The sequence below is a fragment of the Triticum urartu genome, chromosome 1A (assembly GCF_056163025.1).
Source record: "Triticum urartu cultivar PI428250 chromosome 1A, HENAU_Tu73, whole genome shotgun sequence".
NCBI classification, from domain to species: Eukaryota; Viridiplantae; Streptophyta; class Magnoliopsida; order Poales; family Poaceae; genus Triticum; species Triticum urartu.
This window is the reverse complement of record NC_141873.1, coordinates 195,562,070-195,634,158: the sequence shown is the minus strand read 5'-3', so window position 1 is coordinate 195,634,158 and position 72,089 is coordinate 195,562,070. Positions and strand designations below refer to the sequence as shown.

Here is a 72,089-nt window from a genome sequence, read left to right as displayed (position 1 = left end):
TGGAGACTTCATATCTCTCAACTCGGGTATTTGCTTGAAATATTAACTTCAACTCCTGGAACATCTCATATGGTCCATGACGTTCAAAACGTCTTTGAAGTCCCGATTCTAAGCTGTTAAGCATGGTGCACTAAACTATCAAGTAGTCATCATATTAAGCTAGCCAAATGTTCATAACGTCTGCATCTGCTCCTGCAATAGGCCCGTCACCTAGCGGTGCATCAAGGACATAATTCTTCTGTGCAGCAATGAGGATAAACCTCAGATCACGGATCCAATCCGTATCATTGCTACTAACATCTTTCAACACAATTTTCTCTAGGAACATATCAAAATAAACACAGGGAAGCAACAATGCGAGCTATTGGTCTACAACATGATTTGCAAAATACTACCAGGACTAAGTTCATGATAAATTTAAGTTCAATTAATCATATTACTTAAGAACTCCCACTTAGATAGACATCCCTCTAATCCTCTAAGTGATTACATGATCCAAATCAACTAAACCATGTCTGATCATCACGTGAGATGGAGTAGTTTCATTGGTGAACATCACTATGTTGATCATATCTACTATACGATTCACGCTCGACCTTTCGGTCTCCGTGTTCCGAGGCCATATCTGTATATGCTTGACTCGTCAAGTAAAACCTGAGTATTCCGCGTGTGCAACTGTTTTGCACCCGTTGTATTTGAACGGAGAGCCTATCACACCCGATCATCACGTGGTGTCTCAGCACGAAGAACTTTCGCAACGGTGCATACTCAGGGAGAACACTTCTTGATAATTAGTGAGAGATCATCTTATAATGCTACCGTCAATCAAAGCAAGATAAGATGCATAAAAGATAAACATCACATGCAATCAATATAAGTGATATGATATGGCCATCATCTTGTGCTTGTGATCTCCATCTCCGAAGCACCGTCGTGATCACCATCGTCACCGGCGCGACACCTTGATCTCCATCGTAGCATCGTTGTCGTCTCGCCAATCTTATGCTTCCACGACTATCGCTACCGCTTAGTGATAAAGTAAAGCATTACAGCGCGATTGCATTGCATACAATAAAGCGACAACCATATGGCTCCTGCCAGTTGCCGATAACTCGGTTACAAAACATGATCATCTCATACAATAAAATTTAGCATCATGTCTTGACCATATCACATCACAACATGCCCTGCAAAAACAAGTTAGACGTCCTCTACTTTGTTGTTGCAAGTTTTACGTGGCTGCTACGGGCTTAAGCAAGAACCAATCTTACCTACGCATCAAAACCACAACGATAGTTTGTCAAGTTGGTGCTGTTTTAACCTTCGCAAGGACCGGGCGTAGCCACACTCGGTTCAACTAAAGTTGGAGAAACTGTCACCCGCAAGGCACCTATGTGCAAAGCACGTCGGGAGAACCGGTCTCGCGTAAGCGTACGCGTAATGTCGGTCCGGGCCGCTTCGTCCAACAATACCGCCGAACCAAAGTATGACATGCTGGTAAGCAATATGACTTATATCACCCACAACTCGCTTGTGTTCTACTCGTGCATATAACATCAACACATAAAACCTAGGCTCGGATGCCACAGTTGGGGAACGTAGTAATTTCAAAAAAAATCCTACGCACACGCAAGATCATGGTGATGCATAGCAATGAGGGGAGAGTGTGATCTACGTACCCTTGTAGATCGACAACGGAAGCGTTTAGTTGATGTAGTCGTACGTCTCCACGGCCCGACCGATCAAGCACCGAAACTACGGCACCTCCGAGTTCTAGCACACGTTCAGCTCGATGACGATCCCCGGACTCCGATCCAGCAAAGTGTCGGGGAAGAGTTCCGTCAGCACGACGGCGTGGTGACGATCTTGATGCACTACCGTCGCAGGGCTTCGCCTAAGCACCGCTACAATATTATCGAGGACTATGGTGGAAGGGGGCACCGCACACGGCTAAGAGTATGATCACGTGGATCAACTTGTGTCTCTGGGGTGCCCCTGCCTTCGTATATAAAGGACCAAGGGGGGAGGCCGGCCGGCCATCATAGGGCGCGCCAGGAGGAGTCCTACTCCCTCCGGGAGTAGGACTTCTCCCCCAATCCTAGTTGGAATAGGATTCGCGAGGTGGGAAAAGAGAGAGAGAGAAGGAAGGGGGTGCCGGCCACCTCTCTCCTTGTCCTATTCGGACTAGGGGGGAGGGGCGCGCGGCCCAGCTCTGGCCGCCTCTCCTCTTCTTCCACTAAGGCCCATTAAGGCCCATGTACCTCCCGGGGGGTTCCGGTAACCTCCCGGTACTCCGGTAAAATCCCGATTTCACCCGGAACACTTCCGATATCCAAATATAGGCTTCCAATATATCAATCTTTATGTCTCGACCATTTCGAGACTCCTCGTCATGTCCGTGATCACATCCGGGACTCCGAACAAACTTCGGTACATCAAAATGCATAAACTCATAATATAACTGTCATCGTAACCTTAAGCGTGCGGACCCTACGGGTTCGAGAACAATGTAGACATGACCGAGACACGTCTCCGGTCAATAACCAATAGCGGAACCTGGATGCTCATATTGGCTCCTACATATTCTACAAAGATCTTTATCGATCAGACCGCATAACAATTTACGTTGTTCCCTTTGTCATCGGTATGTTACTTGCCCGAGATTCGATCGTCGGTATTCCAATACCTAGTTCAATCTCGTTACCGGCAAGTCTCTTTACTCGTTCTATAATACATCATCCTGCAACTAACTCATTAGTTGCAATGCTTGCAAGGCTTAAGTGATGTGCATTACCGAGAGGGCCCAGAGATACCTCTCCGACAATCGGAGTGACAAATCCTAATCTCGAAATACGCCAACCCAACATGTACCTTTGGAGACACCTGTAGAGCTCCTTTATAATCACCCAGTTACGTTGTGACGTTTGGTAGCACACAAAGTGTTCCTCTGGTAAACGGGAGTTGCATAATCTCATAGTCATAGGAACATGTATAAGTCATGAAGAAAGCAATAGCAACATACTAAACGATCGGGTGCTAAGCTAATGGAATGGGTCATGTCAATCAGATCATTCACTTAATGATGTGATCCCGTTAATCAAATAACAACTCCTTGTTCATGGTTAGGAAACATAACCATCTTTGATTAACGAGCTAGTCAAGTAGAGGCATACTAGTGACACTTTGTTTGTCTATGTATTCACACATGTATTATGTTTCCGGTTAATACAATTCTAGCATGAATAATAAACATTTATCATGATATAAGGAAATAAATAATAACTTTATTATTGCCTCTAGGGCATATTTCCTTCAGGAAGGGTGGCAGACAGCGTCGAGGGGGAACATCAAGAGATCTGCCTGATGACCTCTCAGAGCTGTACAAGACAGATCCCGAAGAGGATTACAATCAGCGCATGACATGAATCCAATGGATTCGAAGATATTGGGCCGAACAATGGTTTAAATACAAGTTTGTGACCCAGGAGTATGCTGAGAAGAATGCCATCAAGAGTCCTTGGGGTGACATTCTCTTCTGAAGCCTTCCACCTAAGACCAGAGCTGAAGCTATTGCTCAGGGTTTCTATCCCTATATGGTCCGTGGACCACAGCTTGAAAATGCCGACCCATCATCACTGCTCTGGTGTCGTGACGATAATCTCTTCAAGCGCAACTTCCAGCACACAAAGGCATCGGCCAAGGAAAACAAGAAGTCATTGGGACTAGACTTCAACCCTGGTCCTTCTGCTCCCCGGGCTAACGGCACACGCGATGCTGAACCCAATATCATCGGACCTTTCTACAACCTTGATGGCCTTATCACTCACATTTCTGTTCAAGGTGCCAAAGTGGATCATTCTGATGATGATGCCGACACTGATGAAGCCCCAGCTCCTACTCCAAAGCCGCGGAAGCAAAAGAAGGCTAAAGCTTCAAAGTCAGCTGCTCCTCCAAAAGCTTCACGTGCGAAGCCACTGGCTACTGCACCTCCTGAAGACAGTGTGCAGTCTGAAGATCTATCACGTATCTCCAAGAAGACGAAGATGAAAAAGAATACTAATCAGGCATTGACCCCTGCTGCCATTCTGCGAGACGAACACATTGATCTGTCCAGTGATGAAGATCTTGTAGATGACGTTCTTGAGCAACTGATTAGGAGCAAGGAAGAAGCAGAAATCTTCAATGATTTGCCTCTCTTTGATGTGGCAATCATCCACAACTTCATTGATGAGTGGTTTGAAACCCCCAATCTCAGCTTTGACGATCTGCAACTTCCAATTGGCCTCAGCGTCTCTTTCAATGGCGCCATTGCTTCTGAGCTAGCTCTAGCTCAGCGCATTGTTGAACTGAAGCACAAGATCGACTATGAGAAAGCTCAGTTCAGGAAGCACATGGCAAAGCTCGGCGTGCAAGATGTCAAAAACTTCAAGGTTATGCTGCACGAGCTCAAGGAAGCTTTTCTCAAGAAACGAGAAGAAGCTAAAGGTTCTCGTGAGCGCATGAAGAGTCTGGCTGACAAGTGCATGCAAGCCTACAATGAAGCTGAGAAGCGCAAGGCTCTTGGGCGTCCTGGCATCGACCCCAGAATGGCTGCAAAGAAGAAGAAGCCATCGACTGACAAATCTGCACCTTCAAGGCGGGAAGAACCTCGCATTGTCTTCCCAATCAGCATGTCCGGCTCAAAGCCAAAGGTCAAGTCAACCGCTTCAGAACTGAAGAAGACAAGGGCTGCCGAGGCTGAAGCCAGAAAGAGGAAAAATCATGAAGCTTCTGATGTCTCTCCCTCCAAGAAGAAGCGCAAAACCAAGAAAGATTGAGTTGCTCCCACAGAGCCCCTTGTTGTCGAGCCCATCTTGGTTGCTCGTCCTGACTCTTCGCATCAAGAACGACGGATGGTAGTTCATGAGCCTACTTCCACAGAGGCTCCTGAAGCTAAAGACATTCCAGCAATTAACCCCACCACCGCTGAAGACATTGGTCACCATGAAAATGTTGAAGATGATGTAGTTCTTCCTCAGATCGAGCACAACTTGGTATCATCGCCTGTTCTCACGAACAACGGACTCATCAGCATTGGTCGTCCTCTGACACCAATTGCTCAGGATGCATCATGGGCTGATCACCCACAACAACAAGACACCCCGAGTACTCCCCAACAACAAGTCACCCCACCAGTGCAAGAAGAACATGATGACTTTGAGGCCTAGCCAACTCCATCTCCAGAGGCGTCGCCAGCGTTACGTAGGCTTCGCAAAGGACCAAGGCCCCAAGTGCCTCTTTCGAGCGTTCCAGAAGGAGAAGTGCACCACCAATCTGTTGCACGTCAGGTGTTCCCAGAAGCCACTCCTACTGTGAATGTCTCCGAGTCTGAAGCTAAAGTTGCTGAAGACAATCTGACTGCATCAGCCAAAGAAAAACAAGCAGAAGAACGTGTCCCTACTCCTCCCATCACTGAAGAAGCTATTCCTGAAGTGAATGTGTCGGTGCCCGACCCTCCAGCTCCTCAAGTGGAGGTTGAGAATCCTGAGGCTGCCACCACTAACACCACTGAAGCCAATGACGTGGTCATAGCTGAAGACAATGTGGAGCCTGCACCAAACACTGTGCCAGAAGCCAATGAAGCCAATGATGCACCTGCAACAGATGTGCAGCCTGACACCTCTGTTGATACCACTGCTCCTGTTCCGCCACCAAGGCCACATACTATCGAGCAAGCATACAACTATGTCCAGCTTATCACTGTCAAATGGCCTCTTCTTGTTCCTCCACCTGCTGCTGGTCCCTAATTTGACTATCACGTCAAGCGCAGGCCCCAGGTTCAGAAGCCAATGCCAAGGCTGCCTAGGTTTCCAGTCACTGCATCTGCACCTGGATCATTCAATATCAATGGCTTCAAAGCACACAACACCTTCTTTGATAGCGCCAAGAACCCCTACTCTAAGGCAAGAATATCTTCTGATCGGTTCTGGAGCTATCAGTAGCGCAGTTATTACTCATGCATCTTATACAATCAAGGTCGCATTTTTTCACATATGCGTCTTGACACTGAAGCCATAACTGGTCTTCCCTGTTTGGAAGAAGCGCTGGATTGCTTCAGGGAGTCTGGCTTGTTGCAGTTCGTCACTGACAAGGAGCACTGGAACGAAGAATTGCTGCTCCAATTCTATGCCACTCTTCATATTCGTGGCTACAACGGGGATCCGAAGACTTGGGTCCTTGAGTGGATGACATGCAATGTTCATCATGAAGCCAAAGCCTTTGATGTCATTGAGCTCACTGGCCTGCCCACTCCAGGTGATCTTTATGAACCTGGTTGTCAGCTTCACGGTGCTGCTATGGAAAGCATTTTCACAAGCCTGAACCCAACATGAGTCAGATGCTTAGCATGATGAAGCCTTAGCCTCCCGATGCTGAATATCCTAAGGAGTTCTTTGTTGAAGACCTTGACTATCTGCCAAGTACTATCTATCACATTATAAGGCGAACTCTCTGGCCCACCAAAGGACATTCTCCACATGCAAAGCTTGAAGGTGCAATGAAGACTTTGGTCTTCCATATTCTTCACGACAAAAGTTTCAATGCACAAGACTTCTTCATCCGCCAACTTGCTGCATCAGGATCTGATCTCTTTGGCTTGAAGTTTTATGCTCCATGGATTATGCGTCTGATCAAACTACACTCAACTGTCACCTATCAGCCCTCTGCTCGCAATCATCTGATTTTTCTTCCTAACGTCGATATGTCAGTTGAAGCCATCTATCCAGAGCCTGCCAAGGAGCCCCTTAGTATTCAAAATGCTGATAATCAAAGCTTCTCGCAACACATTGAAGGAGTCCAAGCAGTCACTCGTGTTTATCCTCTGGCTGGTACTACCCGTGCACCTCATCGTGCCCTCACTGAAGCCACTGAAAGCACCATTGCACAACGGCCTAAGAAGCGATCTCGTGTTCTCAATGACCGAGAGCTTCTGGTTGCCCTTCATCAGAAACAGGATAAGCATCATGACTGGCTGAAGCGCCAAATGAAAAGCCTCTTGGTGGACGTAAACAGGATTCGCAACCTTGCCACCAAGAATGCCTTTGTCGCCCATGAAACTTGTCGGCGTACATGGAAAGGGCTGACGCTTATGTGTTCTGAAGATGATCTTCAAGATGATGGCTTCTCTGAACGCTTCAAGTTTGACTCAACACCTCCGAGAAGGACTGTGCTGCGGCGTACTCCGTCTCTCGAAGACTCTGAGTTCTCCTCCTCTGCTGCAACAGTGAATGCACATGTCATCAATGATGAAGACGATGCTACTTCACCACCTTCAGCGCGAATCAACACTGCACCAAGTTCGTCTGCACCGCCAACCAACACTGACGACCCTGCTGCTTCACCAACTCCTCATGGGAACGAGTAGGTGCTCTATGTCTTCAAACCTTTTTGGTCCTTACTGACAAAAGGGGGAGAAGCATGTGAGTTTGATAGTCTTCAAGCGGGTCCATATGGGCGGTGGTTTTATATTTTGCCTAGTGTTTACAACTCTCGCTTTTTGATACATTTAGTTCTTTGAGTTGTAACACTTAAACTCGATGGTCGTCTGCTACTTATTTGCTATTCTGTGATGCGATGATAAATTCCGCATGTGCGATGATAACTTCCGCACTTAGGCCATTCTACAGACGTCCATTTTTCATTATGCATGTCATTATCTTCACATACTTTTCATGCATGATGAATTGTCGTCATAAGTTGAAGAGGATCTCCACAAGTACAACCTGCCCTGTGCATTTGCATTCCAAAAGCAAATTACTTATATGCACATCTTCAGGGGGAGCCTTTGCCACTTATGAAGACAATACCTAAATCCTTTACATTTCACATACTTTTATCCCCGTTGAAAACTTCAACTAGTTTGTCATCAATCACCAAAAAGGGGGAGATTGTAAGTGCATCTAGTGCCACCCCTAGTTGGTTTTGGAGTATTGACGACAAACCTGGTTGAGGGACTAATGTGTTTGTGAGAATTGCAGGATAACACAGGTAGTAGTCCCTCATTGATTCGGTTTATCTACTGGAGATGACCCCTAAAAATGTATGAAGACATTGAAGACAATGGTGGTATGTGAAGATATTCACATTGAAGACTATGACAAGAGAAGACATTGCATGAAGACTATGGGGCACGAAGACTTAGTTGTTTCGTTGTCTCCTTTTCTTCTTTGTTGAGTCATAGGAACCACCATACTGTTAAGTGGGGTCCAAGTGAACAAAGTCAGAGTGACTAAAGTGATGCTCAACCAAAATCCTATGTCTTCGAGCGAAGACAATGAGAGCAAATCTTATCCAAAGCTGGATGAGTCAGCTTTGCTTGTAGCCCAAGTAAAGTTGTCGCGTGTGTTTGAAATCTGACCGTTGGAACACGTGTCAGTTCCTTAGTGACCCAGGGTCATTTCGGACAAATCAGGTCGGGTTGCCTAGTGGCTATTGTCGGTGTCAAAACCGACGGATCTCGGATATGGGGTCCCGAACTATGCGTCTAGGATCGGTGGTAACAGGAGGCAGGGGACACAAAGTTTTACCCAGGTTCGGGCCCTCTTGATGGAGGTAAAACCCTACGTCCTGCTTGATTAATATTGATGATATGGGTAGTACAAGAGTTGATCTACCACGAGATCAGAGAGGCTAAACCCTAGAAGCTAGCCTATGGTATGATTTTTGATGTGTATATATGATCTATCGACTAGCCTGGCCCTGGTTTATATAATGCACCAGAGGCCTAGGTTAACAAGAGTCCTAGCCGAATACGCCGGTGGGGAGAAGTCCTTGTCTTGATCGCCAAGTCTTGTGGAATCTTCCTTGTATGCGGCAGTTGTCTGAACTGGCCCATGAGTATACGGCCACAGGGGTCCTCGGCCCAATCTATCAGATCGGGAGATGACGTGTTGAGTACCCCCTAGTCCAGGACACCGTCAGTAGCCCCCTGAACCGGTCTTCAAGTTAGGGATGCTCCTCGATTCTTCCAAACTGTTCTTCATCTTCGGTCATCGGTCTTGAAAACTGGTTCAACAAATCTTCTCATCTTCGATCTTGAGGATCGCCGAAATGAATTCGACAAGTTTATACATCGGGTATCCGAGGAGCCCCTTTAAGTTTCCGGCCTTTACCAATGCCTTATTATTTTTATGCCACACCTCGGGTTTGAAGTTGTTCCCGGGAGGTAGTGTCCTCTTGCGTCCGAGCTCTAACGCCGGACTGCATTCGAGGTATCTTTTGCGGCCAAGCACCAATGCTGGACCGCTTCCGAGCTCCAACACCGGAATGTATCCGAGCTCCAACGCCGGACTATGTCCAAGCTCCAACGCTGGACAGTGTCCCAGCTCCAACGCCGGACTATATCCGAGGTGTCATATCACCTTGGTTCAAAAAAGTTGAAGGAGTTTAGCCGAGCTTAATGCCGGAAATGCCCTCTATGGAGCCAGCCACTAGCGCCCGAGCTTTATGCCAGACTGCTTCCAAGGTGGTGCACCACCCCGAATGTGGGCCGATTTTTGTGAATATTTTTTGTTGGTGCAATTTATTCTCTGCCGAGATATATAGCCAGTAGCCCTCAAGGTGTGTATCGGTGTAAAACCCGAGATGCACATGAAGGATGACGTAAGACCGCTGATCCCAGTAGCCGCTGAGACTCTGGTTGATTTGCAAAATCGGCCTGAGGATCAAGTCCTAGCTCGGCGGAATACTTCGGGACACTAAAAGCGGCGTGCTCAGTTCTCGAGACTCTGGTTGGGTGCGGCCGACCAACCTGAGGATCAAAATCTCCTCAAAAACTATATTGCACATAAAATTCTCTGCATTGGACAAGCAATGCAGTAGCCCCCGAGACACTGGTCGGGTGGCAACACCAGATCAGGGGATTGATGTGCCCCTTTAATATTTGTAAATAATAAGCCCGAAGCCCAGTAGCCCCCGAGCCTTAATGCGGGCACGGGTGGCCGAATTAAGGATCAATATCCATAGTAAAATCACAAATTATGTGTAATGACTCTATGTATCCAAGTACTTTACGTCATTAATGCTCGGATCCGCATTGTACAAAACTTTGTTGACCGACCATCAGCTTCCACCTCCTCGGCCAGTAGCCGAGGAGTGTTTGTCCTACTTTATAAAGCCTTTATGAGGGCAAAGATTTACAACAAACAAGGCAATCTGGCCATACGGTTTTATAAACAAAGGTACGCAGAGAGATATGTTATATTACTGTTTAACAGAAGAAATGTCTTACAAAGAAAATAGTCCCGCTATCGGTTCCTTTCTTTGGGTTGTCATGCTAAGCATGATCATTAAACCTCAGCTCTAATGTAAGAGAAAAATATCGAGGATTTAGTTTGGGAGGCCAGTTAATAGCCCCCGGTAGTGTTCGGCGACAGTCGGGGTCAAGCCGTAAACACTTCGGCCAATGTTATGAACGGCCCGTCTTTTAACATAGTCATCGGATCGCTGACCAGTTTACGCTTATTGTGACAGTCAGTTTTCGGCTTTCTCCACTGAGGTGCTTAACCATGTGAGCTGGAAGCACAATCGTAGTGGTTCTCCCTTTGCACGCCTAGCCGAACAAAATGGAACGTAGGAAGCAAGTGTAGGAGCCGGGCAACCCAACTATTGACCGAAGACACAATTCGAAACCGATGCATATATAGCAATATCTGAGAATGTTTTTGCCGAATCCCTAAAGGTGTCCGGCGTTGCACTGCGAGACTAATGCTGGAAAAGCACAAATAGTTTAAAAGTGCCATAGGCTCGAAAAGCCAAAAAAGTCAGTAAAAACTTGACGTCCGAACAAGATCAAGTGTTCGGTGCCAATCCAAAAATTGGTTTTAGAAGAAAAAAAGTGCTTCTGTCATGCTTTAACATGATACATCCTATCTCAAGACTTCGAGCAGGTCAGCCTACGGCTTCAACCTCCTATCCCGAGGGCGGAGTACTTCTCATCAGGCCAGTTTAGCAAACTAAACTCTAGCGGCTTTGAGAGAGAAATTAGGCTCCCCGGCTAGTGACCGCACACTCGTGTCGAAAAAAGGAGTGATAAATAATAATAAAACTTTGCAACGACTAAGAAGAAGAACACTTATTATAAAACGGCTCAAATAAACTTAAGAGCCCCCAAGTGACTTGGGTAGAAGAATGATTGCATGTACCGAAGTACTTATATCATATCTATGTTCAACCGAACTTTAAACGCGTCTTAACCGACCGTCAGCCTCTCCCTCTTTGGTCAAGGACCAAAAAGTGTTATGTACTCCATCGGTCGAGAATATCGACGGTGTTTCCAATAACCAGGCAATCAGGCCATAAGGCTGTAACAGACAAAGCGCGCTCAGGGAACTTATGCTATATTACCGTGAAGTGTAAGAAGCATCTTCGAAGAAAATAGTACCCCCATCGATACCTTTCTTCGGTGCTCATTGTTATTATGAGACTTGTGCAATAGATTTTTTGTACTCATGAGTCCGTTGTGTGCCGACCATCATTGAAAACTATAAGAGCGCTAGCTTTCGGCTTCACCCAGTCTGAGGTCCGGCTTGGGTGACCCGATCGTGACAATCGCAGAGGTGCTCCCTTTACTCCCTAGCCGAACAATCGGGAACGTAGGGGTAAACACAGGAGCGAGGCAACCCAGCTTGCAAATCGCTTAAGTCAATATGGTGCATATTGTGGCATAATACACGAACAAGGAACGAAGCCGTACAAGTATAATCATATGCAAGAGGAAAAAGCTTCATAAAGGAAGCCCCCAAGTGAATTGGGTCCTTGAATTTGTGTGTCACAAACAAAGTTTGGACAAGGAAAAATTTTTACAAGCAACTTTTTTCCAAAAAAGTATAATGCTTGGTCGAACCGAACACAAGTTAGAAATTAAAGCTTTGAGCATGAAAGCGACTTAGCTGGCTAATGTGTTCGGTATTGATGACGCGGTCCGAGTTTGATGCGGGGCAAGGTTCCATCCCCCAAGCCGGTCCCGAGGTGGCGGAGCGGAGAGCTCGACACGACGAAGTGGTGACATAGCACGGTCAATGCAGACCGGCAGAGTGACGCCGAAGTCCCCGGATCATTTTCCTGTGCACAAAAATAGTGCAAACCGGAGATAATAGTAATAATGATAATTAAAAAAATCGTTTCATAATAAATAATTTATGCAAAATGAGTAATAAAAGAAATATGGCCTGGCGCCGAAGTCAATGTCGATGCAAGGCATCGGCGTGATGCGGTAAAGGCGTGGCAAAGCCTGAATTCGCAGGTCGGTCCAAGCTCTTGATGCGGCATTCGCCGGACTATGTACGGAAACTGACCGAACCACCATGCGACTGTCGTCAATGCGGCCACCATTTGATAGACCTGTGTACATATGATGGACAAACCAGAGTAATAATTCATTGGGAAAAATGAACCCAAACAAGCAAAAATACTGTGATTAATAGCACTTGGTTTATTTGTTGTAGCAATCTGAAGGAAGGTGATTCCCAAAATTGGGACTCGATCCGCACACCCATTGCCTGATGGGCAATAAAACGATGGCATGGCAATGCTGGCAAAGGTTGGCTCGCCGAGGCAAAGCCCTCGGCCCAGCTAACGTGACGGAGCTGGTCGGCTAGTGACGCCGAAGTGTCCGGAGTAGGTTGATGAAGAGATGGAGAAGCCCCCGGTCCAGCCGAGATGTCGAAGCCTCGATGTCAGCCGATGAGTCGAAGTAGGTCGGCGTGATGGACACCAGCTTGAAGAAGCAATAGTGCGGCCCTGCCGATGCAGGTCGTGACGTGGTCGATGCCGGCTTGATGAAGCGACCGTGCGGTGATGCCGGTATGCCCGCTCCGTGTAATCCGTGGGGCAGCAATGTTGGTGATAATTTATCCTTCGCGATGCCGGACTCTTGTTCGGCTTGCCGAGATGATGATCCGAAGAAGTTGAGCTCGGCTCAACAAAGTGACGACGTGTCTAGCGCAGGTCGGCAGACGTGGAGCAATATTGCCGGACTGGTTTGACACCAGCATGATGTTGAAGATCATGTTCAAAAGATCTTAAAGTTAGTGGGATGTGTTCAGAAACAAAACACAATACCCCATACAAAACTTCCTTCAAAAGGGATGTCCGAAATCCTATTCATAAAAAAGACGAACTCGGGTTGGATTCATTTTCGCGCAGAAAATAGATCCAAAAAGTGATGCACTAATCGGAAGGTTCCCGGAGTTTGGACAGTCAGATCGAGCTGAAATTTTGAGAGGTGGTAGATATAGGAATTCCGCAGCCGATCAACGGTTGGATCTTTCAAAGGACGTCCGAGCTAGAAGCTGGACACCACGCCCTAAACTCGTCCAGATTCCCGTCCAGATTTGACAGGGCTCCGGTATATCATAGATTGCCAGAGATTCCTCCATCGGAACTCGACGAAATTTTCCAGGGTTGTTGTAGACTCGATTCCGCACAATTCCACTGAAGCGATCGTTAAAGCGACGCTCGAGGAGGCGGTGGTGGCGGATACGCGTTCGCTGTCCGGAAAAACAGCACGGTCGCCCGAGGGCAATGTTGACGTTGAGCCCCCGAGCTTCATGGACGATTCCTCCATGATCTTGATAGAGATCGGAGTTGGTGTTGATGAAGGCCCTCGTCCGAACATGGTGATCTGAACATGGGGCGCAGTTCTTGGTCGAACCAAGGTGACCAGTCGAGCTGGTGACGAAGATGCCGAAGTCGCAGTTGATCTGCAGGCGAGCCATCGATCCTTTTGTCGATCACACATCGGAACTCTCAATGAAAGCACCAATGTCGGTGTCAAAACCGGCGGATCTCGGGTAGGGGGTCCCGAACTGTGCGTCTAGGATCGGTGGTAACAGGAGGCAGGGGACACAAAGTTTTACCTAGGTTCGGGCCCTCTTGATGGAGGTAAAACCCTACGTCCTGCTTGATTAATATTGATGATATGGGTAGTACAAGAGTTGATCTACCACGAGATCAGAGAGGCTAAACCCTAGAAGCTAGCCTATGGTATGATTGTTGATGTGTATATATGATCTATCGACTAGCCTGGCCCTGGTTTATATAATGCACCAGAGGCCTAGGTTAACAAGAGTCCTAGCCGAATACGCCAGTGGGGAGAAGTCCTTGTCTTGATCGCCAAGTCTTGTGGAATCTTCCTTGTATGCGGCAGTTGTCCGAACTGGCCCATGAGTATACGGCCATAGGGGTCCTCGGCCCAATCTATTAGATCGGGAGATGACGTGTTGAGTACCCCCTAGTCCAGGACACCGTCAGCTATAAATAGCCCACCCCCTACAACCATAAATGGTTGGTTGCTCAGAGTTAGTGTATGACTTTTGTCGTTTGAGAGCAACCCACCTCGAAGCCTTTGAGAGAGAATTCCTTGCGAGGATAAAGCCCTAACCACCCAGAGCCAAAGAGTGTTAGGCATCACTGAAGTCTTCCTGTCTGTGTGATCTGAAGACTTATTACACTTGAGGACTGTGAATCCTCCAGCCGGTTAGGCGTCGCGTTCTGAGCATCCAAGAGTCATTGTGGATCGCCGATAAATGAAGTCTGTGAAGGTTTGAGAGTCTACCTTGAAGACTTACCAGAGTGATTGGGCGAGGACTGGGTGTCCTTAGCTCAAGGGGAATAAGGTGAAGACGCGGTCTTCTGAGTTGAATCTAAGCCTCCCTAACCAAACGTACAGTTGTCACAACAACTGGAACTGGTCCAACAAATCATTGTCTTCAACGAGTCACTGGTTTCGTCCTTCCCATTCCTTTACTTACTGTTGGCCCTGGTGAAGTCATTGCATTATCTTTTGTCTTCACTGAGTAACTGATTGTTCTGATTGGCTTCACACTATCTTCCTACCTGATCTATACTGCCTAGCTGTTATTAGTCATTATGCTTTCACTTCATTGAATACTTGACTATGGCTTGCTTAGTGTAGTCTACCTTCCGCTGCATGGTAATAGGTTTATTTCTATCATTTGTCTTCGAAACTTCCATGTTTTGAAGACTTTCATAAAAATCGCCTATTCACCCCCCCCCCCTCTAGTCGATCACTAGCACTTTAATATATGGAGGAAGAGGGGGAATTTCGTGGCCCTTGGAGGAGGGGTCTGAAACCAACCCTATCTCTTGTTTCCCCACACATACGGACTCTAAAAATAGCATGTACTTATGTATTTCAAAATTACATGGGTCTGGCCCAATAATAAGGTGACGCAGCACCTATAATAGTCTCTAGACGAAATTTGTGAAGTGGCATCTTGTATATTTCGTCCAAGACTTCATGCACTCATTACGGTGGCTTCAAAGTCCTGAAATCATCACTTGAAACTCCGTTCTTGTTCCCTTGTGCATGCCATCATCTCCATGCTTGTTCTTGCTCCAATGTTCATCCTTATCCAAGCTAGGCCCTACATTTGTAAGCAAAAAACAAATGTATCCAATTTAGGCAGCATCATATTCTCATGAACATTAGAATCATTACCAAGAAACGAAAGTACTTGGTAATTTAATTGGCGTACACGAGCTCTAGTAATTGGTCCAATATGTATAGTACCAGGGGCTGTGGGTGTAACAATGGTATTGATGTCCTCATCATCCTCCCCTTGTTGAAATGAAGTCATTCTCGACGGAAGCTCATCTTCCTCACCCAAATAAGGCTTCAAATCTGCAATGTTAAAAGTGGGACTAACCCCAAAATCTGCAGACAGCTCAAGTTTATATGCATTATGATTTATTTTCTCTAACACCTTAAAAGGACCATCAGGACGTGGCGTTAGCTTTGATTTGCGCAAATCAGGAAATCTATCCTTACTCAAATGTAACCAAACAACATCTCCAGGTGCAAACACAACATGTTTTCCACCCTTATCTCCGGCAAGTTTATATTTAGCATTCATTCGCTCAATGTTTTCCTTAGTTAACTCATGCATTTTTAAAATCAATTCAACACGTTGTTTAGCATCAAAATTAACCTTCTCCGAAGATGGAAGAGGCAACAAATCAATAGGTGCACGAGGTAGGAAACCATGCATAGTTTCAAAAGGGCACATCTTAGTAGTAGAATGCAATGAACGATTATAAGCAAATTCAATATGAGGCAAGCATTCTTCCCACATTTTCTTATTATTATTCAAAGCACCCTAAGCATAGTAGACAATGTTCTATTGACTACTTCAATTTGTCCATCAGTTTGGGGTGACAAGTAGTACTAAAAAGCAGTTTAGTCCCCAACTTAGCCCATAAACATCTCCAAAAGTGGCTAAGAAATTTAGTATCACGATCTAAAACAATAGTATTTGGCACACCGTGCAAGCGAATAATTTCACGAAAGAACAAATCAGCAACATTAACAACATCATCGCTTTAATGACATGGTATAAAGTGTGCCATTTTCGAGAATCTATCCACGACAACAAATATGCTATCCCTCCCCTTCTTTGTTCGAGGTAAACCTAAAACAAAGTCCATAGATATATCCTCCCAAGGAATACTAGGTACGAGCAAAGGCATATATAAACCATGAGGATTGAGTCGTGACTTAGCTTTTTGACATGTAGTGCAGCGAGCAACAAAATGCTCAACATCCCGTCTCATCTTTGGCCAAAAGAAATGTGTAGCAAGTACGTCCTCCGTCTTCTTCATGCCAAAGTGTCCCATTAATCCTCCTCCATGCGCCTCCTGCAACAACAAAAGACGAACGGAACTAGCGGGAATGCATAGCTTGTTAGCACGAAACATAAATCCATCATTAAAGACGAACTTGTTCCACGTTCTTCCTTGTTTACAATTCTGCATTACATCTTTAAAATCAGCATCATGCACATATTGATCTTTGATGGTCTCCAAACCAAATATTTTGAAGTCAAGTTGTGAAAGCATAGTATAGCGACGAGACAATGCATCAACAATAACATTTTTTGTACCCTTCTTGTGTTTAATGACATAAGGGAAAGCCTCAATGAATACAACCCATTTAGCATGTCTATGATTTAGTTTATCTTGACTTTTCATATGTTTCAAAGATTCATGATCAGAATGTATAACAAATTCTTTGGGCCATAAATAATGTTGCCATGTTTCTAAAGTCCAAACAAGAGCATATAATTCTTTATCATAAGTAGAATAATTCAGACTAGGCCCACTCAATTGTTCAGAAAAGTATGCAACAGGTTTGCCATCTTGTAATAACACACCTCCTAATCCAATTCCACTAGCATCACATTCAAGCTCAAATGTCTTATTAAAATCAGGAAGTTGGAGTAAAGGAGCATGTGTCCACTTATCTGTCAATACCGTGAAGGCTTCTTCCTGTGCGGTACCCCAAACAAAAGGCACATCCTTCTTTGTAAGCTCATTCAGAGGTGCAGCAATGGTGTTGAAATCTCTCACAAAATGCCTATAGAATCCAGCGAGCCCAAGAAAACTCCTCACTTGTGTGACCGTTTTGGGCTGCGGCCAACTCTCAATTGCTTCAATCTTGGCTTTGTCAACTTCAATTCCCCGTGGAGTAACAACATAGCCAAGAAAAGATACTTGGTCAGTGCAAAAGGTGCACTTTCCAAGGTTACCAAACAAACGTGCATCACGTAGAGCAATAAAAACAACACATAAATGTTCCTCCAAAGATCTGCTATAAATCAGTATATCATCAAAATAGACTACCACAAATCATCCAATGAAAGCACATAAAACTTCGTTCATTGATCTCATGAAAGTACTAGGTGCATTAGTTAACCCAAAAGGCATGACTAACTTAGTTTTAAATGTTGTTTTCCATTCATCTCCCAATTTCATACGAATTTGATGGTATCCACTATGCAAATCAACTTTGGAGAATATTGTAGAGCCACTCAATTCATCAAGCATGTCATCTATGCAAGGTGTTTCTATGATATGATCCAAGATGATCTAATATGACAATCTTAATGTTGTATGATGCTATGGTGCTTGCTTAAAAGCTCTTTGCTTATCTTTTCCTTTTGCTTAAAAGCTTGTTTGGCTCTTTGATGTTTGAGCTCTTTTCTCATGCAATGCTTGACGAACCAAGATAGCAAGTGTGTATGCGATGACAACCTTGTGACACAAGAGATGATACCAAGATATGCAACAATGATGTATGTATGCTATGGTAAGTATGATCACTAATGTGCACAAGTCTCGTTGCCGGCAATACTCAATGGCTAGTCTCGATGGGTAAGCAATGCGAAGGAGTAAAGCTATGATGGCTATCAATGTAATGGCAAGAATGATGTATCACGATACCAAGATGAGGTTACCGTTCTTGCTTATGGTATGGTGTCAAAATGGTGGAACGAATACCAAGATGTAGTCGAGGTGGTCGTTGTTGATGACGCGTCCATGGCGAAGGTGACCGGCGGTGATGTTGATGTCGAACCGTACCTAGATATCCGAAACACAAAAGGATACGGAACCACTCAAATTCTCAAAGCTCGAAGTGGCAACACGTGTCGAAGTATGAAACGGGTAAGCAATGGTGGTGGTATGCAGAAGTGGTGATGGTGTAAAGGTGGTAGGAGTGCGTATGCGGAAACGTGGGGCGGTGGTGGTGACCAAAACTGAAGAAAATTTAGTTTCGTCAGGTAACTCCGGACGTCTGGTGGTGAGCGGTCGTCTGGTCGTCGGATGTCCGGTGGCGAGCGGACGTCCGGTGGCGAGCGGACGTCCGGTGCCTTGGCACTATTTGGGCACGGGATGAACTGCACGTGTACGAGGTGGATGAGGTGAAAATCATCGAATCCGGGCGATTTTGTGGATGGAAAGGGTGGGGAAAGGGGGGAAAAGCTAGATCCACTCAAAAAAAAGCAAACCCACGGATCAAATCCAACAAAATTTCAACACACCAACAAATCACAAAAAAAAATCCGGGGCTATTTTTGTGGGGAATTTTCGAATTTGGGACAAAATCAACAAAAACTAGGCTAGCAACACAACGGGGAGGCTCCGAAATCATGATCAACGAGGCTTTGATACCAAGATGATGTAGGGTAGGAACCCTAACCGGTCGATCTTTCATGAAAGGAGCGGATCCCACGATGAACACGAAGAACACGAGGAGGGAAACGAGGAAAAACACATGGAAAACACAAAGAGAACACTCAAACCAACAAGTATGATTACACATGCGCTAGATCCATGAACACAAAGGAAGATACAAGATCCACGATCAACTAGGGACGATACAAAGGTAGCCGGTCTTCTCCGAAAGGAGGTCTTGAGGTTCTTCGCGTAAAGGGGTCTTGAATCCGCTTGGGGGATCTTCTCCGTAGGAGGCGCAATCTCCGAGGAGAAGGTAACCAAGTGGATGAGTAAAGCTCTCACACGAAATATGAGCTAAACCTTTGCTAACCCTAGCTAGGATGAACAGGAGGTCTATTTATAGTCTTAGTGCAAATGGGGGACGAAAGGAGGGGTACAAGGGCTTCGGCCCCGACACTGGACACAACCAGGTACCGGACGTCCGTTGGGTACCGGTTGTCCGGTGTCTCATGAGTGACCGGTCGTCCAGTGGCTTCCGAACATCCGCTGGATCCGTTCTGTGATGGGGGTGCTGGACGTCCGGTCTCTTCAGACTTCCACTGATATGGGCTCGGGTGCGGTCGCGCTGGTCGTCCGGTCCAGGCCGGATGTCCGCTCATTTCGCTCGGGTGCCAGGGCACCGGTCGTCTGGTCTGGACCGGACGTTCCCTCGCTGGGGCTCGACTTTGCTACAGGCTCCGGACGTCCGGTCCCGGCCGGTCGTCCGGTGGCTGGGACTGTTCCTGCAGCTCTCCTTCTTCTCCGTCTTCACGTCCATCTTCCTCTTTCTTCTTCTCCTTGCTCCTTAGCTTCTCCATGATACCTGAGTACGCACATTGTGTCCGTATGAGGTAGTAGCCATGTCTCATGTCCATCGAAGTGGAACTGTGAGAGGAGAGATGTCACCTCGGTTTCGAGAGCTCTTGCACGTGCTCGTGTCATGGGTCCAAGTGGTGTCGTAGGAGATGTAGTTGGGTCCATGGGGATGACCTTGGGATGCTCCGCATCAAAGATGATGTAGGGTGGAAACCCTAGGGCCGATCTTTCACGAAATGGAGGGGATCCTATGAAGAACGCAAAGAACACGAGGGGAAAACACGAGATAAAGACACTCAAATCAACGAGAACAATCACGCATGTGCTAGATCCATGAACATAAAGATTGATACAAGATCCAAATGCAACAAAGGACGATACAAGAGGCGGTAGTTCTTCTCCGTGAGGAGGTCTTGAGGGGTCTTTCCGTGAGGGGTCTTGAATCCACTTGGGGTATCTTCTCTGTAGAGGCCGCAGTCTTCGGAGGAGAAAGTATCAAGTGGATGAGCAAAGATCTATCTCCAAAATGAGCTATCACATTGCTAACCCTAAAAATGGGGAGGAGGAGGAGGTCTATTTATAGTCTAAGCCACTAAGGGATAAGTGAGGGGGCGAAATGGGTACATGGGCCTCGGCCCGAGTCATGCGCGCTGGCAAAGGCCGGATGATCCGTATGGGGGTCCGGATGATCCGGATTCGTCGAGGAGATTCTGCAAGCTTCGGTCGTCGAGTTTGGGGATTTACCCGGATGATCCAGGAGGGCATCCGGATGATCCAGCTGAGCCCGGATGATCTGGACGGCGGCCTGGACGTCCGTCCTGGTTCTAGCAGCCGCTCCGTCTTCTTCTCCTTTCTTCCGTCTTCTCTTCCACGCTTCCCTCGCAGACGGTGTAGTCGTTCCTTGGCGCTTGCACTCCTCCTCGACATCCGTGAAGCTCCGACAATACATATGCATGCACACGGGAGAAGTGTCAAGTAGTATACCATCCTCGAAGGGATCAAGTGAGCACGTGTAAAGGAGATGATTCACCTTTGTGTGAGTGAAGTAGATGTCGCACGTGTCACTTGCCGAATGGGCTCTTGACATGGTGATGTCCGTAGGGTGCTCCGCATCAGTATAGTCCCACAAACAAGTCACGTACTTGCTGATACACATCATAGATAACGTCCAAGGACTATCTTTATTTATAAACACATAGAAAATATCATCATACATGATTGCCTCTAGGGCATATCTCCAATAGGTCCGAGGGACCGCGAGTTTTGCACCACGAGCACTTCATGTATCTCATCTTGTTCATGCATTTACAACTTGATAAATGTCTTGCTATTGTTTGCCATATTTGCTTTGCTTGTTGTGAGCTTGCGTGTACATTCAAAGTACTCACCTGGCGTGTCATGCCGGTTTCAGGAGAAGCTGTACCAGGAGTTGAAATTGTACCGTTCGTCGCGATCTAGGCCGTGTCCCAGCAGTGTCCCTGTGAGATGGAGTTTCGCTTCGTCGTCGTTCCACTACCGCATAGAAGTTTCACCGAGGCCCCTGTTCTGTCTACTAAATAATGCACATAAGTTCAGCCACACTGTGTGTGCCGCTTGGCCTCGTTTCATCATGTACCCGTCGAACTTATGTATCCGTTAGATATCAATAAAGTGGTTGTTTTGTGTACCAAGTTCTGGTGCATTGCGAGAAGACTTGATCTTTGGGCTGGCAATGCAAGGTAAACCGGTAGCTTTGAGCTGGGGTGCCACAAATACAATTGCAAAGTTCTTGAAGCAGAGCAGGAGAATGCTAAAACCATGAATGGTTTACAAAGGGCATTTATGCATGAAGTGAAAGTTCATGAGCAAACATCAGCCAACAGAACCAAGTTACTTCATATTCTCCAAAATCTCAAAGGTCTCAATATGGAAGAGGTTGTCATGGTTGTTCGTGTCATTGGTGGTGATGCTGGAAAGACCAAACTTTTTATCCAATTGCGTGATTATTACAAAGTGGTGTTTATTCGTCAGGAGCACGAGGTGGCCAAAAAATAAGTGAATATCCAGATTTACAGTTCTAGATTGGTAGTTTAATTGTTTAGCTCGGGACTACTCGCTTGCTTTTAATAAACTCATCAATAACAATATTTGATACTTGCCAATTCATTTGTATTGTCTTCTCCAATAAAGTGTAGTAGAAATATGTTGAATGTTTGGTTCATGCTAATGTTGTGAGAAAAGAATATTCATCAGCACGTGTAGGGATGACGTACATTGTTTTTCTTAATTAGTCTGCACAGTTTTTGGATTTCTTGGCTTTATGTATTGCACATCATTTAATTTTATCAGGTATTGCATTGCAAACCTTGACAAAAGGCCTGTTCAGCTTCGCATATACTCAAGCGTGTCATGAACAACTCCCATTCCTACACCCCTGAACCAAACAGAGGAATATATTTTTTTTGTCAAATTTCCAGGACTAATTTCCACCGTACACCAAACGTGGGACTGGCACTAATAGTCCACTTTTCATGTCTCATCCCTTAGACTACCCATAGTGAGAGTAATATAGGTGATAATAGACAAAGCAAATGATGTGACAGGTAATTAATGAAGAAAAAGAGTCATGTGGTAACATAGCTACTCCCTCCGTCTGGTGAAGAGTGTACATCTAAATTTTTTAGGACAAATTATGAAGTTGAGTAAAAGATGCATTGGAAAGGTGCAAGCCACCATCTCTCTCCTCTTTAATTTCCCAACCCTCAATGAGCTAAGTGCATGTATAAATTAAAAAGACCATGTGTAGATTGCTATTGGTCTTGATTATTGTGTGATGAGAGAGAAGTATTTTTTTCTACTTTAAATTACATTGGAAAGATAGAAGTACACTCTCTTGTGGACAAATTTTGAAGCTAGATGCACACTCTTCACCGGACGGAGGGAGTAGTTATTCATAGTATGAGTAACATCACACATATCAAGACAAGACAAATCTATAACCTAATAAATAAAATGTTGCATGACACCACACATATATTACTCCTCACTATAAAGATAGTAATATAGACAATTAACATGTGTTATTCCAGTTTCAGCCAATTCCCCCTTAGGCCTCATTTGGTACAAGGGGATTTGAGAGGTTTTGGGAGGCTGGGATTCGAGAGGATTTGATGAATCCCCTCCTTCCACCCAATCCTGTCAATTCCCCTCACGTCCCCAAATTTCCAATCCTCTTCCATAAAAATTTGTTTGGTAGACGGGGTTTGCTATAATAAAGTGAGATGGTATGAAATGGCAACAATACAATTAAAAATCCAATCTTTGTAAGTTTAACAACTAGTACAAGAAAAAAATGCTACAAAACTTCACCTGTACTTGCTCCCAGATTATGCAAAGTGGCAATATAACCTCATTCAATCAGCTACAAGTTCATGGTTCACATAAACCGAATACATACCGCTCCATAGACCAGTTGAACCTTGAACGTACAAGGTACGGTTATCACAAAGCAGATAACGGGCTAAGCAAGAGTGTGATATCCTTGTGACGTCCTCCGAGTCGAGAGAGAGAGAGAGAGAGAGAGAGAGAGAGAGAGAGAGAGAGAGAGAGCATGTAGACCATGTACATGATGCCAAAGTGTAGCCGTTGATGGTGAGCAGCAAGCAGGTGCAAAACTCCACCTCTTCAGACTAGATTAACACAGATGCATCAAACTCTTCACATGGAGATTATACTTTGAGATAATCTTGTGCAACAGCAAAAGCATGGTGCAGAAAATACTAAACTCATCAAATAGCACATAGACATGCAGTATACTAACCCTGTTTGTTTCCCGACATCACAAGTACTAATCAAACAACACATATATTTCAACTCTATTCCTGAATCTTTGTTTGCACCACATAATTCCGTTCTTACTACCAACGAGTCAACAAGTATTCAACGATTTCAATGAAATTCAGTGGTTGTACTACTTGCACATTAACATTTAGATAGATCACAACCAACTAGCCAACCAAGTGTTGGCAATCATCTAGTAGCACACAAACAATTACTAATAGCACTACTTGGAGATACATAGGCAGAGTTAGCGACCACCAATAGGAGACACCAGCAGCCAACAACATTTGCCACAACAAGCGACGCAACATCAGTCTATGAGGAGGTGACGACCTTGGTGCCCTTGGAGACGCCATGCTTAGCGAGGTCGCCGGGGAGGACGAGGAGGCAGCCATGGCCGGGCGGATTGAAGAAACCTAGACGACAAGGGGAATGGAGTAGAGAGGAGGCGAGGCGAAGGAAGGAGAGAACTTACCGTCGGGAAGAAGTCCAGTATACCAGAGGAGGTACGCCGGCGTCGAGGCGTCGGGCAGCGACGTGGAGTCGAGCGGCGGCAACGTCTCTCCTCCAAATCCTCGAGTCCTCCCTCGAGGGCTGAGAACCGCGTGGATAGAAGGGGTTCGACGGGGATCGAAAGGGATGAGCTATGAAAACCACATAAAACAAATGAGCCGTTCAACTTTCACGAGGTTTCTGGCCCTGCGGGGTTAATCCTCTCAAAACCCTCTCAATTCCCTTGTATCAAACGAGGCCTTAAGAATTCCCATGCCCTTTCTCCAAACACGCTGTTAGAAGCGCGAGTCTTTCCCTAAAAAAAATGTTAGAAGCGCGAGTCACAACGGACCACGAACGAACATGTGTCTTTTTCCAAAACTCCCCGAGGCGGTGCACTGGCACAGCCAGTGGCGGAGAGGGGCTACAAATACCCCGGCCACGTGCCGCCACCGGATTGCAAACCTATTTATATTCTCTCCTTAATTCCCCATCCGTCTCGTCCGCCTCCTCCTCCCCGTTTCCCCTCTCTCCGAGCTGCAGCCCGCCTCGCCGTCGCTACCTCCCACGCAAACCCTAACCCTAGGCACCGCCGCCGCCATGGCCAGCGGCAACGTGTCCACCGTCTACATCTCCGTCATCGACGACGTCGTCGCCAAGGTTCGTGAGGACTTCATTACCTACGGTGTTGGCGATGCCGTCCTCAACGAGCTCCAGGCTGTAAGTTCTGCCGATTTGTCGAGCCCCTTGTACTAATACCTCTCGAATTGCTGGTTAATTTGTGCGATTTGACGGTTGCCTTTCCGATCCGGCTGAAAACCCTAGCTCTGGGAAATGAAGATGCTGCACTGTGGCGCAATCTCAGGGAACATCGACCGCAACAGGCCCCCCCCCGCTTCCGCTGGAGGCGCTCCTGGTGCTGGCGCGACTCCACCCGTGCACGACCTCAACGTGCCCTACGAGGCCACGTCCGAGGAGTACGCCACCCCAACCGCCGACATGCTGTTCCCACCGGTGAGGCAAAATCCCTCGATTATCCTCCAAATTGGCCGCGATCTATGTGGTCGACATGCAGGGTGTTGATGGGGTTGGTTGTATTTGGTTGCAGACGCCGCTGCAGACCCCGATCCAGACACCACTTCCAGGGATTGATACAGGGATGTATAACATACCCACGGGGCCGTCGGACTATGCCCCATCGCCGATCAGTGACATGAGAAACGGGATGGGGATGAATGGGTCTGATCCAAAAACTGGCCGACCAAGCCCTTACATGGTAAAGTGAATTTGTACCTTTTCTGGTTTGTGTGGAGGTGATTTTGTTTGTTTTAGTTGAGATTGATGTTTGGAAGTTTGTTTTGCAGCAACCTCCATCGCCCTGGATGAATCAGAGACCACTGGGGGTTGATGTGAACGTTGGTATGTGCCTATGTTATGCCCCTTCTTGTTCTCGGCATGGCCTTCATCTTTGTCTGGTTGGAGCAATATTGATCGAGGAAAGCAATGATGGTTTGGACAATTTTAATTGATGTACAGCTTACGAGGAGAGCCGTGAGGACCCAGACCGGATGATGCAACCTCAGCCATTGACTAAGGTGAAGGATGAGCTTACAGCACTGTTGTACTTTCTTTTCTTCCTTTTCACTAGTTATCAATATCTGTTCTGTTTTCAGAGACATTGGTCCTGCTGGTTTTTTCTATTGGGTTACTATTCTATACTGTAGTTAGCTACAAAGCACTGGTCTGTTTTATTCCCAATTGTTGCCTGTGTGAAAAGAAAGAAGGCCAAAACTGCCGATTGTCCGTCCTGATACAGGGGGGACACGTGATACGCGTATCCTGCAGTATCCTATCTTTTTTGAATTAAAAAACGAAATTAAATCGGGCTCTGGCCTACACACGGTGTGGACATGGTGGGGACTCGGCAGCCAGCCTCCAGCGGCCATGCCACTGCCCAACTCTCCTGCCGATGGCAACCGTGCGGAGGAAGAACATCCCGGCGGAGGAAGATTGCAAGGTGACTGATGAGGGAGAAGCTCCGGGCAGGGAGAAAGATAGGGACTGCAGCGGTCAGCGAGGAAGAAGATTTGGGCAGACTTAGAGATGGTGATGGAAGCTGCCGATGCAAGAAGGTACATGCGGTGGTGCGGTCGTTTCTTCTCCTCTCTGCAGGCGGCTGGAGAAAAGGAGTACGAGAATGGGAAGTAGGAAATGGCTGGAGAGCTACTAGTCTAGGGTTTTCTGGAATTGGGCCTTACATGGGCATCGGAGGCCAGAGAGCTACATGGGCTCTGAGTGGACTGCTCAAAGTCTTTAATCAATAGAAATGCGACAACATATAACTAAAAAAATCTCTCATCTAAAAATTATCTTTAAATATTTATTGCATGATGTCTATTTTTCTAAATACTTAATATACCCTGACGTATCGCCGAATTGCTGTTATCAAAAAATGCCGTATCCCGTGTCACCGTAGTTGTATTGCCATGTCTGTATCTCTGTATCGGTGCTTCTTAGGTAACCCACATATCTGGAGTTCTCAGCACATTAATAACTTCCACCAAAAAAAGGACACGTCGGTTACTAGCTATCTGACAATTGTGTTGGCTCTTTCAGTCTGGAAGGAACAATAGAACTTGTGCTTATTGCTCTGTCTGAATGATATTTAGGAATATTGGCTGATGATCCTTCCACAATACCAACTATATATTTTACTAGCTTCTTCACCTGCGTCATTTGTACCACAGTATATTTGAAATAATTGCACCATAAGTTTGCACACATAGCACATTACTCTAATGGCACCATGTCTTGTTGATGTCATAACAATCTAATAGTCAAGTAGTAAAGCATCTATTTTCTATGTTGCTGCTTTTATTGTTCCTGACCTTTGGGTTGTGATAGGCAAATGAAAACAAAGTGGATTTAGCTTGGCATATGGTGAAACGAAGATCCATAGGATTTTTCATAATGCTTTGTATACTGGTGTCAGTCTGCATGTTGTTATTTGGCAGAGCAATTTTGACGGCTCTATTTATAATGAAATGAAGTTTCACTTGTTTTGTTGCTAGTTATGTGTTCTCAAATGTACCTCCATCATATATGCAACTTCTGAAGCTCAACATTTCTTTAGCAAGAACATTGAAATGATGTACACATGTAAAAATACATATCAACTACATGCAGTTATCACACAAACGTGTGAAACTAGTTATGGATCGATTGCAGCTTTAGACCATGAATTTTATCTTTGCTGAATCGTTGTAATCCAAGTTGCCGGATTATCAGCTAATGACAGAAGTGTTGAATCCATAATAAAATAGTATTATCAGAATCCTGATTTCCACTATATATGCTATATGCATTTATGCGTACTTCATTTCAATTTGTAGGATTTTCTGATGATGTCTTCTGGAAAACGGAAGAGGGATGAATATCCTGATCAGCTTCCTTCTGGTTCATTTGTGCCACAACAGGATGGATGTGCAGACCAGGTTGCCGAATTTGTGGGGTCAAAGGTACTGTTCAAAATTCTTTATAATATTTTTTTCACTTCTTAATTACTATGAACGTGCGGGGTGGATAGTTGATGATAGAGGGACTGTTTTATTTGTGTTACTATAATATTAGAGTTTGTTTGGATGGAAGGTGGTTTAGAAACAACGTTATCCGAAAACCACAATATTATAACATGCAGGCATGGAATGCCACGGTATAGAGACACTACAGTAATTTACACTATTGGGAAAACCAATGGGTGACACTACAGCAATCTACACTATTGGAAAAACCAATGGGTGTTTGGCAATTGTTGTATTAAGTAGAGTGTTATGTTTTGTTTTATATTATGTTAACAACTAACCGTTGAAAGGAATTCAAATAATTTCATGTGATAACGTGCACAATTTGGCTTAGCTTGTGTGTTAACACCGGTATATTAAAAGAACACTAGTATCACAATTCATGGTTACATATCTTAATCAAAGTATCTTGTTTGTAATCAGCATCGAATCTGTGTAACCAACCGAGGTAAGAGACACACACAACTCACTCTGTCGATTCAATGCGTATACGCATACAAGGCCACAGAACCAATTTTGACCCTGTGCATAGACTGGCTGTGACTGCAAAGAACAGAAATTGACATATCTCATAACTTATGGTACATGCTATAGTTAGGAAAGAAATGAATTAATTAGTACCGTGAAACATCACGAGAGTGCATGGTTAACCATGCCTTATGACCTAAGCCCAGAAGAGACACAATGGACGTGAGAGGCCAACATGATGCAAAGCATTTTTACAGTTTTTTGTGAATAGCATGGTTTTGTGAAAACTTTTATTCCCTCCATCCAGATATATAGGGCCTAATTCATTTTTCAATGTTGCCTTTGGCCATCGATAAGATTAGTAATATATGATGAGATGTATGATGTAAAAATTATATAATTAGAAACTTCTTTCACATACGAATATAACAGTATGTTTTGTGTAACATGCATGTCATATAACATTACTCTAACCCATAGTCAAAGGTAACCCCGAAAACCGTATTAGGCCCTATATATTTGGATGGAGAGAGTATATTAAATGCTTTGAGGTGTTTGGATGAAAGAAATCCCAGGTTGCTCTCGTACCGTAATATTTTTGTGGTATCTGAAAAAGAGGCCCGGGCCTCTTTTTTCTAAACCGAACCGATAAAAATCGTGGGGCAGAGCGCTCAGCCTGTTGACGTTGCCTTCTATGTCCAGATCAGAAGATCTCAGATGCGATTGCCGTCTCCTTTGTCTGTCAATCTATCTGTTAAATGAAGTATAATCCATCTCCTGTTATTAGGTGTTTCATTTTTAGGTGATTAGTTTTTCTACGGACACCACTGTCGGTTGGGATGACAGCACATGCTACTATCCAACGGCCTTACACACTTTTATCAGGTCGCGGGCTGCTGATTACGGGAGTAGCACATGACTCAAACGAAGCTTGCCCATGGAGTAGATCGATTGATCGTTGGAGCACACTCATACGCATCAGGCTAAAGGCTAGCTAGCGTAGTGATTCTATATGTCCATAGGTGCACTTACATGCACAAATGATTTTGCCCCGGCTAGGAGAGAACTTTTAGTGCATGGCATAGCTGCATGCATGGGGCGGCCGTTTCTACACGCAGATCAGTTCATTGAGTGTAGCTGAGTTAGGTGCAGCAAGTCAAAGCTAAGGCCTAAGGTATTCATTGCGCACACATTGGAAACCTTAGGTTTCGAATTACTACGGCATCGGTGGTTATGCCAAAACTGAGAAAAACAATGGTTTTTATCGTAGTATTCATTGCCCACACATTGGAAACCTTAGGTTTCGATTTACTATGGCTTTGAAAAAACTGTGTTACCAAACTAGGCTATGTTTTTGATAGCAAAGTATTGAAAAACCACAAAGTATAGAAACACTAGGCTATGTTTCGATAGCAAAGTATTGAAAAAAACAAAGTATTAGAAAAACTACAGTAATTTAGCCTGTAGGTACAAAATATCACGGTTTTGACATAACAGGGTATTTTGGATTATTGTGAATACTGTGGGCCTTTTTGTAAGAGCGTGTATGGAAAAACGTAAAATTAGCTAACAGCTGTTTGAAGCAGTTGCAAACGCGCGTGTTGCTAGCTAGCTAGGCATTGTAAACTGCTAAACGGCCATGCACAAAGCACCGGCATGAACAAACTAGTACAACCATGCACTTACTAAACGGCTAAACTGGATGCGCCATGCACAAGCTCGGTGTTACACTCTCCAAAGGGGAGGATGCAGTCGAAGTACCACAACATGCAGCGCGAGGAGCTAGGACCTGATGGCATAGCTGGCAGTGCAACAGGTGGCGAAGCTGTCTGTGGATGGGAGCGGGAACGGCGTGGCCTTTTTCTGCGTCACTGTCCAGGGGCATCAGGAGCTGCGCGTGACTAGAACCGCATGACCAAGCTTGACGCCCTGCATTGGATCTGACAGCCGCATGCGCTTGCTCTTGGGACGTAAGCAACCTGACTATCTTGTACGTGGAATTGCGGCAATGATAAATTCGCGCGACTGAATAGGATTGTATTCTTGCTGCTTGATTTTTGGTGAGCAAGGTGTGGTTCCATTCGTCTCGGCTGGCACGGAGGCATCATATGGCGCCCACGGTGGAGTTGCACCATGGGGTGCTGGGCCTACCGTGTAGTCCTACAAACAGCTGCGCTGAGACGCCACCACACCATGAACGGAGCTGAGCGAATGGACATGCATGAGGGGGAACGGCACGGAGGCAGGAGGAGGGAGGATAAAGGACAATGGGCTCATCTTTGTTCTCTCAGCTGCTGTCTCTTAGTTTCTCCATGGCTGCCAACAGTGACATCTCTAGAGACGAGAGGTCGGTGGTGTCAACATGGGACGAAGGCCGAGTTGTTGCGAGTAGCTAGCAAAGAAAATAACGTGTGACATGCTCTTTTTATTTTTGCTTGCTGGGATTCTTTATTTTAGAAAGAGGAAATACCCTGATTTTTGGAAATACTCTAGTATTAGTACCTAGGTTTTTGGGGGTAGCCAAACATGTTTCAGTAATTAAGACTATGATACTTAGATAAATATATAGTATTCTCAGTATACTTAGAAAATACTTTGTTATCAAGCAGGGCCTAAAAGTATTTAATACTACAGCTTTTTATAAAAAACATAGTATTTCAGAAATACTTTGTATCCAAACGGGCCATTAGTTAATTGACAACTGGTATTATTATGATTATGGACTAAGTTCATTGAGTTTGTTACCTATGGGCCTGTTTGAGTTGGGAACATTCTTTTGTGTGAGCTTTAGTATTTACTTCAATTTGTACCAAATACCTAAGCTCACAAAACCCCCAATCCAATGCTATATCGATGACAACAATTTCATTTTCCTCAACTTGTTACTACCTCTAATTTGATTTGAATAGTCTAGATTTATATGTCATCTAGTTGCCAGGTGAATAATATAGTGATACCTCATAAGTTGGCTGTTTAATAATTTTTGTTATGTGCTAGTTCATCATCTGTAAACCTAATATTTTTTGGTCCCAGATTAAGTTCCCAATCACTTCACATATTAATATGTTCAGTGTATTTTACTAGGATGTTGCATGAATGTTTTTCCTGAAGTGCCTGCTAAATTATGAAAATGACATGATGAACTTAATTTTAAAGAGAATTGCAACTAATCTGGTTGATATATGTTATGTTTAACCACTGAAGGATCAAAGGATAGTATCTAAGCTGGCAATTTTTGGCATGCAGGCCCACACTTCATCCATCTTTATGCTAATATATTAGTACATCACCAGACACTCTGTATTTACTATTTTAGCACAAATGTTCAAATTTGGATTTCAGATTTCTCTACTTTTTCTAAATGTTTCTCTACTTTTTCTAAATGTCTTGGAGCTTCCTGAAAAAGCTCCCTATTGCTTAGTGCTAATACTGGACACTGACGTATTGTCAACGCTAACACGTCAATGAACTTAGGGCATGTACAATGGTTGATAAGATAGTCTTATCTTGAGTCTTGCATGTAATTTAGAGATGACAAAAAAATATATCTACAATGGGTCATCTCTTAGCCTTATCTTCAATAACTAGCTATTCCTAAAAACACGGTGAGACATATTATGCTAAGATTTCATCTCTTGTCTCCTCTTAAATAAGAGAAGACAAGCCTTTTATTATGAGTTCTCTCTCCTCCACCTCATCATTTATCCTACGTGGCACTCCTAAGATAGCACCATTGTACATGCCCTTGGTGCTAATACTGAGTTTCTATTTGTGTTCGTTTTCGGAAGTTCATCCTCCTTTTTTGGGTCTTTATTTAGGATAACGCACAACAGGTGTGGAATTCCATCATGAACAAGCAAGAATCAGTAACGAAGACACTTTCTATCGAAGAAAGCACAATACCACCACTTCTTCCTCAACAGGACGGGATACAAGATGATTATAACGATGTATATAACTCGAGACCTCGATCGGTCTATCTTGCATCTTCAGATTCTTTGACTAAACATGATTCTTTTATGTTTCAGCAGTTTTTCTTCCCAGGAGTTCCAACCGAAGACTACAATACCCCTGGGGAATCTTGTAAGTTTCTCATGAATTGTGGACATCGTTCTGGACCTTAACACATAATTTTTTTTATGTGTCGAGTGTTCTTATCAGTCATATTTTGATGTGTTAGCGGAATATCGAACTCCCACACCTGCTGTTGCAACACCAAAGCCAAGAAACGATACGGCGGGTGATGATGATGATGATGATGATGATGATGAACCTCCTCTTAATGAAGATGATGATGACGATGACGAGATAGATGACTTACAGGATGGCGATGAGGAACCTAACACGCAGCACCTTGTCCTTGCACAATTCGACAAAGTAATACTGCTTCCTTTTTATTTAGATAATGTTGGCTCAACAGTATCTGCTTTACCTCTAGTTTCAGGCCCTTATGTCTTATCTCTTTTGCTGGTTTACTAGGTAACAAGGACAAAGAATCGCTGGAAGTGCACTTTGAAGGATGGAATCATGCATTTGAATGGCAGAGATGTTCTATTCAACAAGGTGGGTATCATAATGTTTTGGTCAAACTTGTGAATGTATGATTTCCTGATCTTTGGATCTGTCGTGATACAAACATGATTGAGCAATTGAACTGTTGTTTCTTGCTACTTGGTCACACACCTGAACTTTGTAAGCAACAAGTTATAATTCTTCAGTGCTCTTCACTTGATGCAATGCTCTTCTTGCTGACTCTGCGTTACTGTTTGCAGGCTTCAGGAGAGTTTGATTTTTGAATTTCATGGTAAAGATGATATTTTAGGTGCCTACTGTATCTACTTGTCTTTAACATAAGGAAGGAAAGGTGACAAAAGGCTGGTGCTGTGGCGAGTTTGGCACTATGATCATGTGTCATGTTTTCCTGTTGAGGCTTGCTTCACCCAGTTGGTTTGTTTACCATAACTCATGTCACTGTAAAAATGGTACAGTTGGGACGGTTGTGGATATTTTCTTGAGATGCTCACTTAAAGCTGGTGGAACGATCGTATCTCATAAATCATCCTTTTCCCGTCCTATTATAGGTGATACTAGTAAGGTGCCCGTGCGTTGCCACGGAAAAATAAATATAGTTCACACAACATATACATATAAATAATTGATCGATCTCTCACCCAATCCTCAATTCCCAATCCTCCCACAAAAAAACATATGCTCCTAACTCTTAAGCAAGGGTAATGGCTCTTTTTCATCTACACCCATCGTTCTATTTCTATCTCTATTTTTAACTATGGCATGAATGAAATGTCTATAATCCCTCCCTCTTTTAGATAACTTGCTCCGCTCCATAGCAAATTCAATAGAGAACAAATATTATTATACTTAACTCACAATATGGTCACAAGAATGTCACGGTAGATGCAGAAGTGTGGCCTTGTCATATTGTTCTTTCCATTACCTATGCAGAAGTGTGGCCTTGTCATAGTGTTCTTTCCATTACCTGAAGACAAGACATGCATGGACATCTTGTATAATTGACACAGTGTTTATTCAAATGGAAAATTAAATCACATAAAAGACTATTTACCTTTCTTCGAGTAGTAGAGAACCACATAACTTTCAGTCCAGACTTCAGAGAAGAGAAGAAGGGACAAAATTACAATCTCACAGATAGGTGATACAACATAGTGCTCCAATTTCTAAGGAGCCCTTTCTTAATTTCATTTGAATACCTGTTGGACCACAACATAAGATCATCAGCAATCTTGCTAGCAGTAATGTGCAATTCCTCAAAAATATCACAGAAGAGCTTGGAGTTCATGCGCTTCGATATAATCCAAAGGACCGCGATAGGCACAGTAGAGTGAATCTTGTCGAAATAATTTTCTTCCTAGAGATTTTTGACTGAATCATCATTGTGTGTATGAAAACTCTGAAGTTCAGAGCACAGCAATGGTCCCAGTAGAGAAACACAGCTAGCAAAGAAGGATAAATAGGAGCATATTTCTCAACTTGGAGGTGTTGTTGTTGCTGCACTGAAATGTCTGAACATCACTTTCTCTACCTTCTCTGAAACCTGAAATATGCAGATGTTAGAAACCTTCTAATTTGTATATGATGATATTAAGAAAAGAGAAAAAGAGTATCAAGAACAGATTCATAATTTTGGCTGTTAGCCATTACAAGCTTCAATATATCTATCTCTGTATGTTGCAATCAATCATAAATGAATAGTAGTATTATCATTTAGCTATTTCATGGAACAATTTCTCTGAACTTTCTTGCTTCAAAGTTGTCAGAAGTTCTAGCCTTGATAAAGACATGTACTAAAAGTTCTAAAAAATAACCAAAAACAAAAAGGCATATCAAGACATATTACACCATTGTAGTAATGTAATGGGTATTATCGATCTTCTCAAACATAATAAGAAGGGCTAGCTTATAATCTGAAAACATCGTTTTACAACTCAATAAGTATTAGCAAACATGACATGATAGCAGGAGTATTATGATCAATTTTACAAAATTGGGAATAATGTAGCATGGCGTTCAACTTTTTTGGGCAAGTGATGTTCAGCTTGTTCATTTTGATCTTACCAAAAGGATCAACGTAATGCAAGACATGGGAACTCAACCAAGAACACATTGGTGCCTATCAATACCTCCCAATTGGATTTTGCCTTAAATCAGTGCAGTGGTGGTAGGGGAGCACATGTGTGTGTACCTGCGCATGGTCGTGACAATCGGTTCGGATAAAGCAGTGTCCTTACTGGCGCCTGGGTGGAGGAGCCGGCTAACATGGACAGCACACGCTCAGCCGTCAAGGCAGCGCCTAGTCAAACCATCATGGGACCACACAGGGAGATGGGGAGCAGCTGCATGACGAAAAAAATTGGGAGGCCAGAAGCACATTGGAAATCCATCAAGACTTGGCCTGCAGTGTTGGAGTATATAGTAAATGTTCTCAAGACTTTGCAGATTCAACTTCTCAAGCAAAATCATAGTAAAATTGAATCATTTTACACATTATGAACATTCAAAAGCAGATAACAAACCTATTATGCGTTTATTCACTGTCGCTAAAATTGTATCTGACCATTAGGTGAGGAAGTCACCAGACAAGCCGTTATGCATATTGAACATGTACACAACACTCATGGGTGCTGCCCCTGCGCCACAACAAAATCTACCATAAAAAATCAATCAGGGGAGAGCATGCTCATGCCACTGAACTGTCACGCGACCCGAAGGTTGCCGTTTGCCACGGGCGCGTGATGGCCGGTGTCGGTGTCAAAACCGGCGGATCTCGGGTAGGGGGTCCCGAACTGTGCGTCTAGGCCGGATGGTAACAGGAGGCAGGGAACACGATGTTTTACCCAGGTTCGGGCCCTCTTGATGGAGGTAAAACCCTACGTCCTGCTTGATTAATATTGATGATATGGGTAGTACAAGAGTAGATCTACCACGAGATCAAGGAGGCTAAACCCTAGAAGCTAGCCTATGGTATGATTGTTGTATATGGAGTTGATTGCCTATGGACTACAACCCTCCGGTTTATATAGACACCGGATAGGGTTAGGGTTACATAGAGTCGGTTACAATGATAGGAGATCTTGAATATCTGCATCACCAAACTTGCCTTCCACGCCAAGGAAAGTCCCATCCGGACACGGGACAAAGTCTTCAATCTTGTATCTTCATAGTCCTGGAGTCCGGCTGAAGGTATAGTCCGGCTACCCGAACACCCCCTAATCCAGGACTCCCTCAGTAGCCCCCGAACCAGGCTTCAATGACGACGAGTCCGGCGCGCAGATTGTTCGGCATTGCAAGGCGGGTTCTTCTCCAAATCTTGTGTACCTGTAGGAATAATGTCCGATTTTTGTAATGTAGTGCTCCTCGACTTCCACGCCCAATAATGGCCGTCTTCCACATGTCAAACGAATGCGAAAAGCCGGGGCGTTTTTACGTCCACACCCCTAGCCATATAAACGAGCCGCCTATTTAACGGGATGGGGATTTAGGTCCAAACCACATCTTCTCCTTTCCGCGAGTTATCATCAGAGCGCTTCCAGCAAAGGTCCATTCCAACATGACCAGCCGTCGCAGCTCCTCCCCTCGCCCCTCCGGTCCCAAACCCGGGGACTGGGAGAGTTGCACCATCCCGCATAGCGAGTTAGTGTCGCTTCAGGCCAAGGGATTTCTCCCTCAGGCATACATGGTCCCGGTCCGAGCCGGTCTCGCCACCTACAATGGCGGAAAACAAGCGGAGAGCACCCCCAATCCTTCTAAAGGAGAGCGGGTGTGCCTCGTCCCCTATCTAATAAGGGGACTGGGATTTCCAATTCATCCATTTCTCCGCGGGCTTCTGGAGTTCTACGGCCTCCAGCTGCACAATCTCACGCCCGCCTCCGTATTGCATATTGCGGGTTTCGTCGCCCTTTGCAAGCTATTTTTAAGCGTTGAGGCTCATTTCGCGCTGTGGAAGAGGTTATTCTGCCTGGTGCCCCGTTCTCAAGAGGGGTCTATATACCAAGTGGGCGGAGCCGAAGTATGGCGCATCGCCAGGACCGGATACCTATCCGGAACCCCAAAGAAGGCGTCCGAGGACTGGCCTTCGGAATGGTTTTATATAGATGACGTCTCGCTACCGGACCCTATCCAGGTCGGTCTCCCTGAGTTCAACAGTGTTCCATTGAAGAAACGCTTGAGCTGGCGTCCGCGGAGCTCTCAGAGAGAAAGCGACAGAGACGTCCTTTACCTGATGGGCCGGATAAGACTGTTGGCTCATTCCGGACTAACCATGATTGGAGTCATGGCCGCATGCATTATGCGGGGGGTGCAGCCGCTTCAATATAGAGCCACCCCATGTGGGATTTCAACGGGGAGGATGACGCCACACGTTACGGTCGTAAGGGGCCGGCCTCAGCTGCCGCCTTAGTAAAGATCTTATCCTCTTTGCACAAGGGAGAAAAGGAGGAATTCCTCCGCGTCAACCCGCGGGCCGGATTCAGTATGGACGATCCTCCAAGTTGGGTAAGTGAACAATTGCGCTTGCCCGTTTGTTTTATACTCCCATGGTTAGATAGGTAGTCTAATGACTTCAATGCAGGAACTGCGACAGGAGGTAAAGGATATAAGCAGCCGCCCTCCACAGCCCGAGGACCCAGAACGATCCCTCAATCCGGACTCCGAAGAGGATCCAGACATATCGGTGGAGCTTATCGATGGGGTGTTCCATCAGCTAAGCAAGGACAATACCTTGGTAGCCATTACGGCGGATTACCCAGGGTTAATCCCGGCCTCCCAGGTGACAAAACCGGGGTCTTGTTCCCTTGAAAGAGATTCCACCCTCACGTAGCCCGGTGTTTCTGATGACATCCATGTTTTGCAGGGAAGATTTCCAAGGCAGGAGGCCGAACCTGCGGCGGCTAGCCAACGAGGGGCCGCAGGGCCCCGTGGGGCAAAAAGGAATGAAGTCCGGACTGAGATGCCGGCGCAAAGGTATAGTGCACCCTCTGTTTCCCTGGAGTTATTCTGTCAGGGCATATTAACGTTCGTGCTATCTTCAGAACGAAGAGACCTCGCCGGAATACATCCGGAAAGGTTGCCAATCGCGCCTCCACCAGCCAGGCTCCAACATCTAGCCAGGAAGCGGAGGCGAGCACAAGGCGCGCACCGGACGCTCCTCCGACAGAGGATGCGGACAGGCTGTCTGCCACAAATTCTGACGTGGAGAGTGCCATGAACCACAGGCATCGCCGGACAATTCTACGCAACGCTTGTTTCTCCCAAGAGGCTTTAGATGCCTTTAATTCGGGAGATGCGTACCTCCGTGCCGCTCAAAATGGTTTAGCCAGAGCCACGGAGCAGTATGTAAAAGACATACGGGTAAGAAATTTTTGGTTAAATATATATATATGCCAGTAGCCCCCGAGACTTGAAGCAGTTAGAGCAACTGATTTAAGGATCATTTAATATGCAGCTTCTTACAGAGAAGAATACCGTACTGTCCCAGGAGCTGGAAAAGTGTAAGGCCCAACCAGAGGCCGCACTAGCCGCAGCAGGGGAGCCCAAAGAGACCCCCTCAGGTAAGATACACTTCGAAAGATTAGTATTGTGCGGTGTGGGTGCAAATCTGACAAACCATATTGCAGATGGCGCCGGACTCGATCCGGACAAGCAACAACTCTTACGCCGGCTAAAGGCCGGTGAGAGTACATTGACAAAGGTGAGGCGGGAGAAGAATGATCTTTAGGATGCCAACACCAAGCTGGACGTCGAACTTAAAGATGTTCGTGGCCAGCTGTCAGACTTCACGAAGGAGAATCAGCGGCTTCGACGCGGCATTTTTAGTAAGTGCTTGAATGAACTTTGAAAAAAGAGTTCGGCGAGGAAGTCGACTAATAGAGTAATGTCTGTAGGTATGCTCACAGGTCGTCCTGCAGAGGAGATTCCCGGTTCTACGGGTGACCTTCTTCCCGGACTCTTGCAACTGCACGAGCGAATTCAACAGGCGATGCGGGATATTGCCCAAGCCTTATGGCCTGCCCACTCCGTGCCCGAGGACCTTGGAGAGCTTGCGGAGAAGCTGAAGGGAGCTCGGCGGCGCTTCCGGTTGTGGAATATATCGGCCTGCCAACAAGGCGCTAGGGAGGCCTGGGCCATGGTGAAGACCCGTTTTACGAAGTCTGACCCAAACCACATGGCCGAGGTCGGATCAGTGGGGCCTGACGGGAAGGAGATCCCTGTAAGCTTAGTATACGGCCAAGTAGAGTTGGCCGCGAAGTATTCCCAGTAGGACTATAAATTAGACAGCCTGTTAGATGGTATAGAAGAGGAATACAATCAGTCAGAATGACTGTGTAATTTTGAATTGACATGTGTAATGCCTTCTAGCCGGATTGTAGATCGTTTGTCGTTGCCGACCTTTTCGCTTCAACCTCGGGACCTGACGGTCCGGAGTGTGTCCGAATACCCTAGCGGTTATATAAGAACCGGGGTATGCGTGGAGACCAGGCGTAGGGGTCATCAGTGCTTTATCAGACAAGTGCCCAACTAGTTATGTTATATTACATGGTTAGTAAGAAACATCTTCCAGAGAGAATAGTTCCGTTAAGGGTTCCTTCGCTGGGAGGCATGCCCTAAGGTGCATGTCCGGACTGCGTGAAGAGACGCAGAAAAAAGGCATCTGAGGGCGCATAAAATGAGTAAAAAGATCATCTTTTATTTCACCGACCGAATATTCCCTTAAGAACGCTAGCTTTCGGCTTCACCCAGTCTGAGGTACACATCCGGCTGACCCGGCAGTAACAATCGCAGAGGTGCTCCCTTTACCGCCTAGCCGAACAATCGGGAACGTAGGGGTAAGAACAGGAGCCAGGCAACCCAGCTTGGCCAAAACTTAAGTCATATCGATGCATATAATGGTGAAGAAAAAAGGTACATGCGGAAGTTTGACGCATGTGTTGGGCGTGAAGCCCGTATAAATAAGCTTCTGTTAAAGAAGCCCCCAGGTTTAATGAGCGCGAGTGGCGCATCATTAGATGAGCCTTTAAGGGCTATGAAAGAAAAAAATGGGAAGGAGAGAAATGTAAGACAGAAAAATACAAAAAGGGATGGACAGAGGAAGGAGACGAACACAGAGTCTGGCGCTAGGCATAGAATCTTCGGAGACGGGTGGCGTTCCACGGGTTCGGCTCGAGTCGGTTGTTCGACGCATATGACAGGCGGTACGCCCCACCAGTCAGGACTTGGTCGATTATGAATGGACCTTCCCACTTGGGCTTGAGTTTGTCCTTTTTCTTATCCGGCAGGCGTAGAACTAGTTCGCCAACATTGTAATTTTTGGCCCGTACTTCTCTGCTTTGATATCTTCGGGCCTGCTGTTAATAAAATGCGGAACGGGCTTTTGCCACATCGCGCTCCTCCTCCAAGGCGTCCAAGTTGTCCTGCCGATCGAGCTCGGCTTCTCTTTCTTCGTACAAGCGCACTCTAGGTGAGTCATGAATTATGTCGCAGGGCAGAACTGCTTCTGCGCCGTACACCATAAAAATGGTGCGTACCCGGTGGTGCGATTTGGCGTGGTCCGCAGCCCCCATAGCACGGAGTCGAGCTCCTCTACCCAGTGCGTGTTAGATTCCTTGAGGGACCGCACCAGTCTGGGTTTGATGCCGCTCATGATAAGACCATTTCCACGTTCGACCTGGCCGTTGGTTTGTGGGTGATAGACGGAAGCATAATCGAGCTTGATGCCCATGTTTTTGCACCAGAGTTTTACCTCGTCGGCGGTAAAATTTGTACCGTTGTCGGTTATGATGCTGTGGGGGACGCCATAATGGTGTACAACCCCGGATATGAAGTCTATCACAGGTCCGGATTCGTCCGTTTTAACAGGCTTGGCTTCTATCCATTTGGTGAACTTATCCACCATGACCAGTAAGTATTTTTTTCCTATGGGTTCCACCTTTAAGGGGTCCGACCATGTCAAGCCCCCAGACCGCAAAAGGCCAGGTGATGGGTATAGTTTGGAGTGCGGTGGGTGGCATATGGCTTTGGTTGGCAAAAAGTTGGCAACCAGCGCATCGTTGGACTAGGTCCTGAGCGTCTTCTCGGGCCGTCGTCCAGTAGAAGCCTGTACGGAAAGCCTTGCTAACGAGGGACCGAGCAGCGGCGTGGTGACCACCAAGTCCGGCATGAATTTCAGCCAGGAGGTTCCGCCCTTCCTCTTCGGAGATGCACCTTTGAAGGACTCCGGTAGTGCTTTTCTTATAAAGTTCTCCCTCATGGACTCTGTAGGCCTTAGATCGCCGCACTATGCAGCGAGCCTCGTTTTGGTCCTCCGGGAGTTCCTGCCTAGTAAGGTAGGCGAGGAATGGTTCTGTCCATGGGGCGATAACCACCATTATTACGTGGGCTGAAGGTGTAATTTCGTTGGCAGAGCCTCCAATTGTGTCAAATTGTTCGGCGTCGAGTGGTGCGGCTGGGTTCGGGCTGTTATTTGCGGGTTCCCCCTCCCATGCTACGGATGGCTTGAACAATCTTTCCAAAAAGACGTTGGGGGGGGGGGGTTGCATCGCGTTTTGCTCCGATGCGTGCTAGGACGTCCGCCGCTTGATTGTTTTCTCGGGCTATATGGTGAAACTCCAGCCCTTCGAACCGAGCTGGCATTTTTAGGATGGCGTCGCGGTAAGCTGCCATTTTTGGGTCCTTGGCATCGAAGTCTCCATTTATTTGAGATATCGCGAGGTTTGAATCCCCGCGTACCTCTAGGCACTGGATACCCATGGATACTGCTATCCGGAGGCCATGTAGGAGGGCCTCATATTCGGCTGCATTGTTGGAATCCGTGTACATGATTTGGAGCACATATTGGACTGTGTCTCCTGTGGGGGACGTCAGGACGACGCCGACCCCCAGTACGGCCAACATTTTGGAGCCGTCGAAATGCATAATCCAATTTGAATATGTGTCGTACTCTTTAGGGAGCTCAGCCTCCGTCCATTCTGCGACGAAGTCGGCCAAAACTTGCGATTTAATAGCTCGCCGTGGCTTATAGGTTATATCGAACGGGAGAAGCTCGATGGCCCATTTTGCAATCTGGCCCGTTGCATCGCGGTTGTTGATAATATCGTTTAGTGGCACTTCCGAGGCTCCTGTTATGGAACACTCTTGAAAGTAGTGTCGTAGCTTCCGGGATGCCATGAATACCGCGTATGCAATCTTTTGATAATGCGGGTACCGTTGCATGGAGTGAGGACAGTGGACACGTAGTAGACCGGCCTTTGAAGGGGGAATTTGTGTCCGTCCATTTCCCGCTCGACAACGAGCACTGCACCGACAACTTGGTGTGTTGCTGCAATGTACAAAATCATTGGTTCGCCGGTGATTGGCGCAGCCAGGACTGGGTTTGTTGCCAATATGGCTTTTATTTCATCAAGTCCGGCCGTGGCGGCATCCGTCCACTCGAAGTGTTCGGTGCGCCGAAGGAGGCGATAAAGGGGTAGTGCCTTTTCTCCCAAGCGGGAGATGAAGCGGCTTAAAGCCGCCACGCACCCGGTTAATTTTTGTATTTGTTTAAGGTCCTTTGGGACATCCAATTGTGACAAAGCTCGGATCTTGGCTAGGTTTGCTTCAATTCCTCTACCAGATACAATGAAGCCCAAGAGCTTTCCAGCTGGAACGCCGAAGACGCATTTTTCTGGGTTGAGCTTGATGTCATATTGTCGGAGGTTATCAAATGTAAGCCTCAAGTTGTTTACTAGGGATTCGACATGTCTTGATTTGACGACCACATCATCCACATACGCCTCCACTGTTTTGCCGATCTGGTTTGCCAGACATGTCTGGATCATGCGCTGATATGTTGCGCCGGCGTTTTTCAGCCCGAAGGGCATTGTGTTGAAGCAGAATGGGCCGTATGGTGTGATGAATGCTGTTGCAGCTTGGTCTGATTCTGCCATCTTGATTTGATGGTAACCGGAGTATGCGTCGAGGAAACACAACAAATCGTGTCCTGCGGTGGCATCGATAATTTGATCGATGCGGGGGAGGGGGAAGGGATCCTTTGGGCAAGCCTTGTTAAGGTCTTTAAAATCGACACACAGGCACCAGGATTTGTCCTTCTTTGGTACCATCACCAGATTTGCTAGCCAGTCCGGATGTTTTATGTCTTTGATGAATCCGGCCTCCAATAGCTTGGCTAGCTCCTCTCCCATAGCCTATCTCTTGGGTTTGGAAAAACGCCGAAGGGCTTGTTTGCCAGGTTTAAATCCTTTTAGGATATTTAAGCTGTGTTCGGCCAGCCTGCGTGGGATCCCTGGCATGTCTGAAGGGTGCCAGGCGAAGATGTCCCAGTTCTCTCGTAGGAACTCTCGCAGTGCGGCGTCTGCATCGGGGTTCAGTCGTGCCCCGATTGAAGCTGTTTTATTGGGGTCCGTTGGATGGACCTGGAATTTGACTATTTTGTTGGCTGGCTTGAAGGATGTGGATTTGGATCTCTTATCGAGTATCACATCATCCCTGTTAACCGTGGAGCGCAGCGCAGTCAGTTCCTCGGCCACTAAGGCTTCGGATAGCGCCTCAAGGGCTAATGCGGCCGTCTTGTTTTCGGCGCAGAGTGCTATGTCCGGATCACTAGCTAGAGTGATAATTCCATTCGGCCCGGGCATCTTAAGCTTCATGTACCCGTAATGGGGTATTGCTTGGAAGATTGTGAATGCTTCCCGCCCTAGTAAAGCGTGATGTCCGCTCTTAAACGGGGCCACCTGAAACGTGACTTCTTCGGACCTGTAATTATCCGGTGTGCCGAACACCACATCCAGTGTGATTTTTCCTGTGCAGCGCGCTTCCCAACTGGGGATTATTCCTCTAAAGGTTGTGCTAATTCGCTCAACGCGGTTCCAGTCTACTTCCATTTTTTGAAGGGTTTCCTCATAAATGAGGTTCAGTCCGCTGCCTCCATCCATGAGCACCTTGGTGAGGCGAAAGCCGTCCACTATGGGACTGAGGACCAATGCGGCTGGTGCTCGGGCTGTTTGGAATCTAGGTTCATCACTTGCGTTGAAGGTAATGGCAGTGTCGCTCCATGGATTTATTGTTGCAACTTGATAGACTTCGGCGAGGCTGCGGAGTGTTCTTTTTCTCATATTGTTTGATGCGAAAGTCTCGAAGACTGTGAGAACGGTACTGGTGTCCTTGGGCTGGCTTTCTGCGGCCTCCAGAATTAAGAGGTCCTCGCCGATTTTGGCCACCTGCCGGAGTATCCAACATGCTCTAAGGCTGTGAGTTGGTGTGGCGCCCTCTGTACTGTGAATTCTACAGGGTCCATCAAGCCATCTTTCCAGTACGGTACCATGCCCTATAAAGGGTTTTGGCTTTTTGGTGTTTATCCCGGGTGTCCTGTGATGATGCACCCTCTTAGTTCGGACGGGATTACTATTCAAGGCCGGATTATCCCAAAAATTTATTTCGGTTTTCCAGGCGCTTTCCATCGCACAGTATTTTTGTACTATGGACGCCAAGTCAGCGAAGCGTGTGATATCACGACGACTTACGGCGTTAAGGATTCCCTTGTTCGTGCAATTACCGCAAAAAATTGAGATTGCGTCTTCCTCGCGGCAATCCTTTATCCTGTTCATAACCAGGAGGAATCTGGCCCAGTAATGATGTACTGTTTCCTCGGGCCTCTGCCTGATTTGGGAGAGATCGCTTATGATTGGGTGGGCGGGTGTCGTTGAATCTGAAACCTCACCCAATCCAAGATTCGGAGGCCGAAGAGTTTCCAAACTCTGAAGTTCGGATTCTTGGATGTTGTCCAGTGAATCTGGCCCGTTGCCTGATCCTAAGCTCAGGTCTTGAGTTATATATCCCCCTCCACGGGTATCCGACTTGGAGGGGTCGGGAATTCGGACGTAGCTAGTCCTTAAAATAGATGAAGGGTCGCCGCACAGCGTCTCTACCACGGCAACGTGGTGGGTGACTTGGGGAGAGTTAATTTCTCTTAGATCGGGTTTAAGCCTAACCTGGTCGTAATCCGTAGCGACCCCCAGGGCGGCGATGCGATCCAAGAGATCATTTACGGAAGAGAGCTCCATTGGATCTAGCTGCTCGACGAGCTCCGAGCTGACGTGTAGGTTGCTTTTGATGACCCGAGAGGTCACCGTCGGTGCAACAGCCGAACAGGCGGTCATGAGGAAACCACCTAGCCGAAGGGTTTGGCCGACAGCCAAGGCTCCCTTAGCAACGGCGCCTTCTTTAAATACGGGAGGAGGCATCCTTCCTGATTGTGACGGCACAGAGGAACTCTCAATGAAAGGACCAATGTCGGTGTCAAAACCGGCGGATCTCGGGTAGGGGGTCCCGAATTGTGCGTCTAGGCCGGATGGTAACAGGAGGCAGGGAACACGATGTTTTACCCAGGTTCGGGCCCTCTTGATGGAGGTAAAACCCTATGTCCTGCTTGATTAATATTGATGATATGGGTAGTACAAGAGTAGATCTACCACGAGATCAAGGAGGCTAAACCCTAGAAGCTAGCCTATGGTATGATTGTTGTATATGGAGTTGATTGCCTACGGACTACAACCCTCCGATTTATATAGACACCGGATAGGGTTAGGGTTACATAGAGTTGGTTACAATGATAGGAGATCTTGAATATCTGCATCGCCAAACTTGCCTTCCACGCCAAGGAAAGTCCCATCTGGACACGAGATGAAGTCTTCAATCTTGTATCTTCATAGTCCCAGAGTCCGGCTGAAGGTATAGTCCGGCTACCCGAACACCCCCTAATCCAGGACTCCCTCAGCCGGGCTGGGCTCGGCTCATGCGCCTTCCACGGAGGTAGGAGGAGCTCTCACAGGGAGGTAGGACCGGCTAGGACCTAGGCCGCGGCCGGGCTTGGGCTCCGGGAGCAGGAGGCGCGTGCCGTCAAGGAGGCTGGGCGGTCATCGTCGGTGGGGGCCGCTTGCACGGCATGGACACCGATGAGCAACTCATCTGTGCTCCCCGCATGGCTGACGAGCAGCCCGTCCATGCTAATCCCACCACGCGTTCAGAGGGCATGGAAATTTGGTGCGTGCTCGCCGTCGGGAACAAACAAAACCGGAAGGAGGCCAGCGCCAGGTGGAGCACAAGGGTTGGGCATCCCGCGAGATGCGGCGGAAGCTATCGATCTCGTCCGTATTCAGGGACCACGGAGTGAGGACGGGCACCGTGGAGCGGAGGGATGGGGTCGCGGCGGCGGAGGAAACTGAGGGATCGCGGATTCGCGGCGGTGGAGGAAACCCTCGCGTTCTATTGCGGGGCAGCAATTCCAACGACGGCTGAGCCTGGGCTGCTTATGAAAACGTTAGGCTGAGCCCAAGAACGAAACCTTTTTCTCTGTTGTCCACTTAAATTAGTACCACCTCGTTTATATTATGATTTTGTCTATACAAATCGTAAAAGCGTATTATGACATGAGAAGAAAGCGTATTGTGACGGTGAACCCACAGAGTTGTTGTCAGCTCGTTGGTTTAGTACTACTCGCATGGCTTGAGTCGAATTAAGCTTCAGTCTTTCTGAGTGGTGTCAGATCGCGTGAATCTGTCAACTAAGCGCCGTTGTTGCCTCCCCCTGCTACAGACACTGATCTCACCAGCCGGAGTTGCTGGTCACCGCTGTTTCAAAGGAACGCCACTGAGGATGCATGCTGCAGGGCCTCGTCGGAGCACAAACCACTGCTGCGATGTCGAGTTGCGAGACACGCTAACGATGCATCAAGGTGGCGCTGCCAGGGTTTTCTCAAAAAAAGGTGGCGCCGCCAGGGTCCTACAAGGCAGCCAACTGATGTCCAATCGTTGTTGTGCAGGCCTGTGAGACATGTGGTGCTGCCATGGATCTTCGCCAGGCCGCGTTGCTGCATTGGCTCTTCGTCCATTGTCGTGTTCCAAGCTACGAGGCTAGCGACTACCGCTGCAGATATCGCCAGGGGTTGTACTTTGATTTTTTGCTAAGAGCTGGCCGGTCGGGCGCGGCTGCTCCCTGGAATCACATTGATGCTGCATTGCAGCTTGGTTGGTCGTGGTGAGCTCGCCCGCATTTTGCTACGAGTTGGTCGGGCACGACTACTTGCCGGAGTCATGTGGTCCGCTTGAGCGACAAAGTACAGCGTCTAACGCGGCAGGTGGCGGCACCGATAGTACTTTTGATGTAGGGTAGAACCCTATACAGTCGATCTTTCACGAAAAGAGCGGATCCCTCGATGAACACGAAGAACATTAGGGGACAACACAAGGGAAACACGCGAGAAAACACTCAAATCCACAAGATTCGGTCACACATATGCTAGATCCTCGAAACAAAAAAGGGTACAAGATGATCAACAAGGGACGATACAAGTGGTAACCGGTTCTTCTCCGTGAGGAGGTATTGAGGGTCTTCCCACTAGGGGTCTTGTATTCAAGTGAATCTTCTTCGTAGAGGTACGGTCTCTCTCGGTGGAGTAGATCCGGATGGTGAGCGAGGCTCTATCTCACATATAAGCTATCACAACGCTAACCCTAAAACATAGGTAGGAGAAGAGTATATATAGTCTCGGGGGCGAAAGGGTACACGAGCCTCGGCCCAAGTAACCGCACGCAGGGCCGGAAGTTCCGGGCGCCGGAGGTTCCAGTCAGGGTCCGGCCTAACCAGAGAGTTGGCACGGTGGGAGCTCGGCTGGCGTTCGGGGGCCGGAAGGTCCAGGCAGACCGAAGGTTCCGGGGGTCGGAAGGTCCGGGCCAGGTTCCGGGCTGGTTCCAGGCTAACCAGAGAGTTGTCATGCCTGGGATGGTCTGGGTCGTCGGAGGCCGGAGGCTCCAGGTGCCGGAAGTTCCGGGCTCTGGCCGGAAGTTTCAGGCTGAACAGAGAGTTGACGCCTGTTCCTTCTTCTTTAGCTCTCGGCTCCATGGCTTGTGTGTTGTACCTGATCACACATAGCATTTCGGACTTAGGCAGTAGCCATGTCTCACTCGAATGTAAAGGAAGCTCAAATAGGAGTGATGTCACCTTGGATTGAATGGCACGAGTTCTTGCTCTTGTCATGGGTCCAGTTGGAGTTTGGATAGTCGATGTAGTGTCCATGGGGATGACCATAGGATGCTCCGCATCATCTCCCCCCCTTGGGAAATATCCGACCTCGGATTGAAATCCTCATCACCATGGTACGGGGAGAGATCTTTGATGTTGAAGATGTCACTCACGGAGTACTTGTCGCGTGGGATGTCGATCTTGTAGGCGTTGTTGTTGTAGCGTTGAAGCACCTTGAAGGGTCCATCGACTCGTGGTAGAATTTTGGACTTGTGTTCGTTGGGGAAACGTTCCTTGCGAAGGTGTAGCCACACAAGATCTCCGATGTTGAATATCATGGGTTGCTTGTTGACGTTGATCTTGGTCGCGAGGCGTTCTACTTGGCACTCGATGGTGTGTCTTGTATTTTCATGCATCTTCTTGAGGTAGTTCACTCGGGCACTCGCGTTGATGCGGGGCATCCCACATTCATCCCCATGTACACTCCAACTACTCTCCAAGCCCCAAGAGGACATATGAAGAGACCTCGAACATACGCCATCGGACACAAGGTGAACTCGCTCCTCTCCAAATCGTCACTTTCCACATGCGAGACATGGCTACTACCTCAAACATGTGTGCTATGCATGACCAGGAACCAAGAGGAAGACCATGGACAAGACGGCGAGGACACTAAGTGCGAGGAACAAGAGAAGGAGCTGCCCGGAGGCTACAGCCGCCGGACGACCGGTCCTTACCGGACGTCTGACCCCCCTCCAACGATCGGACGTCCGAACGTCTCCGGAAATCCGGAGCCTGAAGCCCGAGCCAAACGAGCGGACGTCCGACGCCCCCGGATGACCGACGACCGGACGACCAGCCACTTCCGGAAATCCGGTGCCAGCTATCCCGAGCCAAAACGCCAGACGCCCGACAAGTACCGGACGACCGGTGGCTCGCGAGGGTTCGGTCATCCGGTACTTGTCGGGCGTTCGGCGCCTGTCTGTGCGTAGAGTATCGGGCCAAGGCCCATGTATCCCCCACTTACCCCTTCGTGAACCTAGACTATATATACTCCTCCACCTCCTCCTAGTTAGGGTTAGCATTGTGTTAGCTCATTTGTGAGATAGAGCTTCGCTCATCCATATCGGATCTACTCCTCGAGAGAGACCGCGGCCCCTCTTCGGAGAAGATCCACCTTGGATTCAAGACCCCTTTATGGGAAGATCCCCTTGTGGATTCAAGACCTCCTCACGGAGAAGAACCGGCTACCCTTTGTATCGTCCCTTGTTGGATTTGAATCGTGTATCTCTTTGTATTTCGAGAATCTAGCACATGTGTGATCGTTCTTGTTGGTTTGATTGATTCTCTCGTGTTTCCCCTCATGTTTCCCCTCGTGTTCTTCATGTTCTTCGCGGGATCTGCTCCTTTCATGAAAGATCGACCATCTAGGGTTCCACCCTACATCATCTTGGTATCATGAGCCACGTTGATTACGATTTCGGAGCCCCCCTCTTTGTTTTCTAGTCTAATTTTGTTGATTTCGTCCTAAATTCAAAAATCCCCATCAAAAATAGCCTCAATTTTTTTTTGTGATTTGTTAGTGTGATGATGTTTTGTTGGATTTGATCCATGGATTTTCTTGGTTTCGAGTGGAACTAGCATATCCCCAAGTTTCCCCACTTCCCATCCACGAAATCTCATCAATTTTTCCCTTCGAACCATCAATTTCCGCCCCCAATTCGAAAATTTCCGCCCCAGACGAGATCTGGAATCGTCGGTCCGGACATCCGGGCCCCAAGCCGGACATCCGGCTCCTGGAGCGCCAAATCTGCACGGTTCTGGACACTGACCCCCGGATATCCGGCCCCCACCCCCGGATGTCCGGCCCCTGTACATTTCAGCTTCCCCGTTTCACCGTTTTGTCCATAACTAATTCATACGGAGTCCGTTTTTTACGTTCTTTAGCTCGTTGAGAAGCTCTTGACATCCCCCTTCCCACAAAAATACTACCAACACCATTTGACTCTATCAAAGTTTTAGAACTTTGGCATCTTTGCCTAGGGCTTCCACCATATCATCCGCATAACCACCACCGACTTCCGCAACCCAACCCTTTTTGTTCCCCATAGAATTTGTGGTTGTTTGAGTTGTGATTTGAGTCTCCTAAGGTGTTTAGGCTACTTAGGGAAGATTGCTTCTTCATAAACCACCACCACCACCATAACTTCCGCATAGGCTTGACCACCATACACTTCCGCCACCCCAACTTAACCCAATTTTGTTAGTGTTGTGAGTTGTGTCTCCTAAGGTGTTTCGGCTACTTAGGGACCGTGCTTTCAACTCCGACACCGTGTATAGTCCACCACCTTACCCTCCATTTCCGCTTTGCGTACTCCATAACCCATCATTGCCATTCCGCAATTCCATTAAGCTTCCACAAAACCACCACCACAACCCGCTACCGCCATTTGACATTTGAGATTTTGAGTTCGCGGTTTTTCTGTTTTCTAAGGTGTTTCGGCTACTTAGGGACGAGTCTCCATCATCTTGGTATCTCCATCAAGATCACCGCCACTCATCATCGACATGGACGGTAACCTCCATATCATCTTGGTATCGTGGTATCCCTCCATTGTATATTCCCTTGCCAATGCATTGTTAACCCCCCATTTTGTGTCACTTGCCTATCGAGACTAGCCATTTGAGTATTGCCGGCAACGTTACTTGTGCACATTAGTGGTCCACACCTTCCATTACATACATACCATATCATTTTGGTATCATATCATCTCGTGTGCCTCAAGTTTGTTCCCGTATATACCCAATTTCTATCTTGGTTTGTGCATTTTGCATTGTGGCCATATACAAAAAAAGAATAAAGCTTTTAAGCAAAAGAGAAGGAGCAAAGAAGCTTGTAAGCAAGTGCCATAGCACCATACCACATTGCATATAAGATTGTCATATCTGATCATCTTGGATCATACCACCGGAACATCATACATAGCATACTTGGGATAGAAGGCTCATACATTTTGCATCTGCACAAGTGTCGTATCCGCCTATTGAGAAATCGTCCTAGCGTCTCTCTTGAGTTGTGCAACACGAGTGTTTTCCGTCGATTCAACATTTTGTGCTCATCCTTGGTTGCACGACCCCATTTATCTATCCGTGTGTGCGTTTCAGTGTGCCATTCATTGCTATTGGTCTACTTGTTTCACTTGTGAATTTGTGAATCTCTTTCAACATTATTGACTCTTGCTAACATTTTGCATCAAATGTTTGTGCCACTATCCTCACCGAGCTCCACCATAAGCCTTATTTGTGTAGGTGTGAGAAACCGACAAGAATTGGTACCAATTGTGCTATTTCCTTGTTACACCATTGAGTGATCATTGATCCATCTTAAACATCGGTCAAGGTACATTTGGTATAGTTCTTCTCCTTTCTCCACACATATTTGCTCGAGTATTGTGATGGATAGGCAAGGCATTTCATCTCCGGTCTTATACAACAACGACAGCGTGAACAACTACATCACCAAAGCGTCAATCTTCGATCTGCAATGACAAATGCAAGGCGCACAATCAAGATTGCGAGAGCGCATCGAGAACCTCTCCATCGACATTCGTCACTCCGAAGCAAGGAAAAGGGACTACATCGACAACAAGCTTTCCACACAAAAGGAGGAGCAATATGCAAGGATGGAGGAGATTCGGACCTCGTTGATCAACCGTTCTTCCCCTTCATCATCCTCTAGGCGGCGACGTTCAAGTCACAAGTCTTCGGAGTGCAAAAATGATGCAAGAGAAAGTCTTCCACATCCACATCTCCATGGCGACCACCATCACGTTCGTGATCCACCTCGTCATGAAGGGCAAGTCACCTCTAAGCAACATGTGCACGACGACGACGAACGACATCTACTACAAGCTCAAGTGCGACAACGCCAACATCATCATGATGATGCTCACCAAGCGCAAATGCACAAGTCCCAACAAGCCCTACTTCAGGCCAAGGCCAACCTTCATGAGCATAAGAGAAGACCGCGAGACGAGCACCACCAAGACGGAGCTATCAAGGCATCTTCGCCTTTGGACGTATGGCATCTTCGCCTACTTCCCGTGAGTTCGCCTACATCGACATCATCAAGTACAAGGCGACCACCTACGAGTGAGGGCGACACTTCCATCTTCGGAAGCCCCCAAAGGAAGATGACCGAGCATGGGAATTCCCTTCGGTCATGGAGACGAGCCACGAGGTGCCACATCATATGGACCTCCAACAACAAGATGGTGACAAGAAGGTCGAGCAAGGGCCATCCCCTTCGACCACGGCGACAAGCATGAACCTCTTCAACTACATGAAGACGGCGCCACAAAAGGACTCATTCTCCGAGTCAAGCTACAAGACCGCAAATGAGACCTTACCTTTGATCTTAGAGGAGAGTGATGATGTGCCATCTTCGGCCTTCATCAATGGCTACGACTACGACCTGATTGAGCATGGAGACATTTGCACCTATATCTCTCTTGAAGGAAATATGCCCTAAAGGCAATAATATAGTTATTATTTTTCCTCATATCATGATAAATGTTTATTATTAATGCTAGAATTGTATTAACCGGAAACATAATACATGTGTGAATACATAGACAAACATAGTGTCACTAGTATGCCTCTACTTGACTAGCTCGTTGACCAAAGATGGTTGAGTTTCCTAGCCATAGACATGAGTTGTCATTTGATCAATGGGATCACATCATTAGGAGAATTATGTGATTGACATGACCCATTCCGTTAGCTTAGCACTTGATCGTTTAGTTTACTGCTATTGCTTTCTTCATGACTTATACATGTTTCTATGACTATGAGATTATGCAACTCCTGATTACCGGAAGAACACTTTGTGTGCTACCAAACGTCACAACATAACTGGGTGATTATGAAGGTGCTCTACAGGTGTCTCTGATGGTGTTCGTTGAGTTGGCATAGATCGAGAATAGGATTTGTCACTCCGATTGTCGGAGAGGTATCTCTGGGCCCTCTCGATAATGCACATCACTACAAGCCTTGCAAGCAATGTGACTAATGAGTTAGTTACGGGATGATGCATTACGGAACGAGTAAAGAGACTTGCCGGTAACGAGATTGAACTAGGTATTGAGATACCGACGATCGAATCTCGGGCAAGTAACATACCGATGACAAAGGGAACAATGTATGTTGTTATGCGGTTTGACCGATAAAGATCTTTGTAGAATATGTAGGAACCAATATGAGCATCAAGGTTCCGCTATTGGTTATTGACCGGAGACGTGTCTCGGTCATGTCTACATAGTTCTCGAACCCATAGGGTCCGCACGCTTAAAGTTCTGTTACGATCAGTATTATGAGTTTTTGTGTTTTGATGTACCGAAGGTAGTTAAGAGTCCCGAATATGATCACGGACATGACGAGGAGTCTCGAAATGGTCGAGACGTAAAAATCGATATATTGGACGACTATGTTCGGACACCGGAAGTGTTCCAGGAGGTTTCAGACATATACCGGAGTACCGGGGGGTTACCGGAACCCCCCAGGGAGTATATTGGGCCTATTGGGACTTAGTGGAGAAGAGGAGGGGCGGCCAGGGCAGGCTATGTGCCCACTCCCCCTCTAGTCCGAATTGGACAAGGAGGGGGGGGCGCCCCCTTTCCTTCCTCCTCTCTCCTTCCCTCCCCCCTTCTCCTACTCCTACTAGGAAAGAAGGAGTCCTACTCCCGGTGGGAGTAGGACTCCCCCCTTGGCGCGCCCTCCTCCTTGGCCGGCCTCCTCCCCCCTATCTCCTTTATATACGAGGGCAGGGGGCACCTCATAGACACAACAATTGATCATTGATCTTTTAGCCGTGTGCGGTGCCCCCCTCCACCATAATCCACCTCGGTCATATCGTAGCGGTGCTTAGGCGAAGCCCTGCATTGGTAGCTTCATCAACACTGTCACCACGCCATCGTGCTAACGAAGCTCTTCCCGGAAGCTCTACTGGATCGTGAGTTCGCGAGACGTCATCGAGCTGAACGTGTGCTGAACGCGGAGGTGTCGTACATTCTGTATTGAGGATCGGTCGATCTTGAAGACGTACGACTACATCAACCGCGTTGTCATAACGCTTCTACTTATGGTCTACGAGGGTACGTAGACGACACTCTCCCCTCTCGTTGCTATGCATCACCATGATCTTGCGTGTGCGTAGGATTTCTTTTGAAATTACTACGTTCCCCAACACTAGGTCCCACTATTGGCTATTGACCGGAGAGACTGGTTCTACCAACGTGCTTTGCACACAGGTGGCTGGCGGGTGTCAGTTTCTCCAACTTTAGTTGAACCGAGTGTGACTACGCCCGGTCCTTGTTGAAGGTTAAACAACACTAACTTGACGAACTATCCTTGTGGTTTTGATGCGTAGGTAAGAACGGTTCTTGCTCAGCCTGTAGCAGCCACGTAAAACTTGCAATAACAAAGTAGAGGACGTCTAACTTGTTTTTGCAGGGCATGTTGTGATGTGATATGGTCAAGGCATGATGCTATATTTTTTGTATGAGATGATCATGTTTTGTAACGGAGTTATCGACAACTGGCAGGAGCCATATGGTTGTCGCTTTATTGTATGAAATGCAATAGCCATGTAATTGCTTTACTTTATCACCAAGCGGTAGCGATAGTTGTAGAAGCAATAGTTGGCGAGACGACAACGATGCTACGGTGGAGATCAAGGTGTCGCACCGGTGATGATGGTGATCATGATAGTGCTTTGGAGATGGAGATCAAAAGGCACAAGATGATGATGGCCATATCATATCACTTATATTGATTGCATGTGATGTTTATCCTTTATGCATCTTATTCGGCTTTGATTGACGGTAGCATTATAAGATGATCTCTCACTAAGAATTTCAAGGTACAAGTGTTCTCCCTGAGTATGCACCGTTGCAAAAGATCATCGTGCCGAGACACCACATGATGATCGGGTGTGATAAGCTCAACGTTCTTATACAACGGGTGCAAGCCAGTTTTGCACACGCAGAATACTCGGGTTAAACTTGAGGAGCCTAGCATATGTATTTATGGCCTCAGAACACTGAGACCGAAAGGTCGAGCATGAATCATATAGTAGATATGATCAACATAGTGATGTTCACCATTGAAAACTACTCCATTTCACGTGATGATCAGTTATGGTTTAGTTGATTTGGATCACGTGATCACTTAGATGATTAGAGGGATATCTATCTAAGTGGGAGTTCTTAAGTAATATGATCAATTGAACTTAAATTTATCATGAACTTAGTACCTGATAGTATTTTGCTTGTCTATGTTGTTGTAGATAGATGGCCCGTGCTGTTGTTCCATTGAATTTTAATGCGTTCCTTGAGAAAGCAAAGTTGAAAGATGATGGTAGCAATTACACGGACTGGGTCCGTAATCTGAGGATTATCCTCATTGCTGCACTGAAGAATTACGTCCTGGAAGCACCACTGGGTGCCAGGCCTGCTGCAGATGCTGCTGATGACGTTAAGAACGTATGGCAGAGCAAAGCTGATGACTACTCGATAGTTCAGTGTGCCATGCTTTACATCTTAGAACCAGGACTTCAACGACGTTTTGAATTTCATGGAGCATATGAGATGTTCCAGGAGTTGAAGTTAATATTTCAAGCAAATGCCCGGATTGAGAGATATGAAGTCTCCAATAAGTTCTACAACTGCAAGATGGAGGAGAATAGTTCTGTCAGTGAACATATACTCAGAATGTCTGGGTACCATAATCACTTGACTCAACTGGGAGTTAATCTTCCTGTTGATAGTGTCATTGACAGAGTTCTTCAATCACTGCCACCAAGCTACAAGAGCTTCATGATGAACTATAATATGCAAGGGATGGATAAGACAATTCCCGAGCTCTTCGCAATGCTAAAGGCTGCGGAGGTAGAAATCAGGAAGGAGCATCAAGTGTTGATGGTCAACAAGACCACCAGTTTCAAGAAAAAGGGTAAAGGGAAGAAGAAGGGGAACTTCAAAAAGAACGGCAAACAAGTTGCTGCTCAGGAGAAGAAACCCAAGTCTGGACCTAAGCCTGAGACTGAGTGCTTCTACTGCAAACAGACTGGTCACTGGAAGCGGAACTGCCCCAAGTATTTGGCGGATAAGAAGGATGGAAAAGTGAACAAAGGTATATGTGATATACATGTTATTGATGTGTACCTTACTAGAGCTCGTAGTAGCACCTGGGTATTTGATACTGGTTCTGTTGCTAATATTTGCAACTCGAAACAGGGACTACGAATTGAGCGAAGATTGGTTAAGGACGAGGTGACTATGCGCGTGGGAAATGGTTCCAAAGTCGATGTGATCGCCGTCGGCACGCTACCTCTACATCTACCTTCGGGATTAATTTTAGACCTGAATAATTGTTATTTGGTGCCAGCGTTAAGCATGAACATTATATCTGGATCTTGTTTGATGCGAGATGGTTATTCATTTAAATATGAGAATAATGGTTGTTCTATTTATATGAATAATATCTTTTGTGGTCATGCACCCTTGAAGAGTGGTCTATTTGTGTTAAATCTCGATAGTAGTAATACACATATTCATGATGTTGAAGCCAAAAGATGCAGAGTTGATAATGATAGTGCAACTTATTTGTGGCACTGCCTATTAGGTCATATTGGTGTAAAGCGCATGAATAAACTCCATTCTAATGGACTTTTGGAATCACTTGATTATGAATCACTTGGTACTTGCGAACCATGCCTCATGGGCAAGATGACTAAAACGCCGTTCTCCGGAACTATGGAGCGAGCAACAGATTTGTTGGAAATCATACATACTGATGTATGTGGTCCAATGAATATTGAGGCTCGCGGCTGGTATCGTTATTTTCTCACCTTCACAGATGATTTGAGCAGATATGGTATCTACTTAATGAAACATAAGTATGAAGCATTTGAAAAGTTTAAAGAATTTCAGAGTGAAGTGGAAAATCATTGTAACAAGAAAATAAAGTTTCTATGATCTGATCGTGGAGGAGAATATTTGAGTTACGAGTTTGGTCTACATTTGAAACAATGCGGTATAGTTTCGCAACTCACGCCACCCGGAACACCACAGCGTAATGGTGTGTCCGAACGTCGTAATCGTACTTTACTAGATATGGTGCGATCTATGATTCTCTTACAGATTTACCGCTATCGTTTTGGGGTTATGCTTTAGAGACGGCTGCATTCATGTTAAATAGGGCACCATCGAAATCTGTTGAGATGATGCCTTATGAACTGTGGTTTGGCAAGAAACCAAAGTTGCCGTTTCTTAAAGTTTGGGGCTTCGATGCTTATGTGAAAAAAGCTTCAACCTGATAAGCTCGAACCCAAATCGGAGAAATGTGTTTTCATAGGATACCCAAAGGAAACTATTGGGTACACATTCTATCACAAATCCAAAGGCAAGACATTTGTTGCTAAAAATGGATCCTTTCTAGAGAAGGAGTTTCTCTCGAAAAAAATGGAAACCCTGCCATAGGGGGAATCCTTCTCCCATGGCCTTCATCATCCCGGTGCTCTCCATGACGAGGAGGGAGTAGTTCTCCCTCGGGTCTGAGGGTATGTACCAGTAGCTATGTGTTTGATCTCTCTCTCTCTCTCTCTCGTGTTCTTGAGGTGATACGATCTTAATGTATCGCAATCTTTGCTATTATATTTGGATCCTATGATGTTTCTTCCCCCCTCCACTCTCTTGTAATGGATTGAGTTTCCCTTTGAAGTTATCTTATCGGATTGAGTCTTTAAAGATTTGAGAACACTTGATGCATGTCTTGCCGTGCGTATCTGTGGTGACAATGGGATACCACGTGATTCACTTGATGTATGTTTTGGTGATCAACTTGCGGGTTCTGTCCATGAACCTATGCATAGGGGTTGGCACATGTTTTTGTCGTGATTCTCCGGTAGAAACTTTGGGGCACTCTTTGAGGTCCTATGTGTTGGTTGAATAGATGAATCTGAGATTGTGTGATGCATATCGTATAATCATACCCACGGATACTCGAGGTGACACTGGAGTATCTAGGTGACATTAGGGTTTTGGTTGATTTGTGTCTTAAGGTGTTATTCTAGTATGAACTCTAGGGCTGTTTGTGACACTTATAGGAATAGCCCAACGGATTGATTGGAAAGAATAGCTTGGTGGTTTCGTACCCTACCATAATCTCTTCGTTCGTTCTCCGCTATTAGTGACTTTGGAGTGACTCTTTGTTGCATGTTGAGGGATAGTTATGTGATCCAATTATGTTATTATTGTTGAGGGAACTTGCACTAGCGAAAGTATGAACCCTAGGCCTTGTTTCAACACATTGCAATACCGTTTACGCTCACTTTTATCATTAGTTACCTTGCTGTTTTTATATTTTCAGATTACAAAAACTATTATCTACTATCCATATACCACTTGTATCACCATCTCTTCGCCGAACTACTGCACCTATACAATTTACCATTGTATTGGGTGTGTTGGGGACAAAAGAGACTCTTTGTTATTTGGTTGCAGGGTTGTTTGAGAGAGACCATCTTCATCCTACGCCTCCTACGGATTGATAAACCTTAGGTCATCCACTTGAGGGAAATTTGCTACTATCCTACAAACCTCTGCACTTGGAGGCCCAACAACGTCTACAAGAAGAAGGTTGTGTTGTAGACATCAAGCTCTTTTCTGGCGCCGTTGCCGGGGAGGTTAGCACTTGAATGTATATCTTTAGATCTTGCAATCGAGTCTTTTAGTTTCTTGTTTTATCACTAGTTTAGTCTATAAAAGAAAATTACAAAAAATGGAATTAAGTTTGCCTCATACGCTTCATATTTTTAATATCTTTCGTGAGTATGATGGAAAGGAAAATTGTGCTCAAGTGCTAGAAGAAGAATGCATTAGAATGTTTGGAACTAAATATTTGAATGATGAGCACGATTGCAATGCTGTTAGTACGAATTCTTTGAATATCCATGACACTAATGATGATTGCACTAGTTATGATGAAAATGTCTCCTATAAACATGTCAATTATTTTGGAGTGCATTGGGTTTGTAAGTACACACCAAATAGAGAAGATAGATATTGCAAGAAGCATAAGTACTTAGAAACTAAATTGTTACAAGAAGAGCTAGATGATTGTGCTGAAAATTTAAATTTTCTTGGCCATACTTGTGAGCTTTGTAATGAACGTAGTCATTTAATTATCCGATGCAAATTATTTCATGATCTAATCGTGTCCAAAAATTGTGATGAATTAATTTCCCTTGCACATTACAATGAACTTAGTTTGCTTATGGGCTATGAAGAAATGAAACGTATAACTAAGGATATTCCAAAATTTGCCCTTGATAGAGTTCTTCATTTTGACCTAGAGGAAATGTATATGTATTGTGCGGTGAATTGCATTGAAAATCCTTATATTGCCAATTACATAAAGACAAGAAAAAAAATAGAAGATTAAGAGAATACTAATGAAAGGGAAGAGACTTCCCAATATCCTCCTATTATTTCTTATGATGAATCAGGTAACGAGGAGGAGCCTCCTATTCAACCAATCTCATTAATAAGGAGCTCCAAAAAGAGGATTGAACCCACATATGATGTGGTGAAGAAGAAGAAAAGAAAAAGGAAGAGAGGTAAAAAGACATCTCTCTCAAATAATGCTGCTCCTATTACTATTGTGCCTCATGAAAATATAATTGTCAAAGATAATGATACTTCTTATGATCTTGAAAATCTTTTTGGCACATGCTTGGAAGAATATGATAATTGCTATACTATTGGTGCTATCCATCCTATTAATGATGAGAGTGATTATGCTTATAATATGAAAACGCCCAAGCTTGGGGATGCTATGTTTGATGAAGATGATGTTTTTGAGAATATATTTGCTGCAATTAATGTTTTCCCCAAGCTTGGGGATGCTACGCTTAATGAAGATGATATTTTTAGTATCCCAAGTTTTGATATGCAAATTTATAATGATAATAACATGCCTCCTACTTATGATAATTATTGTGATGATACATATGCTATAAAAAGTAGTGAGGATTATATTTATAAAACTTGTCATGATTATGGTTACCCATTTTCTGAACGTTACTCTTTTAATGTGGAAACAATTTATAGTATTCGAGTCTCTTATGATACTCCCACTATTCCGAATGAGAAGAATCTTGCTTATGTGGAGAGTAGTAAATTTTCTATGCTTGTAGATCATGAAAAGAATGCTTTAGGTACTGGTTATATTGTTGAATTCATTCATGATGCTACTGAAAATTATTATGAGGGAGGAATATATGCTTGTAGGAATTGCAATAATATCAAGTTTCCTCTCTATGTGCTTAAAATTTTGAAGTTATGCTTGTTTTGCCCTCCTACGCTAGTTGATCATTGTTACCATGAGTTGTTTAATCACAAAATCCCTATGAATAGGTGGAGGGTTAGACTTAAATGTGCTAGTCATATTCTTCATGATGCTCTATTTATGTTTCAATTCTTATCTTTTATGTGAACATCATTGAAATCATCATGCCTAGCTAGGGGCGTTAAACGATAGCGCTTGTTGGGAGGCAACCCAATTTTATTCTTGTCCCTTGATTTTTGTTCCTGTTTAGTAATAAATAATTCATCTAGACTCTGTTTAGATGTGGTTTTATGCTTCTAATTAGTGTTTGTGCCAAGTAGAACCTTTGGGAAGACTTGGGAGAAGTCTTGTTGATCATGCTGTAAAAAACAGAAACTTTAGTGCTCACGAGAATTGCTGCCATTTTTATTTGGAGAGCGCTATTTAGTTAATTATTTTTGCAGATGATTAATAGATAAATTCCTCAGGTCCAGAAATTAATTTTAGAATTTTATGAGTTCCATAAGTATACGTTTGATTCAGATTACTACAGATTGTTCTGTTTTTGACAGATTCTGTTTTTCGTGTGTTGTTTGCTTATTTCGATGAATATATGGCTAGTAAAATAGTTTATAAACCATAGAGAAGTTGGAATACAGTAGGTTTAACACCAAATAAATAATGATTTCATTACAGTACCTTGAAGTGGTGTTTTATTTTCTTATACTAACGGAGCTTACGACTTTTCTACTTTAAGTTTTGTGTTGTGAAGTTTTCAAGTTTTGGGTAAAGATTCGATCTAATATGGAATAAGGAGTGGAAAGAGCCTAAGCTTGGGGATACCCAAGGCACCCCAAGGTAATATTCAAGGATAGACAAGAGCCTAAGCTTGGGGATGCCCCGGAAGGCATCCCCTCTTTCGTCTTCGTTCATCGGTAACTTTACTTCGAGCTATATTTTTATTCGCCACATGATATGTGTTTTGCTTGGAGCGTCATTTTATTTTATTTAGTTTTGCTTGCTGTTTTAATAAAATACCAAGATCTGAAATTATTAAATGTTAGATAGTCTTCATATAGTTGCATAATTATTCGACTACTCATTGATCTGCACTTATATCTTTCGGAGTAGTTTGTCTTTTGCTCTAGTGCTCCACTTATATCTTTTTAGAGCACGGTAGTAGTTTTATTTTGAAGAAATAGATGAACTCTCATGCTTCACTTAGATTATTTTTGAGAGTCTTAAATAGCATGGTAATTTGCTTAAAATCCTAATATGCCAGGTATTCGAGATTAGCAAAATTTTCTTATGAGTGTTTTGAATACTAAGAGAAATTTGATGGTTGATGATTGTTTTGAGATATGGGGGTAATAATATCAAAGTCATGCTAGTTGAGTAGTTGTGAATTCGAGAAATACTTGTGTTGAAGTTTGCAAGTCCCGTAGCATGCACGTCTGGTAAACGTGATGTAACAAATTTGAAACATGAGGTGTTATTTGATTGTCTTCCTTATGAGTGGCGACCGGGGACGAGCGATGGTCTTTTCCTACCAATCTATCCCTCTAGGAGCATGCGCGTAGTACTGAGGTTTTTGATTACTTGTAGATTTTTGCAATAAGTATGTGAGTTCTTTATGACTAATGTTGAGTCCATGGATTATACGCACTCTCACCCTTCCGTCCTTGCTAGCCTCTTCGGTACCGTGCATTGCCCTTTCTCACATTGAGAGTTGGTGCAAACTTCGCCGGTGCATCCAAACCCCGTGATATGATACACTCTTTCACACATAAACCTCCTTATATCTTCCTCAAAACAGCCACCATACCTACCTATTATGGCATTTCCATAGCCATTCCGAGATATATTGCCATGCAACTTTCCATCATTTCGTTCATCATGACACATTCATCATTGTCATATTGGTTAGCATGATCATGTAGTTGACATAGTATTTGTGGCAAAGCCACCATTCTTAATTCTTTCATACATGTCACTCTTGGTCCATTGCATATCCCGGTACACCGCCGGAGGCATTCATATAGAGTCATCCTTTCTAGTATCGAGTTGTAATCATTGAGTTGTAAATAAATAGAAGTGTGATGATCATCATTATTAGAGCATTGTCCCAAGTGAGGAATAAAAAAAAGAGAAAGGCCATAAAAAAAGAGAAGCCCCCCCCCCAAAAAAGAGAAAGGCCATAAAAAAAGAAAAGGCCCCAAAAAATGAGAGAAAAAGAGAGAAGGGACAATGTTACTATCCTTTTACCACACTTGTGCTTCAAAGTAGCACCATGATCTTCATAGTAGAGAGTCTCTCATGTTATCACTTTCATATACTAGTGGGAATTTTTCATTATAGAACTTGGCTTGTATATTCCAACAATGGGCCTCCTCAAGTGCCCTAGGTCTTCGTGAGCAAGCAAGTTGGATGCACACCCACTAGTTTCTTTTGTTGAGCTTTCATACATTTATAGCTCTAGTGCATCCGTTGCATGGCAATCCCTACTCCTTGCATTAACATCAATCGGTGGGCATCTCCATAGCCCATTGATTAGCCTCGTTGATGTGAGACTTTCTCCTTTTTGTCTTCTCCACATAACCCCCCTCATTATATTCTATTCCAGCCATAGTGCTATATCCATGGCTCGCGCTCATGTACTGCGTGAAGCTTTATGAGTTTGAGATTACTAAAGTATGAAACAATTGCTTTGCTTGTCATCGGGGTTGTGCATGATGAGAGCATTCTTGTGTGACGAAAATGGAGCATGACTAAACTATATGATTTTGTAGGGATGAACTTTCTTTGGCCATGTTATTTTGAGAAGACATAATTGCTTAGTTAGTATGCTTGAAGTATTATCATTTTTATGTCAATATGAACTTTTTTCTTGAATCTTATGGATCTAAATATTCATACCACAATTAAGAAGAATTGCATTGAAATTATGCCAACTAGCATTCCACATCAAAAATTCTTTCTTTTACCATTTACCTACTCGAGGACGAGCAGGAATTAAGCTTGGGGATGCTTGATACGTCTCCAACGTATCTATAATTTTTGATTCCTCCATGCTATGTTATCTACTGTTTTGGGCAATATTGGGCTTTATTATCCACTTTTTATTTTATTTTTGGGACTAACCTATTAACCGGAGGCCCAGCCCAGATTTGCTGTTTTTTTGCCTACTTTAGTGTTTCGAAGAAAAGGAATATCAAACGGAGTCGAAACGGAATGAAATCAACTGGAGAAGTTATTTTTGGAAGGAAGCTACCGGATGGACTTGGACCCCACGTCAGGAGAGAAGGGAGGTGCCCACGAGGGTGGGGGGCGCGCCCACCCCCTAGGGCGCGACCCCTGCCTCGTGGGGCCCCCGAAGCTCCACCGACGTACTTCCTACACCCATATATACCTACGTATCCTAAAACTTCCAGAACAGAGAATAGATCAGGAGTTCCGCCGCCAGAAGCCTCCGTAGCCACCGAATACTAATCTAGACCCGTTCCGGCACCCTACTGTAGGGGGAATCCTTCTCCTGTGGCCATCTTCATCATCCCGATGCTCTCCATGACGAGGAGGGAGTAGTTCTCCCTCGGTGCTGAGGGTATGTACCAGTAGCTATGTGTTTGATCTCTCTCTCTCTCGTGTTCTTGAGGTGATACGATCTTGATGTATCGCGATCTTTGCTATTATATTTGGATCCTATGATGTTTCTTCCCCCCTCCACTCTCTTGTAATGGATTGAGTTTCCCCTTTGAAGTTATCTTATCGGATTGAGTCTTTAAAGATTTGAGAACACTTGATGCATGTCTTGCCGTGCGTATCTGTGGTGACAATGGGATACCACGTGATTCAGTTGATGTATGTTTTGGTGATCAACTTGCGGGTTCCGCCCATGAACCTATGCATAGGGGTTGGCACATGTTTTCGTCGTGATTCTCCGGTAGAAACTTTGGGGCACTCTTTGAGGTCCTATGTGTTGGTTGAATAGATGAATCTGAGATTGTGTGATGCATATCGTATAATCATACCCACGGATACTCGAGGTGACACTGGAGTATCTAGGTGACATTAGGGTTTTGGTTGATTTGTGTCTTAAGGTGTTATTCTAGTACGAACTCTAGGGCTGTTTGTGACACTTATAGGAATAGCCCAACGGATTGATTGGAAAGAATAGCTTTGAGGTGGTTTCGTACCCTACCATAATCTCTTCGTTCGTTCTCCGCTATTAGTGACTTTGGAGTGACTCTTTGTTGCATGTTGAGGGATAGTTATGTCATCCAATTATGTTATTATTGTTGAGGGAACTTGCACTAGCGAAAGTATGAACCCTAGGCCTTGTTTCAACACATTGCAATACCGTTTACGCTCACTTTTATCATTAGTTACCTTGCTGTTTTTATATTTTCAGATTACAAAAACTATTATCTACTATCCATATACCACTTGTATCACCATCTCTTCGCCGAACTAGTGCACCTATACAATTTACCATTGTATTGGGTGTGTTGGGGACAAAAGAGACTCTTTGTTATTTAGTTGCATGGTTGTTTGAGAGAGACCATCTTCATCCTATGCCTCCTACGGATTGATAAACCTTAGGTCATCCACTTGAGGGAAATTTGCTACTGTCCTACAAACCTCTGCACTTGGAGGCCCAACAACGTCTACAAGAAGAAGGTTGTGTAGTAGACATCATGTACATATACCACGCACACACAATTTTCCCTTTGTCTTTGTTTTGTGTAGGTACTCACGTATACTTGTCAACCTCTCAATCCCAAGAGTGGATGAAACGAGCTCTTGAGAGGAACGACGATTTGGGATCCCGTGGACTATCCTTACCGCCGTTCCTTTTGCGCAAGAACTACGCGCATCTCTTTTACTTGGCTCTCACATGGCTTTGGGCTATATATCACTTGTTACGTTATGCCCATTTTCTTGTGTTCACTTTGCATGCTATGCCTCTTTCTATGATTTTGCCATGCAATTTTGACCCTTGCTTGCATCTACCCATGATTCACCGTTATGCTACTTCTATGTGTATTTGCATGCTTGGTGGAGATCATTGTTGCTATTGCCATGTTTATCATGCGTCTCATGCTATTGATGCTTGTTGTGTTGGGAGAGTCATGATGTCCCATTGCTATTTACATATGGCCTCTCGCCAATACATTGATGATATTTTGCTCATATCTTGTTTTCATGCTTGTGATATGTCTTGTGCATTATTCATGCCCACAATTTGCACACATGACATGCTTGACATGATTCCTTCTAGTATGTTGCATCTTCGCACTACTAGCTTGCCCTACTTGATTGCTATGATTGCTTGCTTTGTCGCATCACCAATGTTCCATTCTTACTCGCTTTCTTGGGTTGATGACGTATATGTTCATGCCTCTCACATGATACATCTTACTCATTGTCGATTGCCTCCAATTGTTGCATTTATGCTTGTTGATCTTGGAGACTTGGACACTTTCCTTGTGATGCATGCTTGCTTGATTGAGCCTATTGTATTTGGTTGTTCTCGCATCATATGCCTCCCTACTATGAAATGCTCCCTTGTCCTTTCTTATGATGAGCATGATGCATACACTTGTTGGGTATTTTACCACATGAATGAGAGGTTTTAATTGCATCTCCGCTAAGCTCATTTGTTTTTCCGAGTGTTTGTCAAGTTCTTTCACTTTGAAGGATTCACAAGGCGATACCATCATGAGACAATTTGGTTATGTGAAGGCATACACGATGTGCAACACCAACATTTGCGAGAATCTCCTAAAGGTGAACTCCTTCCCTTTGAGCCATCCTCAAATACGCATATTGGATGGGTCACTCTTTCATTGTTGTTTCATTTTTGTTGTTTACATGATACATCTCATGAACGGAGGAGCGACATTGAAGATTGGTGATGTCTACTACACAACCTTCTTCTTGTAGACATTGTTGGGCCTCCAAGTGCAGAGGTTTGTAGGACAGTAGCAAATTTCCCTCAAGTGGATGACCTAAGGTTTAACAATCCGTAGGAGGCGTAGGATGAAGATGGTCTCTCTCAAACAACCCTGCAACCAAATAACAAAGAGTCTCTTTTGTCCCCAACACACCCAATACAATGGTAAATTGTATAGGTGCACTAGTTCGGCGAAGAGATGGTGATACAAGTGGTATATGGATAGTAGATATAGGTTTTTGTAATCTGAAAATATAAAAACAGCAAGGTAACTAATGATAAAAATGAGCGTAAACGGTATTGCAATGCGTTGAAACAAGGCCTAGGGTTCATACTTGCACTAGTGCAAGTTCTCCCAACAATAATAACATAATTGGATCATATAACAATCCCTCAACATGCAACAAAGAGTCACTCCAAAGTCACTAATAGCAAAGAACAAACGAAGAGATTATGGTAGGGTACGAAACCACCTCAAAGTTATCCTTTCTGATCGATCTATCATAGAGTTCATACTAGAATAACACCTTAAGACACAAATCAACCAAAACCCTAATGTCACCTAGATACTCCAATGTCACCTCAAGTATCCATGGGTATGATTATACGATACGCATCACACAATCTCAGATTCATCTATTCAACCAACACAAAGAACTTCAAAGAGTGCCCCAAAGTTTCTACCGGAGAGTCAAGACGAAAACGTGTGCCAACCCCTATGCATAAGTTCATGAGGTCACGGAACTCGCAAGTTGATCACCAAAACATACATCAAGTGGATCACGTGATATCCCATTGTCACCACAGATAAGCACATGCAAGACATACATCAAGTGTTCTCAAATCCTTAAAGACTCAATCCGATAAGGTAACTTCAAAGGGAAAACTTAATTCATCACAAGAGAGTAGAGGGGGAGAAACATCGTAAGATCCAAATATAATAGCAAAGCTCATGATACATCAAGATCGTGCCGACTCAAGAACATGAGAGAGAGAGAGATGAAACACATAACTACTGGTACATACCCTCACCCCGAGGGTGAACTACTCCCTCCTTGTCATGGAGAGCGCCGGGATGATGAACATGGCCACTGGAGAGGGATTCCCCCCTCCGGCAGGGTGCCAGAACGGGTCTAGGAATTTTTGGCGTTGGTATCATGTCAAGAAGGTGCCCGGGTCATCCACGAGGCAGGCCCACGCGCGGGGGGGGGGGGGGGGGGGGGGAGGTGGGGGCACCCCCACCCTCGTGGACGGCCCGGGGCTCTTCTGGCCCAACTCTTTAACTCCGGGGTCTTCTTTTGGTCCATAAAAAAACATCAAAAATTGGCACGTCAATTGGACTCCGTTTGGTATTCCTTTTCTACAAAACTCAAAAACAAGGAAAAAACAGGAACTGGCACTGGGCTCTAGGTTAATAGGTTAGTCCCAAAAATCATATAAAATAGCATATAAATGCATATAAAACATCCAAGGTTGATAATATAATAGCACGGAACAATCAAAAATTATAGATACGTTGGAGACGTATCAAGCATCCCCAAGCTTAATTCCTGCTCGTCCTCGAGTAGGTAAATGATTAAAATAGAATTTTTGATGTGGGATGCTACCTAACATAATTATCAATGCAATTTTCTTTATTGTGGCAAGAATACTCACATCCATAAGATTCAAGACAAAAGTTTAATATTGACATAAAAATAATAATACTTCAAGCATACTAACCAAGCAATTATGTCTTATCAAAATAACATAGCCAAAGAAAGCTTATCCCTACAAAATCATATAGTTTGGCCATGCTTCATTTTTGTCACACAAAAATGCTCCCATCATGCACAACCCCGCTGACAAGCCGAGCAATTGGTTCATAGTTTTTAACGCGCTTCAGCCTTTTCAACCCTTACGCAATACATGAGCGCAAGCCATGGACATAGCACTATGGGTAGAATAGAGTATGATGATAGGGGTTATGTGAGAAGACAAAAAGGAGAAAGTCTCACATTGACGCGGCTAATCAATGGGCTATGGAGATGCCCACCGATTGATGTCAATGCAAGGAGTAGGGATTGGCATGCAACGGATGCACTAGAGCTATAAATATACGAAAGCTCATCAAAGAAACTAAGTGGGTGTGCATCCAACTTGCTTGCTCACAAAGACCTAGGGCATTTGAGGAAGCCCATCATTGGAATATACAAGCCAAGTTCTATAATGAAAGATTCCCACTAGTATATGAAAGTTACAACATAGGAGACTCTCTATTGATGCGGAGCTTCCCAAGGTCATCTCCATGGATATACGATCATCTCACCAAGTGCCTAGCGGACCCATGACACGAGCACATGCAAGAGCTCTCGAAACCGAGGTGACATCTCTCCTCTCACAAGTTCACATCGATGCAGATGAGACATGGCTACTACCTCAAATGGAGACATTGTGCATACTCAGGTATCAAGGAGTTGGCCATGAAGAAGCTAAGGAGCAAGGAGGATCAGAAGGGGAAGATGGGTGTGAAGACGAAGAAGAAGAAGGAGAGTTGCGGACGAAGCCCCAGCCACAGGACGACCGGCCGGGACCGGACGTCCGCAGCTTGAAGCCCCAACCACTGGACGACCGGCCAGGACCGGACGTCCGGAGCCTGAAGCCCCAGCCGAGCTATAATGAGCGGACGTCCGGCCTGGACCGGATGATCGGCGACACCGCACCCGAGCCAAACGAGTGGAAGTCCGACGCCACCGTATGTCAGGTGACCGGATGACCGGCCCCTTCCGGAAATCCGCAACTTCCACATCCGAGCCAGAACCAGCAGACGACCGGCTACTACCGGACGTCCGGCCGCCCGTGAGCCACCGGACGACTGGCCCCCAGCGGACGTCCGGTACCTGGCTGTGTCCAGTTTCAGGCCCGAAGCCCATGTACCCCCGCCTTTCGCCCCCCATTTGCACTAAGACTATAAATAGACCTCCTATTCATCCTAGCTAGGGTTAGCATTGGTTTAGCTCATTTTAGAGATAGAGCATTGCTCATCCACATCGGATGTACTCCACGAGAGAGACCACAGCCCCTCTTCGGAGAAGATCCCTTTGGATTCAAGACCTCCTTGCGAAGAAGAACATCAAGACCTCCTCACTGAGAAGACCGGTTACCTTCGTATCGTCCGTTGTTGACTTTGGATCTTGTATCTCCTATCGTGTTTCGAGGATCTAACACTTGTGTAATCATTCTTGTTGGTTTGAGTGTTCTCTCATGTTCCCCTTGTGTTTTCCCCCTCATTTCCCTCCTCGTGTTCTTCGTGTTCATCGCGGGATCCGCTCCTTTCGTGAAAGATCGGCCGATTAGGGTTCCTACCCTACATCATCTATCATGAAGATCATGGTGCTACTTTGAAGCACAAGTGTGGTAAAAGGATAGTAGCATTGCCCCTTCTGTCTTTTTCTCTCAATTTTTTGTTTTTTTGGGCCTTCTTTTTTATGGCCTCTTTTTTTTTCGTCCGGAGTCTCATCCCGACTTGTGGGGGAATCATAGTCTCCATCATCCTTTCCTCACATGGGACAATGCTCTAATAATGATGACCATCACACTTTTATTTACTTAGAACTCAAGAATTACAACTCGATACTTAGAACAAAATATGACTCTATATGAATGCCTCCGGCGGTGTACCGGGATATGCAATGAATCAAGAGTGACATGTATGAAAAATTAGCATGGTGGCTTTGCCACAAATACAATGTCAACTACATGATCATGCAAGGCAATATGACAATGATGATGCGTGTCATAATAAACGGAACGGTGGAAAGTTGCATGGCAATATATCTCGGAATGGCTATGGAAATGCCATAATAGGTAGGTATGGTGGCTATTTTGAGGAATATATAAGGAGGTTTATGTGTGATAGAGCATATCGTATCACGGGGTTTGGATGCACCAGCGAAGTTTGCACCAACTCTTAAGGCGAGAGAGGGCAATGCACGGTACCAAAGAGGCTAGCAATGATGGAAGGGTGTGAGTGCGTAATATCCATGGACTCACATTAGTCATAAAGAACTCATATACTTATATCAAAAGTTTATTAGCCCTTGAAGCAAAGTACTACTATGCATGCCCCTAGGGGGATAGATTGGTAGGAAAAGACCATCGCTCGTCCCCGACCGCCACTCATAAGGAAAGCAATCAAAGAACACACCATGCTTCAAATTTGTCGCACAACGTTTACCATACATGCATGCTACAGGACTTTCCAACCTCAACACAAGTATTTCTCAATTTCACAATTACTCAACTAGCACAACTCTAATATTACCACCTTTATATCTCAAAACAATTATCAAGTATCAAACTTCTCATAGTATTCAATTCACTTTATATGAAAGTTTTTATTATATCCCTCTTGGATGCCCATCATATTAGGACTAAATTCATAACCAAAGCAAATTACCATGCTGTTTAGGACTCTCAAAATGATAGAAGTGAAGCATCAGAGTTCATCTATTTATTCAAAATAAAACTACCATCGTGCTCTAAAATATATAAGTGAAGCACTAGAGCAAATGACAAACTACTCCAAAAGATATAAGTGAGGATCAATGAGTAGTCAAATAATTATGCAACTATGTGAAGACTCTCTAACATTTAATAATTCCATATCTTGGTATTTTATTCAAACAGCAAGAAAAACAAAAGAAAATAAAATGACGCTCCAAGCAAAACACATATCATGTGCCTTGGCATCCCCTCTTTCGTCTTCGTTCATCGGTAACTTTACTTGGAGCTATATTTTTATTCACCACATGATATGTGTTTTGCTTGGAGCGTCATTTTATTTTCTTTTGTTTTTCTTGCTGTTTGAATAAAATACCAAGATATGGAATTATTAAATGTTAGAGAGTCTTCACATAGTTGCATAATTATTTGACTACTCATTGATCCTCACTTATATATTTTCCAGGGCATCCCCAAGCTTAGGCTCTTGGTTGTCCTTGAATATTACCTTGGGGTGCCTTGGGCATACCCAAGCTTAGGCTCTTGCCACTCCTTATTCCATAGTCCATCGAATCTTTACCCAAAACTTGAAAACTTCACAACACAAAACTTAACAGAAAAGTCGTAAGCTCCATTAGTATAAGAAAATAAATCACCACTTAGGTACTATTGTGAACTCATTCTAAATTCATATTGGTGTAATATCTACTGTATTCCAACTCATCTATGGTTCATACCCTCCGATACTACTCATAGATTCATCAAAATAAGCAAACAACACATAGAAAACAGAATCTGTCAAAAACAGAACAGTCTGTAGTAATCTGGATCAAACGTATACTTATGGAACCCCAAAAATTCTAAAATAAATTGCTAGACGTGAGGAATTTATCTATTAATCATATGAAAAAATAATCAACTAATTATCACTCTCCAGTAAAACATAGCATCAAATCTCGTGAGCGCTAAAGTTTCTGTTTTTTACAGCAAGATCGCAAAGACTTCACCCAAGTCTTCCCAAAGGTTCTACTTGGCACGGACGCTAATTAAAACATAAAACCACATCTAAACAGAGGCTAGATTAATTATTTATTACTAAATAGGAACAAAAAGCAAGGAACAAAAATAAAAATTGGGTTGCCTCCCAACAAGCGCTATCGTTTAACGCCCCTAGCGAGGCATGATGATTTCAATGATGTGCACATAAAGGATAGGAATTGAAACATAAAGAGAGCATCATGAAGAATATGACTAGCACATTTAAGTCTAACCAACTTCCTATGCATAGGGATTTTGTGAGCAAACAGCTTATGGGAACAATAATCAACTAGCATAGGAAGGTAAAACAAGCATAACTTCAAAACTTTAAGCACATAGAGAGGAAACTTGATATTATTGCAATGCCTACAAGCATATGTTCCTCCCTCATAATAATTTTCTGTAGCATCATGAATGAATTCAAAAATATAACCATCACACAAAGCATTCTTTTC

At 45.1% G+C, this 72,089-nt stretch overlaps 1 protein-coding gene and 1 long non-coding RNA gene across 3 annotated transcripts; both read left to right on the top strand.

The window, feature by feature from the left end:
* The first annotated feature begins 24,634 nt into the window (after positions 1–24,634).
* LOC125530095 (uncharacterized) lies at positions 24,635–33,285 on the top strand. 2 transcript variants are annotated; one of them, XM_048694485.1, is made up of 11 exons: positions 24,635–24,900; positions 25,006–25,194; positions 25,289–25,456; positions 25,545–25,599; positions 25,717–25,775; positions 27,573–27,698; positions 32,048–32,179; positions 32,261–32,312; positions 32,410–32,606; positions 32,709–32,792; positions 33,002–33,285. In XM_048694485.1, the coding sequence occupies exons 1-11, from the start codon at positions 24,781–24,783 to the stop codon at positions 33,023–33,025; spliced, it is 1,206 nt and encodes a 401-aa protein (XP_048550442.1). In that variant the 5' UTR covers positions 24,635–24,780; the 3' UTR covers positions 33,026–33,285. The 2 variants fall into 2 exon arrangements, with proteins under 2 accessions (XP_048550442.1, XP_048550441.1); XM_048694484.1 differs by having other exon boundaries at positions 32,258–32,312.
* Positions 33,286–37,340: 4,055 nt separating this feature from the next.
* On the top strand, positions 37,341–39,141 carry LOC147990578 (uncharacterized). The gene is made up of 4 exons (XR_015599956.1): positions 37,341–37,533; positions 37,618–38,114; positions 38,209–38,578; positions 38,648–39,141. It is a non-coding gene; the product is annotated as an uncharacterized LOC147990578 (long non-coding RNA).
* Positions 39,142–72,089: the final 32,948 nt, after the last annotated feature.

Bases quoted from the DNA above. Each gene is read 5' to 3' on its own strand.
- LOC125530095 (XM_048694484.1), top strand. From the start codon at position 24,781: ATGGCCAGCGGCAACGTGTCCACCGTCTACATCTCCGTCATCGACGAC. The intron at 24,901-25,005 runs GTAAGTTCTGCC...TGAAAACCCTAG, and splicing joins TCCTCAACGAGCTCCAGGCT to CTCTGGGAAATGAAGATGCT. The intron at 32,180-32,257 runs GTATATAACTCG...TTTATGTTTCAG, and splicing joins TACAAGATGATTATAACGAT to CAGTTTTTCTTCCCAGGAGT.